Source organism: Haliotis rubra, unplaced genomic scaffold, assembly GCF_003918875.1.
Source record: "Haliotis rubra isolate DU_JTF1 unplaced genomic scaffold, ASM391887v1 Scf65, whole genome shotgun sequence".
Lineage (NCBI taxonomy): Eukaryota > Metazoa > Mollusca > Gastropoda > Lepetellida > Haliotidae > Haliotis > Haliotis rubra.
In genome coordinates this window covers 343,863-405,323 of record NW_025767357.1, presented here as the reverse complement: position 1 = coordinate 405,323, position 61,461 = coordinate 343,863, and the positions used below count along the sequence as shown (strand labels likewise).

General features: G+C 41.4%; 2 protein-coding genes across 3 annotated transcripts; both read right to left on the bottom strand.

The window, feature by feature from the left end:
* Window positions 1-10,341: 10,341 nt before the first annotated feature.
* Window positions 10,342-15,735, bottom strand: LOC124257159. Its single transcript, XM_046691159.1, has 5 exons — window positions 15,544-15,735; window positions 14,836-14,967; window positions 13,169-13,292; window positions 12,386-12,424; window positions 10,342-10,919 (listed from the first exon to the last, which is right to left on the bottom strand). The coding sequence occupies exons 1-5, from the start codon at window positions 15,692-15,694 to the stop codon at window positions 10,397-10,399; spliced, it is 969 nt and encodes a 322-aa protein (XP_046547115.1). The 5' UTR covers window positions 15,695-15,735; the 3' UTR covers window positions 10,342-10,396.
* A 5,522-nt stretch (window positions 15,736-21,257) lies between these two features.
* Window positions 21,258-59,221, bottom strand: LOC124257149 (4-hydroxybutyrate coenzyme A transferase-like). Of its 2 annotated transcripts, none has more exons than XM_046691142.1 (8): window positions 58,780-59,221; window positions 56,082-56,234; window positions 54,812-55,051; window positions 53,288-53,476; window positions 51,018-51,233; window positions 50,015-50,152; window positions 49,364-49,492; window positions 21,258-21,847 (listed from the first exon to the last, which is right to left on the bottom strand). In XM_046691142.1, the coding sequence occupies exons 1-8, from the start codon at window positions 58,949-58,951 to the stop codon at window positions 21,663-21,665; spliced, it is 1,422 nt and encodes a 473-aa protein (XP_046547098.1). In that variant the 5' UTR covers window positions 58,952-59,221; the 3' UTR covers window positions 21,258-21,662. The 2 variants fall into 2 exon arrangements, with proteins under 2 accessions (XP_046547098.1, XP_046547099.1); XM_046691143.1 differs by lacking the exons at window positions 49,364-49,492; window positions 50,015-50,152; window positions 51,018-51,233; ... (2 more) ...; window positions 56,082-56,234; window positions 58,780-59,221 and adding exons at window positions 22,519-22,647; window positions 23,450-23,587; window positions 24,136-24,355; ... (2 more) ...; window positions 27,624-27,776; window positions 33,442-33,683.
* Window positions 59,222-61,461: the final 2,240 nt, after the last annotated feature.

Here is a 61,461-nt window from a genome sequence, read left to right as displayed (position 1 = left end):
GCACTCGTTATTTAGCTATTCTGGGGAGTTTATCGACTGACATCAGCTGATTAAAAAACTGAAAGAGATGTAATAGTTAAAACACGCTCACCTATTAGCAGTGCAGATGTACGACATTGGGTCCATCAATCTGTTTAGCAATGCGCTTAAAGGGTTAGGTACGATTTGCATTGGGAATCAAACGGTGTTTTATTGTGTTGTGGCCTACCAGTAGTATGCTTTTTCAAATATGGGCGTCGGGGTGGCCTAGTGGTTCAAGGGTTCGCTTGTCACGATGAAGACCCAGGTTCGATTCCCCCTCAAGGGCACAATGTGGGAGGCTCATTTTTTTGTGTTCCCTTTCGTGATATTGCTTCAGTAATGGTAAAAGCTGCGTAAAACCATACTCACTCATTCATTCACTGTCAAACAGAAATGTTCCATCAGTCGTTAGTCATTACTAGGGTTGGGTACTGCCAAAATTTTCGTTTTGCGATATATTGTGAAAGTGTAACACATGTGTTAAGGTAAAGCAATTACTGTTTCCTTACTTTTGAAACAATGCCACAAGACATTGTCATGACTCAGATGTGATTTACAAGTGATCAATCGAAAATGTTTCCATATTGAAGACTTCGCTCTAAAGTTTATAATTCGAGAAAAAGCGTCTGCAGCGGCGTCCGCCATTTTGGTTTCTTTATCCCTACAACGAGTGCCGGTACCAATCTATCATTTTTATTCATATGGTTTAAAAGTCACGCAAAAGCAATTATATGACCTATACGCATTCTCAAAAGTATTACTGTATGATAATATAAAGGAAATACAAATGTTATTAGTAGTTTTGACACGGAAATTGCCGATCGTATCGTGTGAACCGGTTCGCGAAAAGTGTACTGCAATATATCGTATTGTGAAGTTCGAATTGCAACATACCGGTTAACCCCTAGTCATTACAATATTTCTGCAACCCTATTCTTTGTATTTGATGTAAACACCAAACCATATATAGTCATTGATACTGAGAGACGATCTTTGCTGTGTCTTCGTTATCCTTATGTGTACATGGCATTTCGCATTACTCAGGGACTGTTCTTATATTAGCATAGGCTTGGTCCTGGCTTTCTTTGCGCTGGGACACTTTTTGTGAATTATATAGATATTCCGTTTGCATATAGGCATATCCAGCGCATATACAACGGCATATTTGGATATATTTCCTACTCTACAAATAAAAAGAAATCTATTTAAAAATCCATTACTTTGGGCCTTAAATTACAAAGCATTTATTTTTGTTTTGGGGAAGCATGAATGTTTCATAGTGCGCTTGTGTGTGTGTACGCGCGTGTGTGGCACATGTTTTCACTTAAGTCTCCCTCTCCTGCTATAGAGTGTTCTGATCCTCAAACAGAATGAAACGTTCTGTTATATATTTCTCGGCCTGTAGGAGTACATTTGGAACAGACCCAAAGAATATTCATGCACAAGAATGAGAGTTTTTGGCTTTCTATCTGAAGAGGAATTTCAACGTGAATCCTATCCCTTACCTATTTTTTTCATTGTGCTACTGTTTATAGCCAAGAGCATCTCAAGTTTTATATTTCAGATGTTAAACGCATTATTTAGTTACGCCACACAAAAGTATATCCCTAAATGCAGCGCGCGTCCATTGTTTGTCTAATTCCGCGTAATCCACTCCCATAGCGATCTAATGACATACTTATTATTCATTTTCATCACTGAAACTAGCTAGTTAATCATATGAAATTTGGCGTGACAGAGAAAAACATATTTCAATTTTGTTACTCGTCCGTGAGCGAGTAACTGTGAAAAAACATCTCACGTGCTGAAGCATAAGTGCGTGAATGAGTGAGTGAGTGACTTTGCTTTCACATAAAGCTGATATAACTGAATACAGCGTTTAGTCATAGTACCGTTTGATCCAATCAGATACTGTTGTATATGCTGGTATGAAGCACCCGTGTTGTGCATCGATGACCGAAGTACGGGATACTTTGATTGGTGATTGTATTTGTTTTGTTTGTTTTTATGTTTTGTTTTTGTATGTTTTTTTTCAGATTATGTGGTTGGATTTTGTTTTTTATATGTTGGCACCACTTCCCTCTCTCTCTCTCTCTCTCTCTCTCTCTCTCTCTCTCTCTCTCTCTCTCTCTCTCTCTCTCTCTCTCTCTCTCTCTCTCTCTCTCTCATAATATTCGGTGTATTGTTACAATTGAGTCAAAGAACTGCTGTACGATGTTAATCCTGCTCTGGAAGTCGATACCACCAATCACAAATAGCTAAATGATGGCATTTGCCCCTGCAAATAAGACTTTTATCTGAACACTGATAGCACAGGGGTTTTACGGCGTTAATTGGCAGGCTTCATACAGCAGGTTGTCGCTTTCCAGGCTGCCAGGTCGAAGGGCGAGCGTTAAAACGTCTGTTTCTGAATGTCAGCTGAGACGGCGAAGGAAATAAATCGTGCTTCTTAATCAGTGTCAAAGAAGTTAGTTAGATATAATGGTTCTCTAAGTCGTACTTGAAATGTCTGAACTGACTGATCTAGCACGCGTACATTACAAAATCATAGGTTAACCTCTCCTGGCATATTTGTTGTTTTGCGCTGCAATATTCAACATAAACGGGGATGTGTGAATATTCAACTGTAGTGAAGACAATCTTTTGACTGACAGTATGTACAACTAAGCGGGAAGATATACACTCCTCCAAGGTAACTGACCACTTCATCCATTTCTGTCTGATAGAAGAACATTTGTAAAGTCTTTTCCAGGTACAGATCAGAGTTGCCTCCCTTTGACGAGCCCAGAATCGGGATTGTGGTTTGACTTCCATAATACCTCTCTGATTAGGGGTGAGTGAGTGAGTTTAGTTTTACGCCGCATTCAGCAATATTCCAGCTATATGGCGGCGGTCAGTAAATAATCGAGTCTTGACCAGACAATCCAGTTATCAACAGCATGAGCATCGATCTGCGCAATTGGGAACCGATGGCATGTGTCAACCAAGTCAGCGAGCCTGACCACCCGATCCCGTTAGTCGCCTTTTACGACAAGAATGGGTTGCTGAAGACCTATTCTACCCCGGATTTTCACGGGTCCTCTGATTAGGATACCGATGTGTCGTTGTTAAACATTGGTAGGTTTCAAGAAGTCAAGAAGGTGATAAACTACTGCAGCCTTCCGGATCTCTCCACGCAAGGTAAACTATCGCACTGTCTGTTTTATGACTAAATAGTGTTCGAATCCAGCGATTCCCTTGAAGATCCGGGTTGGAATTGGTCTTCAGCAACCCATGCTTGTCGTAAGGGGCGACTAACGGGATCGGGTGGTCAGGCTCGCTGACTTGGTTGACAGAAGTCATCGTATCACAACTACGTAGATCGATGTTCGTGCACATGATTACTGGATTGTCTGGTCAAGGCTGGATTATTTACAGACCGCCGCCATATAGCTAGAATACCAACAACTCAAATCCACGGTAACCATGTCATTCTCACATGTTTGTCAGCATTCCACCGTCACGGTAACAGAGGCAGTGGTCATAAGTTTACATACACAAATATACAATTCCACAGACGTTTGCAATTTAACATAGAGTAATGCTATTTGAGAACAGAAGCGGCACATATGAAATATAATATAAAGAGGGAAACATCGCTGGCACAGTTGTACAAAGTACCTGCATCGGTTCGAATCCTATTTCAGACCTCACCCTGATCTGTGATTCTGCAAAGTTTTACACAGGCTCAACCTACGCTGCCACGGTTGACAGGGACAGACAGAAAATCACCCGTTAGTCAGGACCCCGGCTCCCTTACACGCATCGTAGACTGACTGAGTTTGGTTTTACGCCGCTTTTAGCAATATTCCAGCAACATCACCGCGGGGGACACCAGAAATGGGATTCACACATTGTACCCATGTGGGGATTCGAACCCGGGTCTTCGTCGTGACGAGCCAACGCTTTAACCATTAGGCTACCCCACCGCCCCACACGCATCGTAGAGGGCGGTAGGGTAGCCTAGAGGGATTTGCTGGAATATTGCTAAAAGCGGTGTGAAACCATATTCACTCACTCACTCACTCACTCACTCACTCACTACAGGTACCGTAGAGGGCTTCAGTCACTCTCTCAAAAAAGAAACGCAACCCCTGTTTTTTTTGGTAATGTTTATATCAATTTTAACTGGTTATTACATTTGTATTTTTAAAGATAATGCCATGAAATTTGACATGGTGAACCTTAGGTCAGCACGGTATAAGGTAACAGTTAATGCAGGTCAGTATCGAACTCTCAATTTACGCTAGGGGGCGTTGTCTTCAGTATCTCGTTGTAGAGCCACGAGTTCTAATCACAGCAGTGCACCTCCTCGGAACAGAACGAATCAGACGGCGGATGTTTTCCTGGGGGATTGCTCTCCACTCTTCCTGGAGTGCTGCGGCCAGTTCAACCAACGTGTGCGGTTGTGGTGTACGTGCACGAACACGACGATCCAGCTGGTCCCACAGATGTTCGATAGGATTGATGTCTGACGATCTGGAGGGCCACGGCATCACGTTGACGTTTGAATTCTGTAGGAATGCCACTGTTGCACGAGCTGTATGAGGGCGGGCATTGTCATGTTGAAACAACTCCCTCTGTTGGTCGATTATCGGCAGAAGATGTGGCTGTAAGACGTCATCAATGTACCGTTGTGCCGTCAAATTGCCACGAATGATGACCAAGTCTGACCGTTGGTTGTAAGACATGGCTCCCCATACCATGATGCTTTCTCCTCCAAATCTGTCGACCTGTCGAACGCAGTTCGGTGCAAAAGGTTCATTTGCTCGTCTATAGACACGTTGTCTACCGTCACGTCGTTGAAGAAGAAAAAGAGACTCGTCACTAAACCAGACTCTTCTCCAGTTTCTTAGGGTCCATCTCCTTACGTTAGTACACCACCTGAGACGTTGGCGTCGATGTTGGCGTTTCAAGACGGGCCCAACAACTGGTCTTCTTGCACGTAAATTTGCCTCATGTAAACGGTTCCTGATGGTTTGGGCCGATACTCTCCTCAAACCTGGCACCTGTGTTGCAGTGATGGTGGGTGTGGCATGCCGATTACGTAGGTGGCTGAGTCGAATAAAGCGATCCTGAGCCGGTGTGGTGATCCTAGGTCTATCGCTCCTGGGACGATCTTCAATTGCATGGAACTGTGTGTAACGATTCCAAAGTCGTGAGATTGTTGTTTTGTGTACGTTTAGATGACGGGCAACTGTTCCAAAGCTTTCCCCGGCCTCAATGCGACCAATGGCAATATTTCGATTTGCTGTACTCAAACGGGGCATTTTCGAACTTGATTTGCAGAGCAAATTATGAGAGAAAAATTACAAACTACGCGTGCTTTTAAAACCCTCTACATGAACTGTGTTTTCAACGATTTGCACGTGCAACAGGCTTTTAGCATTTTGTACATGACAATTTCACACTTTCTCAAATAACACGGATACAAAGGTCATCATGTGTGAAAATGGTTCCGTTTGGGAGCTTATACTGATCAGATGGGAACGTATTAACAGTATTTTGACGAAAATTCTAATTTACATTCACCATTTTTATTCTAGAAATGATGTCAGATATTTAGATAGGGGTTGCGTTTCTTTTTTGAGAGAGTGTATTTGTTAAATGTCTACGGTATATAATGGCGAGAGACCGGTCACGTCAACGGAAAGCTGACGTTCATAATAATATACATATTTGAACTTAACCTCTGACATCTTCACATTCCTGGGTAAACCCTTGGAAATATATGGCACAACTAGATACAGAAACGTTGATATTTGGATACTGCTAGCCCCTCAACTCTCCTGAAACCTTAATTCACATTCGTGACCAACTCATGTTATTCCGGTTTCCCAGGCCAGATTAGCCCCTGCCCACATTAAACCCGGGTATAGTTTGGTCCAGGCCAGAGTATACACCGGGGATAAACTGTCCCAGGCCAAACTATACCCGGTGTGCAAAACAGCCTAGGCTAGACTATGCCCCTCCAGACCAGAATATACCCCTCGTGTGTAACAATGCTTTGACTGTATTTACACAGAAAATTAAACAACCACAAACATTTTGATGTTGTTATCAGGGTTTAACATGGTACATTTACACATACAGTAGTGAGTACTTAGAAGCTGAACTTTCAGGACTTTATATATGTTATCACATCATGAACAGAAAAGGTTAATTGAGCGATTTTTTTTCACAATTGTGTTTTTGGAACATACATTATGTTAATATGAGAACAGTACTGACAAGTGTACTGCTCTCCCAATGATATAATTTACAGAGAGCAGAAGGGGTAAGGAAGGGATGTTGCGGGTGCAAGGATCAACTTCTTGTACAGAAAATGATTTTTGAAGAAGCTAAATATGTCAGAGCAACGTCTCCATGTGCTGGATTGACTACGAAAAAGCATATGACCCTGTCCCTCATGAATGGATTCTGAAATCTCTTCATTGTATTGACCTCTCTGAGCGACTACTTTAATTTACTCAAGTCTTTAATGAGTTGCTGGTCGACTTAACTTGAGATTTACTCGCAAGGGCAGGTGCAGACGTCGCAATCTATTTCGATCAGAAGGGAAATATTTCAGGGGGACTCCTTCAGTCCTTTTTTGTTTGTCTCTAAATCCTTTGAGCTTTCTGCTCAACAGAGAGAAGGGATACCATCCCGGACCTCCTCAGCACAGATCCCCAACGCGGCTTACTCATCTCCTTTACATGGATGACATCGAGTTCCTTGCCAAAGGAGATACCAATTTGAAACAACAGGTTCTCCTTGTCGAGTCCTTTTCTAACGATATTGGCATGACAAATAAACTCATTGGCTTTATCAAAGAGGACAAGATCAGGTTTGTTGGCTGGAATCTTTGTGAGGCTGTATATGGGCTTATTCCAATGAAGTTTGAAAGCATCATTTTCCATGACGCCCTGGACATGTTCAGGGTCGTACTATGGATGGACCTCGGAGTCAAAGCCACAGGCATGGCGAAGACGATAGTAGAAGCAACAAGCCATGCCATCATGTTTTTTAAGATATGCTGTTTGTGCCAAGGAAGGGCATCCACTGACAAGGTGTTGGACAGTCTCTGCAAATTCATTGCAAAATCGACATGTAATATTGATATTTTCTTTAAGAATCACATTTTGGCGATTGCGAGTGGGAAGTGACTGGTCCTGGCCATGGGCAGCAAAAAGGAGCCCTCAGTTTCACATTTAAGACCAGCCGACTTCATCCAGGCGAAGGTGTCGGTTGGATTGCTATTCTGTTCCACACACTGCATGTACACACGATTCTAGCCTAGGCCGCTTTAATCCCGGGTATAGTTTTGCCTAGGTTATACTATGGCCTGTTACACCGGGACAAGCCGAATAGCAGCACGTGTCCCTCTGGAACAAAAAAGACCCAGTTTTCTGAACTCGCATGTTACTCGCTGCCACCGGACTGTTGGAATTTAAACTGAATACGTTGAAAAATAAGAAGGATGCCAGAAGCGTCAGACTACACTATCCCCTTTGAAATGTAAGCAGATTGTTTTAACTCACTCATAGCTATTTTTGATTAGATTATGTAAAATTGTTGGAAAGCGCACGTACAATCTCAAGAAGCCAGCGCACAAGACCGTCCACGAGAACACTGTTATGTAAACAAACGCACGTGTGTGTACTTGAATCTCTCACTGTTCATGGCCCTTTCCTTCAATTTAGGCAATACCAATCTGTTGGCTATGTTCTACCTGATGTGAAAATACATACATACATACATACATACATACATACATACATACATACATACATACATACATACATACACACACACACACACACACACACACACACACACACACAAACATACATACATACATACATACATACATACATGCATTCATACATATATATGTGTGTGTGTGTATATATATATATATAATGTATGTGTATATGGAATAATATATATGAATGTGTATAGAATGTATGTCTTATTAGGTTATGTAAACATTGTTGGAAAGCGCACGTAAAATCTCAAGAAGCCAGCGATATATGAGAATTAACGTGCTGTTTTTACGTTCTATACTCAGATGTTGTTAAGCTGTTTATTAAAAGTATTATCATCTAAAAGTAATGCCGCAAATGGTTGCAAAATGCTTTTTGGCTTCAATATCAATATGATGAATTTGACACAAGATAAAAGCACATATATGACACATGTACGACGCTACCTAGTTGGATATTAAAGCTCAGATGAAAAAATGCACTTGAGGGGTGACTTCACAGGAGGAAATTTTGACGTTTTAACAACATTCGTAAATATTCTAAGTACAAACTGTAGTTTTGAAATACAGACTATAATTATTCATATAGCCTCAACTAATAAAATTACATAAATGATTGTAAAAAGTTTTGTTCTTTTGAACATCTATATGTGAAAAAGATGGAACTCTTCTAGTAGTTATATTCAAAATAATTAGAAGTTTCACTTCGTGTATGAGCACTGAACTGGCAACAAGCGACTTGATATTTCTGCAAAATAATTAATTGTTCTGCAAAACAATTCATACTGGAGAATTTTACAAAGGGGGAACCTCTCGTTAGCTATGACAGGGTTTACTATAGAATGTGTAAAGCCCTTAATTTGACATGTAGTCAGGTTTAGAAAGTTGTAAACAAATAAGTTACCCCAGGGGTCGTGTCAAAATCAAAACCAGGTAGGAAACACAAACTGGATAGCTTTGATAAGGGTGTCATACGCCGTGCAGTTTATAAACTGTATGAACTCAAAATCATACCGACGTGTGCTTAAATACAAAATGAGATCAAAGATACATTAATCGTCTCAAAAACAACACTTATTGTAGCTCTGGTAGAAATGGGGTTCAGGTAGACCAAAAGGGGAGATGACAGAGCTATGTTTAGAGAAAAGTACTCAATCCTGTCCATGCGATCAGCTTATCTCAGAACAGTTGAAGAATACCGCAATTTGGGGTTTCAAATTATATACCTTGATGAAACCTGGTGTAATAAAAATCACTCAACCGATCGGAAGTGGCTTCCTTCTAAAGCACCAGTGTTACCATCAGGCAAAGGTAGACGCCTGATCATCTTGCATGCTGGTACCCGTAGCAAGGGACTGATTGGGGGTTGTGACTTTGTTTTTGAGGCCAAGAAATCTGATGGTGATTACCATAGCGAAATGAATGGGCAGGTATTTTGGGATTGGTTCGAACATCAGCTTTTACCGCAGCTGGACGAACCAAGCGTTATCATTTTGGATAACGTCAGTTACCATAACCTGTGTGTCCCTGGTACCATCTCACCCACCATGAGCAATCTCAAGGCTCAGTTGCAGGATTTTCTCACTTCCTGTATCATGCCTTACAGGCAATCAGAAACAAAGTCCCAGCTCATCGAAAAAATCCGGCAGCACAAATAGCCAATCCAGTACATCACTGACGAACTACCTGCAAAATAAGGCCACATAGTTTTGCGTACACCAGTACGGCACTGTGAGCTCAAGCCCATCGAGCTGATCTGGGCTCTTCTTATCAATCCTTACTGAAATTCATGCTAAAGAAAGAAACTCGTATTGTTTCTACAAACAATATCATGATAAAGTGTTTGAATGGCGCTATGACCATCGTGTAAGTAATATACTCCGAGACGTCCTGGCCCTAATATAACAGAATATATATATATGTTATGAGGAGGAGGAGATATTGGGTTTAACGTCGTTTAATATTTCGCTCATATGACGACGTGCATGCGTGTGTATGTGTATGTGTGGCTGCTTGTACTAGCCCAGACTGAAGCTGGCTTTATAGTGCTAGCCCACTGAGATACCAAGCCGCAGTGAAGCATGAATACCCCACTCAGACACATTATACTGACTCCGAGCCGACCAGTCCTTGTTGTACCCATTAATGCCGAGCGCCAGGCAGGGACCAACAAGTACCATATTGTAACGTCTTTTGGTATGACGCGATCGGGGATCGAACCCGCGACCTTCCCCTCTCCGGGCGGACGCTCTAACCACTACACCACGGAGGCGGTCTTTGATGTTATGATAGATGACAGTTGAAAATGGATACCACAGTTATAACCAGACATATATGATCGTTTCCGAAGCACCGATCTTACATTCAGTGAGTGGGTTAGTTGGATTTGACGCCGCTTTTAGCAATATTCCAGCAAATTCACGGCAGGTGACATCAGAAATGGGTCTCACGCGTTGTACTGATGTGGGAGTCGAACCCGGGATTTACATTAAGATAAACCAAACTAACAATCTAAAACAATGAAACACTACATACACAGTGTGTTCACATTTAATGTGTATTTCTACCTCAGGAAATTACATAGTTATGTCAACCGCTGAAAAACATGCCGTTTAGGTTTGGTTGAATGCCAGGAAACCGACCCATTGCCATCAGCTGTTGATTTGGCATAAACCGATTCTGGTTTGGGTTCAGACCAGTGACCATCCCATTCCTCTGCGTTTGTTGGTTCAGACGATTGCCTTGACCTTGAGGCGACCGTTGCTGTTGGAATGTAGATTGCATTCTGTTGCCTTGAACAGCGTTCTGATTAGAGTTACCTCCAATTACCGAGTTCATTTGACTACTAGATGTCGCTGCATTCTGAAAGTTAGCCTGATTGGACTGCATTTGATTGGCTGTTCCCGAAACCTGTTGCACTTGATTGGTTGTTCCCGAAACCGGCTGTATTTGATTGGTCGTTCCTGCAGGGGATGCTCCGTTCTGGGGTAGCGCTGATGGCGGGGGGAAGTTAGAAAGGATTTCATTTGCTTGCAAATCCAAGGAACCTCCTGATTGGCTGGGGGTACTGGCCGCCGATGAGTCCGAGATTGATGGTACCGCCGGAATCTCTCTGAGAGATTAATGGGGATATTTTTATAAAAAAGATATAATTCACATGAAAGGTACACAAGAAAACAATCATTGGAATTAATTCACAGGGTCCTGTAATGCACAATCAGCAAGGTCCTCCTCCACAATACATTAGGTAGCGCAAAGATTGTCGTACCTCCCACACCTTAACTGGTCGTAATTCCTTTACTTTGACATATTTACAATGGTCGTAATTCCTTTACTTAAACATACTTACAATAGTCGTAATTCCTTTATTTTAACATATTTACAATGGTCGTAATTCCTTTACTTTTACATACTTACAATGGTCGTAATTCCTATACTTTAGCATACTTACAATGGTCGTAATTCCTTTATTTACATACTTACAATGGTCGTAATTCCTTTACTTTTACATACTTACAATGGTCGTAATTCCTATACTTTAGCATACTTACAATGGTCGTAATTCCTTTACTTTAGCATACTTACAATGGTCGTAATTCCTTTATTTCAACAAATTTACAATGGTCGTAATTCCTTTACTTTAACATACTTACAATAGTCGTAATTCCTTTACTTTAGCATACTTACAATGGTCGTAATTCCTTTACTTTAACATATTTACAATGGTCGTAATTCCTTTACTTTTACATACTTACAATGGTCGTAATTCCTTTACTTTTACATACTTACAATAGTCGTAATTCCTTTACTTTGACATACTTACAATGGTCGTTATTCCTTTACGTTAGCATACTTACAATGGTCGTAATTCCTTTACTTTTACATACTTACAATGGTCGTAATTCCTATACTTTGACATACATACAATGGTCGTACCTCCCACACTTTAACATACTTACAATAGTCGTAATTCCTTTACTTTGACATACTTACAATGGTCGTAATTCCTTTACTTTAACATACTTACTATGGTCGTAATTCTTATACTTTGACATACTTACAATGGTCGTAATTCCTTCACCTTAACATACTTACAATGGTCGTCATCCCTCCACCTTAACATACTTACAATGGCCGTAATTCCTTACCTTGCGTTTTGTTATTACTGAGACTAGTTTCGACTTAACCATATGTGGCATGGTGTTCACGATACTACCTCATTCATTCCCTTCTGTGACTGAGAATATGTCCACCAACGCCTCTGATCAGTAGATAGTAGATAAACAGTCCCTTTATTTTGCACAGTATATACAAAGCTGATATTGGACGTTGTACTTATCCTGCACCACGTCACAACGGACACCTGTCTATCCCAAATTCCTGTCAAATCCGAACGGAAGTACACCGCTGAAGAAATAGGGATTTGTCTAACTGGTACATATTCCAGTTTGTGGTTGTATAAAAGACCTTAGCGCCAAGACTGGAGCACGGGTGTGATAATGTATGGGAGTTACACGTTACCCCAACAATGAGCAACGGAACCAAGGTAGATTTTAGTATACCACCGTCAATACCTACTTCCGAACTTCACACACTTCAACCCTCCAGATCCGATCTCTGAAATACAAAGAAACAACGTTTGATAAGTTCTTTGTTAGTGTGTTTATTCTTTAACCGTTCGGCGCCGAATTAATCGAACAATTCATTTAGAATAGAGATCCTCTGTGGTCTAGCGGATAGAGTGCCTGCCATATTGGCTGAAGGACTATGGTTCGATGCCCAGCCACGTCATTCCTACCGACATTTGAGACTTTTTATATGTACCCTGTATGATACCCGAAACTAAGGGATAAAACAAGGGCTGGGGGCTGTTGTGCAAAGCGCTCTTAGCACCCTACCCAAACATAGACTTATCACTGTCGAAAGGCTAAGGTTGCTTTGTCAGGCGCGTATCAAGCCAATAACTTTCGTGTAAGCCCGATAGGTTCCAAAGCTTTATATTTAGATAGTATTGAGGGCTTGCCCAACTGTCATGGTGATCTTTAGCAAACAACATGCGCAAGCCTGGGCTTTTTTATAATGGTATCTACGCCCCTGTTTGTACAACAGTATAACGATTGGTTCTGTTATTATATTGTGTCTGGGTGGGGTTCTCAGAAGCCTGTAGCAATATAAAAACGCCATTTGTCTGGAATATCACAATCAGCTACACACTGGCGTAAGTGCATGCGTCTCACGATATCTATTATCAGGAACGATGCCTGAAAAGGAATATATGTGCTGATGTTGTTAATTTTGTTTTAACGTTGAATTAAATGTGTCACATGCAAGTAGACATTATTTAAGAATATGATTACGTACTCCATTTCGTTGTCATGGAGACTGAAGACTCCTTTAATGACCTGGCCTGGTGGTGCTATGAAGTTCAAACCGCCATCGTAATCGTTGAGGAAGTCCACGAATTCACATGACGTCAAAAAGGAATCTACAACATGAGTGAGTGAGTGAGTTTAGTTTTACGCCGCTATCAACAATGTTCCAGCAATATGACGGCGGGGGTACACCGGAAATCTACAACATGAAGTGAATAAATACACACTGTTTATCACATATATTATATCCAATAAAATAGTGATTCCGGGTGCTTGGAAAACTGTGGTCATGCATGTGACCTCATTTAAAGTACAACACAGGTCGAGATCGATAGAAACGTTTTCGCTTGAAGGCAGCCATTCAAACTCATACAAATACAAAACGGGTTAATTTCAAATGCTGCGTTACGTTCTGGAATGAAACATATTTCTTCCTGTACATTATTGTGTCAGTGACCAATGCATCCAGTGCAGCAGGACGTGTTCTCGCGAACACCGGGTGTCATGACTGATTTTCAGTGATCAATTTAAACAATTTTCGTCACCATGAAATCAGTTTGGGTAGTTTAATCGATGATGTTATCTGGCACTGATGTTTTGAATTTAAAGCGCTTTGAATAATATTCAAGCTATATTTTCTTTGGAGAAACCCGAATTAACGAAGACCAATTTGATCTCAAGCTTAAAACATATGTGGGGGTTTGTGGAACTAAGGAGCAAGGGTATGATAAACCTAGACACAGAATCTTAGTGAACTGGGTTTCGACCCGGAGATCATAGGCCCCAAGGGAGGCAAGTCTACACAACGCATGTGTCGCTTCACACGACTGTGAGGGGTGTGCCCCCTTAAACATTACGGAGGCTCCATCGTTAGCAGTAAATAAAGTGAAGAAATATACATATGCGTCCAACACATTAACACAGCTGGATCGTCACATGGTGTTCATTTGATGTGAGGCTCAGCCGCTCTGATTACACATTCTCCAGGGAGGGGTGGAAACAAAGACCAAATCGTGCACAGAGGAAGAGATGGCTGTTGGTGTTGTTTTAATTCTGGGCTAGGCCATACAAATTAAATGTTTGTTTCTTTTGCTATTTTTTTTAATAGGTTTTTCAATTTTAACTATTTTGAAAAGTAGGTATTTTAATTTAGGAAAGTAGTATTAATACCAAAATAATATTTAGATGTTTTTTCATTCGATGAATCTCTTCATATCCTTATTTCGTTATGGTTGGCTCATGTCGAGTCTTTTGAGTCATTGGGAGGTCACACTTCACGAAAGGTCATTCTGACGTTATCCGTAAGCGTGATTGGATGTCCTGTTTGGTCTTTATTTAGAGGTAGCGGAAACTAATTTCTAATTTCATGAGACTGCAATTATGCCACTTGAGTAACAATGACGAACATGTAATTATATAAACACGAAATATAATTAGTTCTGTAGCAGAGAGTAGGTTTAAGTGACTTTTAACCACGAATACCATTACTTGTCATGAAGGGATTATTAAAAAAAATGTGCAATTGGGAATGGAAATAATTTTAACCTTCCCCGGAAAAGAATGTGTTAAGCATGCCAAAATGTCAGGGTCAGTTGATGACGGGAAACAAGCCACTGATTTTACATGGCCTTACACGTGGCTTCATGGATGACCCACCTCGGATCTTGCAGCAGAGGAAGCTAAAGCGCCTGTCTCGGTTCATGGGACTGAAGTATGACGTAATCCCCCTCACCACTCCATTGTCCCCGCACTGGAACAACATTGGCTCGTCCAACTCGTTCACGTCAGCTGCAGGAGAAATCCAAGGTGTAGAATGAACTGACATCAATCAGTCACTTAAACCCCTGGGAACTGCTAGATCTAATACAGACATTGGAAACGTTAACTATATATATAACGTTGGCAACCAGGATTACAACATTACAACACATTACAGTGAACGAGTATGGATTGACGTCGCTTTTAGCATAATTCCAGCAATATCACGGCGGTGGACCCGGGTCTTCATCGTGATGAGAGGTTGCTTTAACCACTAGGCTACTCTCCCCCGCCCCCCCCCCCCCCTCCAGCACACACGCACGTACGCACGCACGCACATAATACAGTACTATTATACTAGTAACACATAATCAAATCAAGTGCACGTAGACATCTGTGTTGTATACTTTACACTTGTGCTGACAATAGCGGTTTGTAAATACATGAGTCGAGTGATTGACATCATGAACATCGATCTAAAAAATGTGATACAATTACATGCGTCAACGAAGTCAGTTAACCTGACCACCCGATCCCGTTTGTCGCCATGGGTTACTGAAGATCTATTGCAAAACACGCTGTTTCAGTCGAATGATATTAACTTACTGTTCCATTCACACTCTTCCGTAGTATCCGTCTGCGCACACCGGAAGTCCCAGATTCTGTCTTCCGCCCAGCTTGAATGGACACTGGACAGGGCTACCAATGAGTTGCCACTCGGACACAGTATCCGGAACGGAGCGCCAAGCCTTGTCATCCAGGCACGTGTGCACGTGCACAAAATAGCTAGAGCTAGCACGTGCAACTGAAAGAAAGGGATATGGAATGACTCTTGAACTATGCCATTTGTGAACAACTCGTGTTATTCTCGGTCAAGCCGAATAGCGACTCGTGCCCCTCGATAACAATTTCATAATGGCATAGAACATAAAATTACTTCAACCAAGAACGATAACTCTATTTCCGATTAATTCCGAACATTATTGAAGCCCTGTTTTCGAAGGATATTAAGCTGTTTTAAATATCAACAACCATGATAATGGTAATGATTTGTTGCAAACATTTTATAATTAGCTGCTCACCTTCTATTATCAACTCCGCCGTGATATTGCTGGAATATTGCTAAAAGCGGCGTAAAACCATACTCACTCACTCACTCTATTATCAATTACATATTTCTAAATACAGTTTAAGAATGGGAATTGGAATGTAGATGGGAATGTTTTCTTGAATTGTCAATTAAAAAGTATTTATTTGTTAGCTGTAATATACAAGTTCACAAGAAAGACTTATATCTCTAACTGATCAATTCTTATCATGTTCGTGCGAACGGTTTCTTCCTGTTATAACCTTGCTGACATACCCTTGGTGGTATTTACAATGAATACCGTGAAGAAATGTGAATGACCCCTGAAATGTCAGAGTAAAATATCCCAGTAAAGTAACATGTCAGTACAATGTTTAGGGATTAGGGTAGTCTTTCGTACAGACCCTGAAGCAAATATATCCACGAAAGCCCACGCAAGTCTAGAAAATGTGGCAAGTCTAGATTTCCACAGCGTCTGAAAATGAAGAAAGTCCCTAGGCTCCTTCATATTATATTTACAATCATAATTTAAAAACTTATATTTTCTGTAAAACATGTTCATTTCACAGACTAGCTGCTAGTCTAGGATTAGGGCTCGGCCAATTGTTGTTTTCTATATTTTCTATTTCTCATCAATCTATGACGGTGGCTTGTACATGATCGAATCATTACTAGACAAACGATTGATATTATGAGCACCGATGTGCGATGACACCTCAGCAATCACCGTGCCTGACCATCTGACCACTGAGTCGCCTCTGAAGGCAATATTACGTTCTGATGACCTCCTGTCCTGACAAATCCACACGGGGTCGGTCTATTATACAAATACAGAGACCAATAATATTACATCACTAAGGATAAGGCATATTCATGCACTCCAAAGCCGGGAGGGGCGTTGTGGTAGCCTATTGGTTAAAGCGTTCGTTCGTCTCGCCGAAGACGCGGATTCGATTCCTCACATGGCTACAATGTGTGAAGCCCATTTCTGGTGTCACCAGCTGTGATATTGCTGGAATAGTGCTTAAAACGGCGTAAACCCAACTCACTCACTCCAAAGCCGGGGCACGATCAGCTTAGTTCGAAACCAACATTTTCAACACTATATACTCCGACTACTGAAGTCTTAAGAAAATAAGTTTTAAGCCCATTTCACTCACTCAGTGATGTACAGAAATACATATACGTCTAACTGACTTACAACCACTCAAAGATTCATATATATATATAGCAAATGTACACATCGATGCACATTTAAAGGTTTTTGAGCCTTAGATAATTAACAGGTTGACTTGATATCCTTGAATGAAGAATAACCCGCGAGCTTGAAGGATAAACAGATTATCTGTCTCGAATTCAGAAACATTAATTTCGTTTTTGAGGGACAGGTAATCCGTGATACCGATTAATTTGATCACACAAAAACATTCATAATTTAAGAATAGATGACAAAATCATATGACGTCACGTTGTTGGCTTCTTCCAGTGAAAACAATGGGACAATTGGAATGAACAACCAATAAGCATGAAATAAACATTATAATGCTCAGTGGGATTTACTGAAATTATTTCTATATCTATGCCCTTATGTGTAATATTACAGTAATATAATCATGATAAGCATCATATTCCTGCGAGATACATACCAGCATCGTCCTCGTGCGCTGTTTTTCCAGTTCAAGTGTGAGATGAACTCACAAGGCGGAAGACGCACCCCGGGGACACCAAGAGTGATTTACCTGGTGGATCACAGTCGCCCGCAATCTTCCTTGCCTGTTCAAGCCTTGAGGCGTTGAAGAAATATGTTTGCTTGCGAAAACCAAGTAATGAGATAAACTAATTGGTCCATTAACTAGTATAGAATTGAATCTGCCCCATATTGATGCAGTCTCTAAATGATATTGTTATTGTTCGTTTTATTTCCTTTCATATTTCGTTCCGTAAAGAAAATTAGTTTTTACGACTTTAGCACTTGTCGACGTGTGTGTTGTCACTGATGTATGTTGTCATATGAGAGTGCCCATGTGTGTGTTGTCACTGAAGTCTGTTGTCATGTGAGAGAGCCCATGTGTGTGTTGTCACTGAAGTCTGTTGTCATGTGAGAGTCTAGTCTGTTGTATAGACCCTGAAGCAAATATATCCAAGAAAGCCCACGCAAGTCTAGAAAATGTGGCAAGTCTAGATTTCCTCAGCTTCAGAAGAAAGCCTCAGGGCTCCTTTTCATTATATATATATTTTTTTAATATGAACTTTTTTCAGCAAAATATGCTCATTTCAGGGACTAGTTGTTAGTCTAGTGAGAGTCCCGACGTGTGTGTTGTCTATGATGTCTGTTGTCATGTGAGAGTGCCGACGTGTGTGTTGTCACTGATGTCTGTTGTCATGTGACAGTGCCGACGTGTGTGTTGTGACTGATGTCTGTTGTCATGTGAGAGTGCCGACGTGTGTGTTGTGACTGATGTCTGTTGTCATGTGAGAGTGCCGACGTGTGTGTTGTGACTGATGTCTGTTGTCATGTGAGAGTGCCGACGTGTGTGTTGTCACTGATGTCTGTTGTCATGTGAGAGTGCCGACGTGTGCGTTGTCAATGATGTCTGTTGTCATGTGAGAGTGCCGACATGTGTGTTGTCACTGATGTCTGTTGTCATGTGAGAGTGCCGGCGTGTGTGTTGTCACTGATGTCTGTTGTCATGTGAGAGTGCCGACGTGTGTGTTGTGACTGATGTCTGTTGTCATGTGAGAGTGCCGGCGTGTGTGTTGTCACTGATGTCTGTTGTCATGTGAGAGTGCCGACGTGTGTGTTGTGACTGATGTCTGTTGTCATGTGACAGTGCCGACGTGTGTGTTGTCTATGATGTCTGTTGTCATGTGAGAGTGCCGACGTGTGTGTTGTCACTGATGTCTGTTGTCATGTGAGAGTGCCGACGTGTGCGTTGTCAATGATGTCTGTTGTCATGTGAGAGTGCCGACATGTGTGTTGTCATGTGAGAGCGCCGACATGTGTGTTGTCATGTGAGAGTGCCGACATGTGTGTTGTCATGTGAGAGTGCCGACATGTGTGTTGTCATGTGAGAGTACCGACATGTGTGTTGTCATGTGAGAGTGCCGACATGTGTGTTGTCATGTGAGAGTGCCGACATGTGTGTTGTCATGTGAGAGAGCCGACATGTGTGTTGTCATGTGAGAATGCCGACATGTGTGTTGTCATGTGAGAGTGCCGACGTGTGTGTTGTCACTGATGTCTGTTGTCATGTGAGAATGCCGACGTGTGCATTGTCACTGATGTCTGTTGTCATGTGAGAGTGCCGACATGTGTGTTGTCATGTGAGAGTGCCGATGTATGTGTTGTCACTGATGACTGTTGTCATGTGAGAGTACCGACATGTGTGTTGTCATGTGAGAGTGCCGACATGTGTGTTGTCATGTGAGAGTGCCGACATGTGTGTTGTCATGTGAGAGTGCCGACGTGTGTGTTGTCACTGATGTCTGTTGTCATGTGAGAATGCCGACGTGTGCATTGTCACTGATGTCAGTTGTCATGTGAGAGTGCCGACGTGTGTGTTGCCACTGATGTCTGTTGTCATGTGAGAGTGCCGACGTGTGTGTTGTCACTGATGACTGTTGTCATGTGAGAGTGCCGACGTGTGCATTGTCACTGATGTCAGTTGTCATGTGAGAGTGCCGACGTGTGTGTTGCCACTGATGTCTGTTGTCATGTGAGAGTGCCGACGTGTGTGTTGTCACTGATGTCAGTTGTCATGTGAGAGTGCCGACATGTGCATTGTCACTGATGTCAGTTGTCATGTGAGAGTGCCGACGTGTGTGTTGCCACTGATGTCTGTTGTCACGTGAGAGTGCCGACGTGTGTGTTGTGACTGATGTCTGTTGTCATGTGAGAGTGCCGACGTGTGTGTTGTCACTGATGTCTGTTGTCATGTGACAGTGCCGACGTGTGTGTTGTCACTGAGTGTCTGTTGTCACGTGAGAGTGCCGACGGGTATATTGCCACTTGCGTCTACTCTCTACATATGAATATGGAAATGTTTTTGTTTCTTTAGGGTATTTGGAGTTGGCCACCTTCGTGTATTTTTGTAATGAAGTTCATGTATGTTGTCATTTGTGTGAAGTCGGTGTTTGCTGTCGTATGTTTTGACAATATACTGTATATATGTTATGGCTCCTGTACTTACAAATGTGTACGGTGTTTTGCGTGAGTTGATGTTTATCAATATATCTGTTGCAATGGCGCTGACATGGACATATTTTTTACTTCACCTGCTTTCGATTTCGATTTAATATATTGTCTTTGGTAACAATTGTTTTTCAATCCCTTGTATACTGGAGAATCAGTATTGCATTTCTATACACGTTTTTACTCAATGATTTGTATATTGACACACAGCAGCACCAATCTGCAGAAGTAGCCATAAATTATTGAAAATTATTTCCACGTTTTTGTTTGTTTGTACTTACATATGCAAAATGGGCGATTTTAAAAATATAGCTAAAAAGGGGCGACCCTCAGTATAAGTCAATGTAACTGTTCCATCACCCATTCGTCGATGTCATGCGTGTCAGTACATTGACCCCTGGGACACCAACACGCCCCTTTGCCGCTAGGGTGCAGTCTACATTCACCTGTCCCGGGGTCACATATGATCGATGACGGACCAAGTGGGCCCTCACCGTGACAGTCACGGTGGTATATCGCTAATCACTCAAGGGTTGACCTATCAGTATTGCTATTTCTTGTTAGTACATACTGTAGGCAGTATGACGTGGAATGTTTAATTGACACAGTTAATTTATAAATTGTGGGGTAAAATCTGGGGATTTTTTAAAATTAATTATTAGCATCTGTAATTGTTACACAATCTCAGCCACGGTCACCATGGAATATAGAGCGGCCATTTTCATGAAGCGTCATAAAATGTACATATATTTCCCACTATTGACACTCCAGTTCTCTAAGAACTCAAACCAAAATGCAAACTGGATGATCTGCTTATTGTTCTATGATTACAAATACAACAAATTGTAACAAAATTACGCTAGTCATGCTCTCAGTTATATTTACTTATTTACGATTGTTTGAATAGACCGTCGATTGTCGAAGCGGCGCAAAAATAAACTCACTCACTCACTCACTATCGTAGCTATCCCGGTCTTCCTGAGCTACAAACATCACCAGAGTTATGTTCCTTACAAATCAAAACAAATAACAAACAAGTGGTGAAACAAATTGATATTCTTTACTGGAACATCATAAATTATCAATTTTACTTAGCAAAGCTTAAACATAAATGCTCTAATATATGAAAATAGATTATATAGCAACAATCGCAAAATAGCTCATGAAAGTATAACAAGTATCTGGTTATCACACAGATAAAGTTCCAAGAGGTTACTTTTGTCAAATACATGATCATGAACAAGGTATTTGCCAAAACGAGGGTAAATTGTATAGTGTTTTAGTTTCGACACTTAGCATTTTATCAGTCTGGTGATAACCCACCAAACATGATACAAGTCAAGAAAGGTAACACTGACCAATCACGTATCAGGGACGCAATTAAGCCAGGTAACATTGACCAATAGTGTGTTAACTGTACACGTGAGACTGGAGAACATCGTCCAATCACGGAGCAGGCATACACTTGAGTCTGTCAAACGCCGCCTTCTCCAGCTGTTCCCTGTGGTTGGGGTGAGCTATCTTGATCAACTCGTAGGCTCGCTGTCGCAGACTCTTGCCGAACAAGAAGGCGATGCCGAACTCTGTCACCACGTAATGCACGTGCGCTCGTGTTGTTACAACTCCAGCACCTGTAAACGTGTGAAAAACACGTACATTTGGAACACATGATGTGCTAATCGTTGAGGACTTAGTCATGTAAACCCTTATTTTAGTTTCTCATTAAACTATTTATTTGTGTTTAAACGTAAAGAAAACATAACCAATCTGTCCGTGTGAGCGAATGTTGTTTCATTGGCACACGCAATTTCCCCGCGCCGAGTATCCAGCTGCAGTACGAACAGCGATCAACATCAGTTTCGCCGCTTGTTAAAAATACATAGTCATATTCTAATTCGACGGTGACGTCCACGTTTAGGCGTCATTTGTTGGAATAGAGATACATTGTATTCATACTGACCGCAGATCATAATCGGGCATAATACGTGAAGATACCCGTGAAGATCCAGGTTAGAACTGATCTTCAGCAACCCATTCTTGTCGTTAGAATCGACTAACGGGACTTGGTAAACTCTCTGACTTGGCTGACACACGTATCGAGTAGACCAATGATTATGATGTTAGTTACTGGATTGTCTGGCTAAGACTTGGTTGTTTACAGACGACCCATGCAGCATGGAGTCAAACAACAAACAAACAAACAAAAAGTAAGTAAAAAAGATTCCCCAGTAGTGTCTCGTCACTGGCAGCCGGCGAGACAATCGCTATTCTACCCACCCGCTCCCTTCAAAAGGTGTCTTACCCTCTTTGATGAAAGGAGATATCTTCGATTCCCCCTTCTTTGTCTGTGAAGGAAGAGCTATGATGGGTTTGCCCTTCCCGTCCTGCGAGAGGGCTGCACCTCGTATAAAGTCCACCTGACCACCGAAACCTGAAGCAATGGATGCATATTCACCAATACATCATCCGTGTACATGACGTGAATCTCTTAAAACTCTACGAAGGTTTGACGTCATGTGTATCTGCTAAACAATTATATGTTGTCATGGCTACTCCGGATACTGACACACAACAATCTTGAGAAATTATTTATGCTTTGTGAGTTGAACCAAGTATTAGCTGCTGCCCCTCCTCCTCCCCCTCTATCTACTACTACTACTACTACTACTACTACTACTACTACTACTACTACTACTACTACTACTACTACTACTACTACTGCAAGAAGCGACTAACGGCATCGGGTGGTCAGACTCGCTGACTTGGTTGACATATGTCATCGGTTCCCAATTGCGTAGATCGATGCTCATGCTGTTGATCACTGGCTTGTCTGGTCCAGACTCGATTCTTTACAGACTGCCGCCATATAGCTGGAATATTGCTGTGTGCGGCGTAAAACTAAACTCACTCACTCATTAGTAGTAGTAGTAGTACTACTACTACTACTACTACTACTACTATTAATATTATTACTACTACTACGCCTAGAGATATTTCGAACTGTAAATATAAATATATAAAGTTTATACTTGCTCGCTTTTTTCTGACTTCTCATTCACAGTTTGTTGTGTGAGTCCACAGAGTGAGTGAGTGAATACAGTTACACGCCATTTCAGAAACATTGCAGGTGCATCACCGAGGGTGCTACCAGAAATTGCCTTTACACATTGTCCTCATGTAGGGAATGAAACCCGGGCTCTCGAGTAACTATGCTACTCCACCAGCCCTCTTACCTGAGTACATTCTTGTTGCTATTGAATCAGACACCACCTGGCCGCTGAGATCCACTTCAATAGCTGAGTTAATGGCCGTCACCTTGGGATTCTGGGAAATAATGGCTTCACTGTTACTGTAGGCCACGTCGACCATTACTGGAAGTGAAAACGTTTCAGAATAACTGCATCAATTGTTAATTAACGTCACCAGCTCCTCTCAAGGTCACGTCAACCTTTCTGGAAGCAATTTCAAGCATTACAAAGTATCTGCATCAATCGTTATTGAACCGCAAGAGTTCCTCTCAAAATCACGTCAACCATTACTCTAAGTAATGTCAAGCATTACAAAATATCTGCATCAGTCATTATTGAATGTCAACAGTTCTTCTGAAAGTCAAGCCAATCACAAATGTAAGTTTTTCAGCAGCATTACAAAATATGTATGGCAGTCTTAATAGAAGATTACGTCAACAATTCTGGTACCTGGAAGCAGTGCCAAGGATTAAAAACATCTTCGTCATCGGCTACATTTCTATTTACTGGAAGCATTGTCAAACAAGGCAAACTTCCTACGTCATTATTTCTGAAGCCAACATCAACAGTTCTCTTAAAGAGAACCACTACCGGAATTATTGTCCATCACTACACAATTTCAAAGTCAATCAGTATTGAAACCATCTTCAGCTGTACCCATCGAAACGTACCAACAGAAGGATTGTTGTCGAGGAAGTCGTAAAGTTTACGTGAGCCGATACAGAAGCTGGAGAGAGTTTTGCCGGTATGGATGACCTTCTTAGAGTTGGTGATGGCGCCGGTCTTCATGAGGTCCACGACGCCGTCACTGATCATCTCCGAGTGGATGCCAAGATCACGGTGGCTCCCTAGTTCTGCCAGGACCGCGTCTGGGATCGAACCAATTCCTAAAACGAAGATCGGTATATTGTTGTTGTTGTTTACATTTCAGACAGCAATATCCCAACTGTATTGCGACGACCTGCAAAGCGCTCAATCTGATCCAGACAATTAAGCATGGATTGATATTACGCCCATGGGTTGCAATGTCATGAAAGCTGCAAAATCTGCTTATCATCAAATCTGACCGCCTGTATCGGGCCGGGTCGTCGTCAAAAGCGCCAGTTGCAATGATCTGTTCTCAGGTCTGAATCCTGAATTCTCACTGCGTTCTCACACAATGATTCTTGATGCGGCATAATCGTAATTGTTCTCAGTGAGGTCGCTTTGCAGACAGAGTTTAACGTTGGGAGACTGAATGCAGGTTTGCAATGTAAGAGAGCATCGGACTTATTGATTATTTGTCAAGGCGCTGTAAATCTATTTTAGGACACTCTGTGCATGTATATTTGATTGAAATCTGTGCAATGATAATAAAACACCGAGAGTTTGAACAATATTTCAGATACATCACGGCTGTTATCCAGTCGCATGTGAGGTGATCAGCTTAATGGGCTTGCCTAAATTTACGCGCTTCAGTAAAACGCACTTATCGTAGCTCGTTGGTTGTTTCCGGGGCCATGCACAATGACAACAAATAGATGATGTGGCTCAGTTGCTATGCATAGGTATGCCATGTCACATTTCATACCGATCATTTCAAGAAATGAATGGTCCACGAAAAATTGGGCATTGTGTATGTAATGTATTGGAAACCAGGAATGAGTGGGTGAGTGTGTCAGTTTAGTTTTACGCCGCACTCAGCAATATTCCAGGTATATGGCGGCGGTCTGTAAATAATCGAGTCTGGACCAGACAATCCAGTGATCAACAGCATCAGCATCGATCTACGCAATTGGGACATGGCAGCGAGTCTGACCACCCGATCCCGTTAGTCGCCTTTTACGACAAGCATGGGTTACTGAAGATCAATTCTAACTCGGATCTTCACGGGTCGAACACCAGGAATGAGTTTCAACTCAAAGGGTTTTGAATTTGTCGCTGGCGCCTTAAAATGTGGTCGATGTTTGTTTGTTTCTTGTTCAACGTCGCACTCAGCCATTTTCTAGCTGTCTGTTTATAATCAAGTTTTAATTAGACAATGAATTAGATCGATGAACACTATTGGGATAGAACGCCATTCACCAACTAAGTCTTTATGACATTTACCTACCTGTCTTCACGAATCTTGTGGTCGGGTACATATGCCATCCTTAACGATAAAACATCCTGGACGAGGTTCTGTGCTATGAACTTGCCGATGGCGCTCTCCTCAGGGGACATAACTCTCTTCTTGAGTTCAGGCAGGGGTCTGTCCTCGGCGACCATGGCGTCAAAATGGGACTGGTGTATCAGACCATCGCCGAATGTCCGTGGCATTTGCTTGTTCACCAGACCTAAAAAAGAATGAACCAGAGAGCTGGGTTAGCGCTGCTGTAATATACACGTATTTCAGTCAGATAAGGCGTTCCTGGGTTGACATACGGTTCAACCTACCTGTAGGTGAAGATGAATTGGGATGGCTGAATAAATAACACAATAGGCCGACATTGGGGTTCAGATCCTGGAAGTTAGGAGACGCAACTCTGCACAGATTGATACGACGTCTCATCAGACAATTCGGTCTCCCATTTAACGAAAGCAAAGTGCACCTGATCCTAGTTTCGGTAGGATAATTGAAAACCAAAAAGATCAGATGCGTTTGCAAAATATACATGCACTATAACGTAATACAAACGAGTGCTCTTTCCATTGGGGTGGTTTGGAAATCTGGAACTCTGACCGGAAAACGGCCTGTCTCTATTCCCCCCTTCCCTTCACCCCCAAATACGAAAACAAACAAGCAGACAGGTCGCTGCAGAAACAAACAATTTTGTAGTGGAATTGAGACACATTTTGTATTGACATGTTAGTCCCGATTAACGAATTCCCAAAAATGTACCTATGATATACTTGGCATTCTGGACAGCAGCCCTAGCACAGTCCACACTGGTACCCAGGGAGCAGTAACCATGGTTATCAGGGGGCGTCACAGAAACCAGGGCAACATCAAGATTGATGATATGTCGGCGGAAGAGCAGCGGAATTTCCCCAAGGAAGATCGGAATACAGTCAGCTCGCCCTGAGTTGATTGGCTCTCGTAGATTGCCACCAATAAAAAATGAATTTGACCTAAAATGATCTGAAACAGTAGAATATATTGTAATATGCTAACTGAAGCACAACATACAACGACAATAATAGTTCTTTTTAATGCTTCCCAGTATGTATCTGGGGCGATTGGGTAGCCTAGTGGTTATGGCGTTCGCTCGTCATGCGAAAGACCCGGGTTCGATTCCCCACATAGGTACAATATGTGAAGCCCATATCTGGTGTCTCCCGTCGTGATATTGCTGGAATATTGCTAAAAGCGGCGTAAAACTTAACTCACTCACTCATTTTATGTCTGAACTTATCAGAAACAGGGTGAGCATGGGTGGCCCAGTGGTTAAAGGTCAGTGGTCATGAGACTATATTTGTCGAGTAGATCAATCCTGGCTGGTCCTGATAACCTGCCTTGGTTTTTCACACAAACTTGTAAACCTATAAACACTAGATCACTTCGGGCTTTCTATCTAATTCTAACTAGCCGTGATATAATTGATATATACGGCACGAAGCTGCGTTAAACCAAACTCACTCACTCACACTTCAGATATCAAATGTGGAGTCGTTACTCCAGTTGACTGTTTACGACGCTGCCACTGCTTGTCCACAGTTTATGGCTTGCTATTGACATCTCGTATATGAATTGAGTAATAAGTGAGTGAGTGAGTGAGTATGGTTTTACGCCACTTTTAGCATTATTCCATCAATATCACGGCGGGGGACACCAGAAATGGCCTTCGCTCGAAACCGGGTCTTCGGCGTGACGAGCGAACGCTTTAACCAACAGGCTACCCCAGCGCTCTAGACCAATAAGCGCAGACAAAGGCATGGATTTAGGAGATGAACATACTGTGTGCGAAAATATATACCTCTGATTGACTTTGATAAACCAATCACAATCCAGTATTTACTGAAGTCATGGTAGAATTACAGTTATACAGATACATGCAGTGTCAGGTGAGCTACAGGGCTCTGTGTCAACACATGATAAAACACACTGAAAAATGCCCATAAACCTGAATTACACTAGTTCAACTCTTAAACCGGCTCTTTATGATTTTACGAGAGATAAGGCAATAACCTTCCAACTCACCTTTATATTCTGGTTGAGCATAGGTCGCTGGCCCTTCTGTGTGCATATGTACCACCTCCACGTCCTTAAGCCCCGCCTTCTTACCATATACGGCCATAGCGTTCGCCAGTGTGATGGGCGTGGCAGCAGCTCCCTGAATATATACCTTGTGTCCTGGAGTGAGAGAATGTTCAGTGTTCTATCATAATCCGAATGTCAAGCTAATTGTATGATGACCCACTAGGCGTCAACTCGTGATTTGCTTTTTCGGGATAGCCTTAACAAGATTACTTTTGGTTTTGTGATATATTTACTTACATGCTCCTGTTAATTGCGCTACAGAATTAAAATTAAGTTCGTTTTTTAGAATTGATTATCAGTTTAGTGTCAGTAACAAAACGTTTAAAATTATGTCCAATGTATATTGAATCGGTCGAGGCGAGAACATATAAAGTAGTGCAACCTTTAACAGATAAGAAAGACTTGCTGTCTTTAAGGAAATAAAATATTTCAAAAAGGAAAATCCGAAAACGAAAGTGTGCACAACGCTTAAAAACCAATAAACATATATTGAATGTTGCATACGTCGTAGACACAGCCCAGGATGGCAGAGCGCTTCGCTGATGTGTAAGCAACTCAGTCAGGTGAACAAACCCATTACTGTGTCTGCTATTAAGCATAAAAAGAAAGTATAAACATGAATGTGCTTCTCGAAATTACATTTGCAGTGGGAAAATGTGACTTATGAAAGTTTCAATGCTAAAAACTGGACCGCATTGTCTCAGCCTGGCACACCTGGAGAAAGTAACACGAAAACACACCGACCCATACCATCCCCTCCTCCAATACACATTCACCACCACAAAAGACTAACAACATACACTACACTACACCACACACCACACACACACACACACACACACACACACACACAACACACACACACACTCACGCACGCACGCACACACTCACGCAAAAACTAACCCCTATCTCTCTCTCTCTCTCTCACTCTCTCACACACACACACGCAAAAGCTAACCCCTATCACATACACATATACATGCACTAACACTCTCACCCTCACACACCGCTACTTACACAACATGACACATACAAACACACACTCGCACATCACACAATTTAACTTGTTATCACCAACCTACTAAACTACCTCGTACATACACTTAAAGTAAAACACTGTCTCACACATACACAAACAATCAAACACATACTAGCACACTATCTCTCTCACACAACCACACTTGCACACTAACATGCGAGAATGAGGCGTCGGTTGGTGTAGGTGTGCATATTGGTTGCTTGTTATTTACAAAGACAAAAGAATAATACATACGTAACTAAATATTAACACACTGCTTTTTTAACAAAATTCATATTTTACGCAATCAGCAATGTTGAATCTAGTTTAAAGTATTCCACTGACCGACTTTCTGTAAACCTTCACTACCTCAACTCTATTTGCTTTATCATACACCGGGGTGTGCATCGTGGAGACGGGCATATGCGACATTATATGAATACCAGAGTGACATGAACTTAGACCGTAACTCAGGGATTTCATACATCTGACTTCTTATCATAGTTAATGTTCTTTAAACCCAGAGCAAGAGTGTGGTAATCAATCTATCATTCTGTTTTATCAAGGAAAGCCTTGCCCATGTCCTAGTGAGACTCCAACGCTTGTCTCACCTGAGACAAATGGGGATCAGGAGGTTGAGTTGTGTGACGTGGTAGTTTGCGTTTGAAATTACAACGATTGCGTGGCATCCTGCTCACAGTATTGCTGGTTTGCAGGGTCCAGGCATGTCCCTTTTTGTTGATACCCGTGAAGAAGAGAGTTAGAATCGATTTACATCAACCCATGCTTGTCGTGGCGACTAACGGGGTCGGGTGGTCAGGCTCGCTGACTTGGTTGTCACATATCATCGTATCCCATTTGCGTAGATCAATGCTCATGCTGTTGATCACTGGATTGTCTGGCTCAGACTCGATTATTTACAGGCCGCTGTCATGCAGACTGAAATATTGTTGAATGTTGCGTTGAACAACAAAGAAGACATCTTTGCTGGAAGCCATTAGCAATGCTGACAGCGTTAAGCAATGGGGATTTAATGTACGATATGTCTAAGATACCTGTTGCCATGTGTAAAGAATTCTTATATGAATGTACGTATATCATCGTGTGTGTCAGTATGTGTGACAGCCAGCGTTGTGTGTGTCAGTGTGGTTTGTGTCACTGTCTGTGTCAGTGTGGTTTGTGTCACTGTCTGTGTCAGTGAGGTGTGTGTCACCGTGTGTGTCAGTGTGGTGTGTGTCACTGTGTATGTCAGTGAGGTGTGTGTCACTGTCTGTGTCAGTGTGAGCGTGGTGTGTCACCGTCTGTGTCAGTGTGAGTGTGGTGTGTGTCACAATATGTGTCTCTTTGGTGTGTGTCACTGTGTATGTGAGTCAGGTGTGTGTCACTGTGTGTGTGAGTGTGGTGTGTGTCACTGTGTATGTGAGTGTGGTGTGTGTCACTGTGTATGTGAGTGTGGTGTGTGTCTCTGTGTATGTGAGTGTGGTGCGTGTCTCTGTGTATGTGAGTGTGGTGCGTGTCACTGTGTATGTGAGTGTAGTGTGTGTCTCTGTGTATGTGAGTGTGGTGTGTGTCTCTGTGTATGTGAGTGTGGTGTGTGTCTGTGTATGTGAGTGTGGTGTGTGTCACTGTGTATGTGAGTGTGGTGTGTCACACTGTGTATGTGAGTGTGGTGTGTGTCACTGTGGTGTGTGTCACTGTGTATGTCAATGTGGTGTGTGTCACTGTGTGTGTCAGTGTGGTGTGTGTCACTGTGTATGTGAGTGTGGTGTGTGTCACTGTGTATGTAAGTGTAGTGTGTGTCACTGTATGTAAGTGTGGTGTGTGTCACTGTGTATGTGAGTGTGGTGTGTTTCACTGTGTATGTGAGTGTGGTGTGTGTCACTGTGTATGTGAGTGTGGTGTGTGTCCCTGTGTATGTGAGTGTTGTGTGTGTCACTGTGTATGTAAGTGTGTTGTGTGTCACTGTGTATTTGAGTGTGGTGTGTGTCACTGTGTATGTGAGTGTAGTGTGTGTCACTATGTATGTGAGTGTGGTGTGTGTCACTGTGTGTGTGTGTGGTGTGTGTCACTGTGTATGTGAGTGTGGTGTGTGCCACTGTGTATGTGAGTGTGGTGTGTGTCACTGTGTATGTGATTGTGGTGTGTGTCACAGTGTATGTGAGCGTGGTGTGTGTCACTGTGTATGTGAGTGTGGTGTGTGCCACTGTGTATGTGAGTGTGGTGTGTCACTGTGTATGTGAGTGTGGTGTGTGTCACTGTGTATGTGAGTGTGGTGTGTGTCACTGTGTATGTGAGTGTGGTGTGTCACTGTGTATGTGAGTGTGGTGTGTCACACTGTGTATGTGAGTGTAGTGTGTGTCACTGTGTATGTGAGTGTGGTGTGTGTCGCTGTGTATGTGAGTGTGGTGTGTGACATTCTGAGGCGAACAAATAACACATGAAAGTGTTCTGGTACATCTTTTCCACCTTTGGTGTGGCACTGTGGGTGAAAATATTAGAAATACTTAAGAAACAATGCGATGTCCTTTTTTGTTTCCCTCCGGTACACAGTACTGCATACACAGTGATTAAGTTAGCAAGAGTGAGTACTCCAGCCACCACTTTTACCCCCACCACGTCATCTATGCAGTTAATCAACTGCAAGCTATGAGTTAATAGCTACATTAAGCGTTTGCATGAAACAAAAGGAAATGGACTTTAGCAAACATTAGGGCTGCACTCGCCGAGATAAGATCACTGTTACTGCTAAACGCCAGTGAATTACTTGGGGGACTGGGGATTTAGAATTGAAGAATTAATCATTTAGAATTTGCTTCAATTGATCATGCAAAAAATATTATCAACAAATTACCTCATTTGTAAGGTCTTGTCAATGGGATCTAACGTTCTGGCATTGCTATTACCTTAATCAACAAGTGAAGCGGCGTACTAGTTGACTACTGAGTTTCAAAATGAATAAACTGTCATATGATTTGTGTTTAAACTATTTTAAGCAATGTAGCCATGTATGTGCACAGATTTAGTGTGGTAAACACCAAAATGACAGCCGAGGGTTTGTCGAGTAACAAACTCCATATGAGCTTGTTAAAACGATGTTTTATTGTTTTACTGCATACTATTGGCATGCTCGCAGTGTAACCTACAGTAAAGTATATATTTACACTATTTACACAGTGGAGCACCCATGATTTATTGCCTAGCAGGCATGTATAAATAAATTAATGACATTGTGTTTTGGGTACATATTCCTGTAAAAAATTATTTACTGAGTTGATTCGCACGAAGTCCATCAAAAATGCCTGACAGTTTGCCCATATCCCCACACGTTAGAAGGACCGACTGCAACTATACAAATGTAAAAGAGAGAACGGGACAAGGCAAATACTGGTGTGATAAAGCCGTTACCCAGCGTCGTGTTGTAATAAATAAACTGACAAGTTGAGAGAGGGTATAGCTTTTATACTGTTTGCCTGTTGAAAACCTTTGCCTGATCGACCTCAAGATAAGAGGAACGCGCCCCTTTTCTTCCAGCAAGGTTTTGTAACATACGATAAGATAAGACTTTATTATCCCAAGGGAAATTTATATTAATCTTGTGTCAGGAAATTCAGTCATTAAGTAGTATGAATACACAATGCCATTTAGAAAGTGGTCAAGTGTAACACATGTTATATTTGGAATAAAACACTTTCTCATTAAAGTACAGAATCTTGTACTTTTGTTGGGTTGAGTCCCATCCTGGATTCGAACCCGCACCCTCAGAGTCAGGCACCTAATCGCCGTCAAACATAGTCACCCGCCCAACCACCTCAGGCGCCGTCAACACAAGTAAAAGAATCAGTACTTTTCTGAGAAAGTGTAATTCCAAATATAACATGTGCTGCATTGAGGAATAGATATATTGAAGGGCGTAGAAACCTTGTTTGACACCTATGAAACAATTCCGTCTATACATAAAAAACGACACTATTTCTTACGATTATTGATTATCTTTAAATAATCGAGTCTGGACCAGACAATCCAGTTATCAACAGGAACCGATGACATGTGTCAACCAGGCCAGCGAGCCTGACCACCCGATCCCGTTAGTTGCCTCTTACGACAAGCATAGGTTACTGAACATTCTAACCCGTACCTTCACGGGTCACGTGTTCGTAGAAAGGGGAGCGTATGCTGTCCCATCGGCACCCCGTCACAAACACACGCAAAGTAAAAAAATCCCTCTTCCCCCCCGTATGTGTTACTAAAATCAATATTATCTGATCATAACACTATTTCCTAATGATCAACTGTCGAAATATCCCCCTCACATGCAATACACAATGAGGCGACAATCCATTTGTCGGAAATGCGTCACCGATACAGCCGGAAATGGCGTCATCACTTTGTGTGGTGTAAGTCAAAATTAATAATTACACTTAATATTTCAGTATTTCTTCCCCCACCAAACAACCCCATGATGATGATGAAATATGATCCGTATTAACATATGTATGAACATCAACTTGCTGCACACATATGCATACCATAGCGTCATCAAAGCTCACACATTACACATATGCATATCATGGCATCATAACAGTTCACACATAACACATATGCATATCATGGCATCATAACAGCTCACACACAACACATATGCATATCATGGCATTATAACAGTTCACACATAACACATATGCATATCATGGCATCATAACAGCTCACACATACCTATGGATAAAAACAAAATGTTAATACCTGACTTGATGACGGATACTGCTTCCTCCGCATTCATCCATTTCGGCTGGCGGTCTGGAAAGGGATGGAACGGTTCCGGGGAGTATAGGTAATATGTCCGTGATATACTGTTGTATATACACCGGCTTTCCAGGAAGGTTCGGGCAATGCGCCTCGCCAGAGCCATATCTGCCTGTGTCTGAGCCCTGTCTTCATCGATCGCACCAAGCCACACGAATCAGCGGATATCGCGGAGTGAAGTGTGACCCTGTTCTACCGGAGAATGCACAATGTCACACCAACCTTTTACCCTTGAAGACTGGACATTTTGTGTAGTCTCCGTGAGTCATGGAGGGATTGTTCACACTGATGCAGGTCTACGTGTAATTATACCACATCACCGACACCTGTAGGCGTATTTAAGTCATATTCCAGCATTTCAGCTGCTTGTTGCCATGGCATTGTGTAACTTGGGAGTGTCTCTTCTCACGTACTCGTGTATCCGTATTGGTGGCCATTGTGACAACCAATCATCAATATTAAGCATTTACAACAAGTACTGGATGCTAAACATGTTAGTAAATTAGATCAAAGGTGTGTTATGTTTGTTTGTTGTTTACCATCGCCCTCAGCAATATTGCAGCTGTATGGCGGCGGTTTGTACATAATCGAGTCTGGACCAGACAGTCCGGTGATCAACAGCATGAGCATCGATCTCCGCACTTGGGGATACGATGACATGTGTCAATCAGGTCAGCGATTTTGACCACCTGATTATGTTAGTTGCCTCTTACGGCAACTTGCTGGATACCAAAACTAATCCAGATCTTCACAGGTTCTGGCCTTGCGACGGTGGCCTTAATTAAACCAGAAAATCAAGTCTATGTGTGTGTTGGTGTTTATCGTACAATAAAAGACGACAGGGAAATCAAACCTATCGCGAAGTAGTATGTTCTCTTTGCGGTGATTTATTGCACGGCATACAACGACAACGGGTCATTTTTATTCTCCTAATGCAATGACAACAATATTTACAGCATTTGGAAGGATGTAAACACAGTTTACAAGCTTTAAAAATATTTAACCTTATTCATATAATGACTCCTTGAATACAATCCGATCCCAATGAGGCACAAGTCCGTTTTATTAAAAAGAGAACGTAAAATTTTTTATTCCTGAATGCACTAGTGATTGGCTATTGCATTTAATTGCGTTGCCGAGCAACATTTGAGAGAAAATACACTCCTCTATCAAATATAGCATCGTCTAATTCACGACGCTGTTAAGTTGCGAGCAACGAATCTTCTGAAATGACATCATCAAAGAACAAGGTGTTTTCGTGAAGGTAACTAAATCTTGTCTTTGTTGTTCTCTGAGATTGACAAGGTTAATCTGACTTATCGATCAGATCCCACTGATAAGGGGACGCCACTTTGTTTGAAGTAATTGAAAGTGATATGAGAGGTGAAATTTGATTGGTGAATAGGCGGGGCAGAGAAGGAGCCCAGTTTGACCCAGCCAATGGTGACGCTACTAACGAGCCACGAAATACCAGCCCAGTTCGGCAAAGGTCGTTACTGGATTGTCATAGTCCCAGGACGATACCTTGGCCCAGTGACCAGCATTGCTGAGTTTCTCACTTCTCGGACAATGTACTGTCCATAACACGTTGTCATTGTAACACCTTGATCATGGACATGTCAGAACATTCAGTCCATATATAAATAGCTCAAATTATCAATGTATGTATATTTAATACATGAATTTTGTATTGCAACATAAGTTGAAAAGTCTTTAAGCTAAATATGTCCAAGTCTGTTACCATTAATGACTAACTACTACTACTACTACTACTACTACTACTACTACTACTACTACTACTACTACTTCCACCACCACTACGGTGACGACTACCTCCACCACTACCTGTATCAGTATGACATTTGTTGGTGTCATGGTGAAGTCGGGGCGATGGGGTAACTCAGTGGTTGAAGCGTTCACTCGTCAAGCTTAAGACCCGGGTTCTATTCCACACATGGGTACAATGTGTGAAGCCCTTTTCTGGTGTCGGTCGCCGTGATATTGCTGGAATATTGCTAAAAGCGGCGTAAAACCATACTCACTCACTATTACAACTTTTACTACTACTTCCACTACCACTACCACCACTGCTACGACTACGACGACGACGACGATGGCCACCACTATTACTATCATTGTTATATTTCTGGTTGTAATGATGAAGTTACCAGATATAGGCAGCATTGATGCCATTGAAGAAAGTAATACTAACGAAGCCCTTGAGTTTTGACATCATCGGGCAGAGACCTGATCAGCCGATGCCCCCTAGCACCTGACGTACTCCGAGCTGCAAGTCTTCCTAGAATGAAAGGAGGTCTCCATGTCAAGGTGCGTGTTCTAGTTTGTTGAGTTCGGTTTAGTTATAATGTTGACCCTTTCCCCAATCTGTATGACCCATGGTTACCAGAGCTTGATAACACGCCATATGCCTGACAACGCCGGTACGACACAGCTGTAGCTGTCAGCAGTGACAAAAAGTTAACTCCTGTTTAACACAGCTTTGTATAGTGTCAGCTATTTTGTTGAGAGTGTGGGTGGGTGGGTGAGTGAGTGAGTGTGTGAGTGGGCGGGCGGGAGGACGGGCGGACGAGCGAGCGAGCGAGTGAGTGGATGGGTGGGTGAGTGGGTGAGTGAGTCAGTGAGTTGTTTTATGCTTACTTTGAACAGAATTTCAATATACATCTGAGCATACAATAAGCACCACAATGTATTTTACAAATTAATTTTGTCTGAAATAAAATTCTAAACCTTTATAATTTGATAGAGCAAGCATTTAACATTTCAAAAACGAAAACATCATTGAAATTATCATGTACTTTAATTAGGTTAATTGCCTATATTTAAAACAGGTGTTTTCTGTCCTAAAACAAGTTACCTTATTGTGAAAAGTGAAAGTAATAATTGATTGTTGTGTCGCCTATAAATTCGTTATTTACTGTGAATGGATGAAAATTGGTAAACTAAGATTGAGAAAAATGAATAAATAAATAAATATCATGTTAATTCTCTTCAAGGAACTAATTTTTCGATATAAGTTTAACAACATTATGCCATGTTTTCAAGTTTTTCAACATAAACTGTTCGAATATTATATGCTAACAAAGTGTTCGTCAATAATTAGTTGTAATATCAATGCTTTCTACAAGTTTTGGTCGTCATGACATGATTTATTCTGCTAAAGCTATTTGACTGTTCATCATGAATATTGGAATATCATTGTTAACTGTTTGTATAAAATGTTGAAATATGCAACAAAATAAAAAAAAATATAAAAAAAAGAGGAAATTTTTTAAATGCAGTAAAAGTTGCTTTACAAACAAAACAAACAGATTTTAGCTGTAATTATCAGTATCCCGCAAGGAGAAGTCTTTATTCATTACAATAAACTCAAAATCATAAAACATTTATTCCAAAATCTTTATTAATGTGGCCTTTTTTCAGTTTTTGTCAATTAGTAATCTGAATTGTTGGAAATAGGTCTGAAATCTTTGACATCCGGGTTCTTCCTGATTATGCATAATTAAAACTTACTTGATGTGTAAACTTGGTATATAACAGAATTGTTATGTTTAATCAAAACGTGATTTAATTGTGTAGTTTGAGCAGGAGAGGAATAGTTATTTTGGGCAAAAATTCAGTCCCATCACATTTTCATCAACATATTCTTTCATAAAGAATAGAAAAAGTAATGGTATTTGTTGGTCAGTGGTCAGTGGTCAGTGGATAAAGCCTCTTTAACTACAGGTTGATTAAATTATACCCTAACCTTTCTGTAGCATCACATCTTATTTTCAAAATAGGGTGGTTCTTAATTAATGCACGGGTGTATATATCGTGCCAGTTTGATGTTGGAATGGAAAACAGTAGTATTTGTATATTATTTACTGCCGCATCCCGCAATCCCCACTGTACGACGACGGTCCAGCAAAGGGGTCTTCTTTGTTGCTCAACGCTGTGTCAAGTATTAACGAAGATCTGTAAACAGGGGTGGAAATAACTTTAAAATTGTTAGTGTACTCCGGTACAGTGGCACATGTAAAATCACTTGCCCTGATTATTTTTCCACTATACCGGACGTTTTCTTGTTGATTTTTTAAATAAACAACATAATTACTGTTGGAAAGTCAACTGGACACCGGTACAGTGTGATATACAAATTTGCTTGCCCAACAGAAAAATACACTGGACTCGGACGTCGGGCAATGGGTCATTTCCATCCTGGTAAACAATCAAGTCTGGGCCAGAAATCCAGTGACAGACACCATGAGCATCAGTCTACGTAACTAGGATACATCATTAGGTCTGACTACCCGATCGCGTTAGTCGCCTTTTACCACAGGCATGGGTTGCAGAAGATATTGTTACCCGGATGGTCTAGGGTTTGAAACCGTAGTGACGCGGTGAGGCCATGGTGCTGCCAAACCAGGCCATAATCAGCATAATCAGGAATCCGGGATTCGAACGCGCATTTGTTGGTACACTAGCAGTGGAAGTTTGCAACTTAGTTGAAACATAGGGAGTTTTAATGACAGACATGTCAACAAGATCGGAGAGGGCGGGGTTGGAACCTAAGGTCAATGATCCTGGAATGGACTGTCGGGTGGGTAACAGAATAATTCAAACATTCACTCGAGTTTATTCCCCTCAGGGATTTAACATGGGGAGTGGCTAATTCACATTTTCCGATGTATTCGTAAAAGACCTCTCGTAAAACCCAGCTCACTAGAAATATCCCCTACGATTTTCGAAACATTATATAACTATGACAAACGTTTCCTTGGCCATTTCAACCCATCCGTTCTTCTTGGCAAAGGCCTCGGAAATTCATTTTTGCGAGTTCACTTTTTGATCCAAAACAAATTAATTTTAGTTCATTAGGTACTTTACTTGTACAGAATTGTACAAGTCCTTGTTCATTCCAACTATTAAGAGTGCGTTCAAATCTCCTTAAAGGCTTTATGAGAACATTTTCTGGTTAGCATACCGTATAGTTTGCACTCTATAGGTTTAAGATGTAAGTATCAGTCGCGGTTGTGTAAATAAATATTGTGACCGGTTCTCCGGGCGCCATCTTCCCCATAGACTACGATGGGACAAGATATTTTTTTCAAATATTTTTCACTGAAATCTATGATTGTAAATATTTGTTTTTGAAATCTTGCAACGGTGTTTTACTCGCTAAATCCTGATATCATCGTTAGCATAACAATAATTCAACGAGCGTCTTGACTACAAACTCAATTTTACATCTGAAAATGTTGCGTGAGCATGTTGTCTGGCAGTGAACGTGAACTTTGAAACAGGATATCTATATTTAACGAATATATATTCCAAGTTACTTTCTGACACCCAAAGGTCAAAATATAAGGGCTATACGGTTTTGGTTAGATGGACTTTGACCGGGTCGAAGTATACAAGAATTTACATAATGTTTTCGCGTGAGTCCCAAAGCCAGTCTGATCATGTACTTTGGACTTTCTATAAATTTCAGCACGGATTCGATTATTTGTTTTGTCATCTCATGTCCATAAATACCCCTCGGCTAAAATATATTGCTGGTATAAATTAGGACGAATTTCACTTTTCATGAATACATTTCTTTCTTTTTTTCACAAGAAGGGCAGCAAGTATGACAATATTCTTTTTCTTCATTCAGTCACTGGCTTGTAAAGTCGAGATTTACACGTCAGGAAACGCATGCATGAAAGTTGATATGTCGTCACACTGTTAAAGGTTTGTGGGTGGTTTTATGCTTCAAATCATTTTAACCACACTTCTATCTGTGAGCTGAATTACAGGGTATGATGAGACAGATCAAGCAGGTTTCTTACTCTCCCTAATAGGGGTGGTGGGGTAGCCTAGTGGTTAAAGCGTTGGCTCGTCACGCCGAAGACCCGGGTTCGATTCCCCACATGGGTACAATGTGTGAAGCCCATTTCTGGTGTCCACCGCCGTGATGTTGCTGGAATATTGCTAAAAGAGGCGTAAAACCATACTCACTCACGACTCTCCCAAATTAAAATGTACACATCTCGCTGCGTTTTTGTATGTGGCTGCTTTTTCTAGTTAGGATCGCTTCCATAGTCCTAGCCCGAAAGGATACCATGTTGTTTTTCTTTAACGCTGCACTCAGCAATATTCCAGCTGTATGACGGTAAATAATGAGTCTGGACCAGACAAACCAGTGATGTACGCAGGTGAGATGACTCAGCTGAATCATCGATCCTTGACCTCTGATCCCGCTAATCTCCTTACAAAAAGTATGGCCTGCTACTTAGTTTCTCTCAAACTCGGATCTTTACCATAACGCAGATTAATATTGATATCGATCTCACACACAGTACAGGAACGCCTGACCAATCAATGTTCTATCCCCTGAACGCCTGACCAATCAATGTTCTATCCCCTGAACGCCTGGCCAATCAATGTTCTATCCCCTGAAAATCAAACGCCAGGCAGAGTAGTGAGCGAGTATGATTTTACGCCGCTTTTAGCAATATTCCAGCAATATCACGGCGGGGGACACCAGAAATGGGCTTCACACATTGTAACCATGTGGGGAATCGAACCCGGGTCTTCGGCCCACCGTCCGAGATGAAAACTTTTCAGCTCTAGTTGCAAAACCAAATATATTTTTAAACGTAAAACTATGAGACACTGTACTTATTTAGTTATAAAAAACTGCGTTGCAACGATGATTTTTTTTGTTGACATATGAAGCACATTGACTTTTTAAAGGTATTTTCTTAATTTAAATATACATGTATGCCTCTATCTTTTTGTGACTGACATGCTAATCTTTACATAACTTTGTGAATATTAATCATAAATTATATGCCTATCTTTATTCCGTGTTATGTTTTTTGAGAAACCTTCTATGACACCCTCAATCACCTTTAATGACTTCATTATCCCCACCTGATTGCCATAACAAACCCAGTATGACTCCCAATATAATGATTGCTCATCCCTAATTCCCTTGAATAACGATCCTGGGACCCTGATAACATGGTCTACACAATTACAATAAAGCAACCATCTGAGTACAAACTCATTTTCAGTACTCATTATCAGAAACAATGCAAGCATATAGTGGGACAGCAGACTTGAACTTTGATACAGGATATCTCACGATATTTAACGATTCTAAGGTCGTATTTACTTTCTGACAAGTTAAGGTTAAAATATAAGGGTTATGCGATTTTGGTCAGATGGACTTTGACCGAGGCGACGTGTACAAGAATTTGCGTAATGTTTTCACGTGATTCCCAAGCGTAGTGCATTCATGTACTTTGGACTTGGCTACCGTTCAATAAAGAATTTCTGAAGGGATTATTTGTTTTGTCATCTCATGTCCTAAAACACCCTTCGGCTGAAAGTATTTACTGGTGTGAAAAGGACGAATGTGTATCTAGTTAGTTTCTGAATACAGGTTTTAACATCATAAAGTCGTCAATGTTTGTAATTCCCAAACATGCGGTGCGGACTATCCAAACATTGGTCAATGTTAAGGTGTGTTTGATTCTTGCTTAACGCTTCACTTTGCACTGTTCCAGCTACATCGTCACGACAGCCAGGAAAAGATCGAGCCTGGACAAGACAATCCAGTGGTCGATGTTGTGAACACCGACCCAGATACGCCACCAAAATCACCACTGATTCATTTGGTAGCCTCTCAACAACAGCATTTGACTCGTCAAGATCCGGGTTAAAATTGATCTTCAGGAGCCCATACTTATCGTAAGACTGACTGACTGAGTTTGGTTTTACGCCGCTTTAAGCAATATTCCAGTAACATCACGGCGGGGGACACCATAAATGGGCTTCACACATTGTACCCATGTTGGGATTCGAACCCGGGTCTTCGGCGTGACGAGCCAACGCTTTAACCACTAGGCTACCCCACCGCCCACTTATCGTAAGATGTGACTAATATGGTCAGGCTTGCCGACTTTGTTGACACAAGTCATCGATGCACATGATGTCAGTCACTGGATTGTTGGTTCAGACTCGATTATTTACATACAACTGGAATATTGCCGAGTGTGGCGTTAAAGAACAAACAAACCGCATGGTCTCACGACAGATTCACCTTGGCATTTTACAAAAAGGAAAAAAAATAAACAAAGAGACAAAAAACAACAGTTTTGACAAATTATATTTCCATCAAACAATTTCTTACAATATTATCATAACAAGTTCACAAATGCAAAATGACATTTGTAAGTTAGTTGATATAACATCTAAAAAATAGAACAAGTACATTCAAGTGTAAAGTCGACGACAAATAGCAAACATGCCTCCGATACATATAACAGTACTGGTTGCGTCAAATATCAACGTGTGAGTGAGTGAGTGGGTATGGTGTAACACCACAGCTGTATCGCGGTGGCCTCTGAAGCAGACCAGCATGGGTGACTATCCATGGGTGACTATCCATGGGTGACTATCCATGCCATGAGCCAACTCATCTTGTAGAAACCACTCCCGCGGCGACTGTTACCACACGCTTGTAATACTGAGTTAGTGAGTGAGTTGTTCCATCACGGAGTATCGGAGTATCGGTTTGATGCGAGGAAAGCTCGGAGTAACGTCTTAGTAATTTACCACGTTGTTTACACACGCGAGCAGAGGTATGGTGTTGACAAATGTATAACCACACTGGGACAATACGGGATTCAAACTCACGATCATATGTTTCTGGATCGCGTAAAGGGAAGGAATTATATGTACAGCGAACTGCAGCGACTAATACGACTGGGCCAGTCGATATGGTTTACCTGTGGCCAAGTCTTCACCGGAATTATCACAATACCGTGCTCAAATGCAAACGATAAAAAGTAAATTGCATCACAATATGTGCTTATATAACAAATGGCAGTATTTAAGGTATGTCGGGGCGTGGCAAAATTATGTTAGTGGAGATACGTGGAGCTGTAAACGTTCATTCGGAAACATGGCGCTGGTAAACTGAGTATGTTCAGAAGCAGAACCCACCAGATTCTAGATGGGCTGCATCTCCACGAGTCACACAGCTTTAGATGGCTTGGTCCCCGTGCAAAAATATGTTACTTGATATTCAGAAAATAGATCATAACGAATCTGTGTTGCCTTTCGCACTTGACCTGTGGGAACATCGTGCAATCACGTCCAATCACGTACAGGCATACACTTGACCAATGGGAACATCGTCCAATCACGTACACGCATACACTTTGGCTTGGTGAACATCGACCAATCACGTACAGGCATACACTAAATGCTGGTGAACATCGACCAATCATGTAGAGGCATACACTTGCATACTAAACACAAAATATGCACGCAATTAACACAGATAACATTTACCAATCACGCGTATCAGCGACGCAATTAAGCCAGATAACATTGATCAATCACGCTATAAGCACGTAATTAAGCCAGATAACATTGACCAATCATGTTACAGTCACGCGATTAAGCCAGATAGCATCGACCAATCATGTAACAGGTTCGTAAATATGCCTGATATATAACATTGACCAATTACGTATCAGGAACGCAATTAAGCCAGTTAACATTGACCAATAGTATGTTAACTGTTCAGGAGGAGGCAGCTGAAAATTTCAAATCGTAGCCTCCCAGTACTGATTTTGTTTGACACTATTTTCAGTTAGTATGATGTCTTGGGCTCATGAAAAGGCCTGTAATACTCTCAGATTGTGGTATCAGGTTTTTTCGTCTACAGGCCATTATATGTGGTGGGGGTCTGCGAGCATTTTAGTCACATTTCGTTTGCTCCCCGACAACACCTCAAAGTTAATCATTAATAGTTTTACTACTATCAATCTGATCACTTTCATTTTGACTTTTGTGTACTGCTAAAGGATGTAGAAATTATTTGACATAATTTTGTTTTGAAAAAAAAATCAAAATGGCCGCCATTTTGGCCGCCATTTTGTTTTGTCGTGTTTTGCCTTCTCAGCACTTCAATCTACATAAAAATGAACACTGAATGTTTCCATTTACATCCAAAGTTGATACTTTTGATGTGTTTTGACACTTGTTTCTCCTAGAGTGATGGCTTGGGCACAAAACAAGTCATTTGGTTGGTCATATCGTGGTAATTTAATGTTTTACAGCTTATTCTTTGAGTCAGGGGTATTTTTGCAATTCTCCGACTTTTCATGGAAATGTGTGAGAGTGGTTTATTTAATGGCAGTTAGCATTATTTTTGTTACTAAAACAAGTTCTTTTTGTTTTCTCTTTACTTCTAGAGTGACGGCATGTTATTAGGAATGTTTACATATTACCCAGAATTCAAAATGGCTGCCAAAATGGCCGCCATTGTAGTTTAACTACATATACTTATTGGAGGACTAAATTTGTACTGATATGAAATCCAAACATATCATTTGGTGTTTAATGTTTAATACAGTATAGGAATAGAGCTAAATTTCAATGATAGGGTCAGTCAAAGCTTCACACTCCTAAAATATTTGATGAAATAACATTATCCAAAAGTGTTTGAAAACTATGCTTCATGGCCAATAACTACGTCTAAGCTTTGGTTGTAGGTATTCAAATTGTTCTATCAGATAACTCTTAATCACTTTTGATACAACCATAAGCTTGCAATTAACCCTCCTTTTCACTTTCTTTCATTTCATATGTTACTTCATGTCAGAATTGGACCTGTGAAGATCCGGGTTAGAATTGACCTTCAATAACCCATGCTTGTCGTAAGAGGCGACTAACGGGATCTAGTTGTCAGGCTCGCTGACTGGGTTGACACATGTCATCGTATCCCAATTGCACAGATTGATGTTCATGCTGTTGATCCCTGGGTTGTCTGGTCCAGACTCGATTATTTACAGACTGTCGCCATATAGCTGGAATATTCCCGAATGCGTACAACTAAACTCACTCACTCACTCATGTCAGAATCGGAGTCATCTACTGGCAACAAGTCAAAGGTGTTCAGGCAACAATCATCTGCCATACAAATAGACATGCCTCTGCGCACACTATATCATTCTTTCTGCTGGCATGATGACTTTTTGCTTTTACACGATGTCAGTTCAACCAATCCACGGGGAGCAGGATCTCTTGACATCAGAATAGCTGACCATCACAAATGCTCCAACCATGGTCAACTGGTGAAGGAATGTTCATGATTGGTTGCAGAGACTGTTTCCAAACATGGACTTTGTAGTTTACTCGTTCAATGTGATGTTTTTTTGGACTTGTTTTTTCATTCAATATCTTGTGTCATCTACAGACATCACTGGATTATTTGGTACATGCATAGAACTCACAAACTGGCCACAAGATGTAATGAGTGTTTCTTGAACATCCAAATTGTCATCCATTTGTTGTGTGAAGCTTCTCATCCCTGGGCTTTACAGCCTTTTTGGGAATCAATGTAGAAAAGGTTTTCAGGTTCAGTCGATGTAAAGGTGACCACAAGTTTGTCCTGGAAGAGTTCAATCGACTACTTATCTAGTTATCCCTTTGCTCTGCCCCAATCTGTTTAACATGCAAGAGGCTGTGAATCATATCCTTTGGGACAACAACTCCACTTCCAATGTTCACAAGATGCAGACTATCCAAATTGTCACCCAATTGTGTCAATGTTTGTTAGTGATTTTCAGAGGACTTCTGTAAGTCAATTCCCCATGTCGAACGTTCTACACGTTCTAAAATGGGACGGAGTAATAACGTACTAAAAATGAGATTGCCATACTAAGAACGGAATTGCCATACTACGAACAGAATCGTGGCGGACGTAGTGCAGTCCGGCATCAATTGCAATACGTTTGTACACAGTTTCCACCTGGTCCATCCCGTTTGCAGAGCTCTACTGAACTCTAGTTAGTCGCTATTCCAAGAAAATATGTTCAAAACAAAATGAATCGTTCTGAAGAAACTTGTAGTACATGGTTCTAACAGTTTGCAATGGGTTCTCATCACGTTCTACTCGTTGTTAGTATGTTTATGTAGTTCTCATGCAGTTCTTACTATGTCAACTCTGTGTGCATTACGAAATGACAAGGTAGGGTATATATACATGCGTTTTTAACATGGTCGTCCTTTGGGATAGAGTTTCTATGAACAAGTTTGCAGCTGTCAAAATATTGAATGCTGGTTTCCTGCAATTTTGATCGGAAGCAGAGCAAGAGTACAATGAGTTGGTAGAGCAAGAAAGAAGGAAAACACAAGAACGTGTTGGGTGAGGAACTGGCTTAAACCTGAGAGGTGAATAGCTGTGGGACATTATCATCACCTGATGGAGGAGCTCCGCCTTGATGATCATGAGTCCTTCTACAATTTCTTGAGAATCACCCCCTCCCATGTTTGATGAACTTCTTGAACGCATTGACCCCTTTATAACTTAGATGTTCACCCTTCTTCTTCCTTGGAGGCATGGTGATGTCAATGTTTCCACCTTGAAACTGAGAACGGAATAAGAATGGGCAGGGTATTTATATAAATCGAACCAGGAAGTGATTGCTATTACGATTGCACGCACTAGAAACGGAGTGAGAAAGTAGTGAGAACGGAAAGAAGTGCCTGAAAATGAGTTGGTTTAGAAGAATGAGTTAGAACGGGGTTGTGCGTATTAAGAACGAGATAGGTTTAGTTCAGAAGGGATATAAAGTGACTATGGACGGGATTGGACTGCTTGAAAACGTTGTCCACACGGGCTGAACGGGCAATTTTACCCACTCTAAACGTAACACCAACTGTCTGGGGGCGGGGTAAAGACGTGACAGACGTACTGAGAACTGTTAATGATCAAACTAGCATTGTAATTTATACAAAAGTTACACGTTCTATCCCGTTCGAGCTCACTTTACAGTTATTCTTTGGACAGGGCAGGACGTCCTAAGAACTACATTGGTGTGACTCAGGCTTTACCAACAGGTAACACCATCGTTCGTTCATACATGCTACAAGACTAGACTTGTTGACAGGACTGCTGATGGGTTTGTCCCATTGTCTTGGCAGTGGTTTGTTTTTTGCCAACAATCTTGACTTCTAGCGCCGTTGGCGATCCTCTTTTGATTTGCTCCCCTGCTTTAGTCCCAAACAACATCAACTCTAATGCAGTCTGTTCGATTCAGAATTGAAGTGAAGTTGTCCCAATGCATATCAGCCAAGTGTCCAAATGTGGAAGCAGCTTCCTTTCTGAACATTTGCAATTTTGCCATTCCATCAACTATATGAACTGGCAACATTCTCTCTTCTGCTAGTATAAGCAGCAAAGGACCAAAAGCTTCCTTTTAAAGTTCATTTAACAAACCGCTTTTGATGTTCTTTCTTAATGTTCCATCTAAATGAGCCATTGTAAAATGAACACTAGAAATGTCCATGTTCACATCAAGGTTGATGACAAGTCCATTCAATCTTCCAAATGAATGATGTCTGCATCTTGTGAACATTGGAAGTGGAGTTGTTGTCCCAAAGGATATGATTCACAGCCTCTTGCATGTTAAACAGATTGGGGCAGAGCAAAGGGATAACTAGATAAGTAGTCGATTGAACTCTTCCAGGACAAACTTGTGGTCACCTTTACATCGACTGAACCTGAAAACCTTTTCTACATTGATTCCCAAAAGGCTGTAAAGCCCAGGGATGAGAAGCTTCACACAACAAATGGATGACAATTTGGATGTTCAAGAAACACTCATTACATCTTGTGGCCAGTTTGTGAGTTCTATGCATGTACCAAATAATCCAGTGATGTCTGTAGATGACACAAGATATTGAATGAAAACCTCCAACCAACATCCAACAGTCTAAAACATCACATTGAACGAGTAAACTACAAAGTCCATGTTTGGAAACAGTCTCTGCAACCAATCATGAACATTCCTTCACCAGTTGACCATGGTTGGAGCATATGTGATGGTCAGCTTATCCCTATTCTGATGTCGAGAGATCCCGCTCCCCGTGGATTGGTTGAACTGACATCGTGTAAAAGCAAAAAGTCATCATGCCAGCAGAAAGAATGATATAGTGTGCACATAGGCATGTCTTTTGTATGGCAGATGATTGTTGCCTGAACACCTTTGACTTGTTGCCAGTAGATGACTCCGATTCTGACATGAGTGAGTGAGTGAGTTTAGGTTTACACCGCACTCAGCAATATTCCAGCTATATGGCGGTCTTCTGTAAATAATCGTGTCTGGACCAGACAATCCAGGGATCAACAGCATGAACATCAATCTGCGCAATTGGGATACGATGACATGTGTCAACCCAGTCAGCGAGCCTGACAACTAGATCCCGTTAGTCGCCTCTTACGACAAGCATGGGTTATTGAAGATCAATTCTAACCCGGATCTCTACAGGTCCGATTCTGACATGAAGTAACATATGAAATGAAAGAAAGTGAAAAGGAGGATTAATTGCAAGCTTATGGATGTATCAAAAGTGATTAAGAGTTATCTGATAGAACAATTTGAATACCTACAACCAAAGCTTAGACGTAGTTATTGGCCATGAAGCATAGTTTTCAAACACTTTTGGATAATGTTATTTCATCAAATATTTTAGGAGTGTGAAGCTTTGACTGACCCTATCATTGAAATTTAGCTCTATTCCTATACTGTATTAAACATTAGACACCAAATGATATGTTTGGATTTCATATCAGTACAAATTTAGTCTTCCAATAAGTATATGTAGTTAAACTACAATGGCGGCCATTTTGGCAGCCATTTTGAATTCTGGGTAATATATAAAAATCCCTAATAATATGCCGTCACTCTAGAAGTAAAGAGAAAACAAAAAGAACTTGTTTTAGTAACAAAAATAATGTCAACTGCCATTAAATAAATCACCCTCACACATTTCCATGAAAAGTCGGAGAATCGCTAAAATACCCCTGACTCAAAGAATGAGCTGTAAAACATTAAATTACCACGATATGACCAACCAAATGACTTGTTTTGTGCCCAAGCCATCACTCTAGGAGAAACAAGTGTCAAAACACATCAAAAGTATCAACTTTGGATGTAAATGGAAACATTCAGTGTTCATTTTTATGTAGATTGAAGTGCTGAGAAGGCAAAACACGACAAAACAAAATGGCGGCCAAAATGGCGGCCATTTTGATTTTTTTTTCAAAACAAAATTATGTCAAATAATTTCTACATCCTTTAGCAGTACACAAAAGTCAAAATGAAAGTGATCAGATTGATAGTAGTAAAACTATTAATGATTAACTTTGAGGTGTTGTCGAGGAGCAAACGAAATGTGACGAAATGGCTCGCAGACCCCCACCACATATAATGGCCTGTAAAAAAAAACTGATACCACAATCTGAGAGTATTACAGGCCTTTTCATGAGCCCAAGACATCATACTAACTGAAAATAGTGTCAAACAAAATCAGTACTGGGAGGCTACGAAATCCTATTTCTAGGCCTCTTTTTGAGATTCTCCGCCTAGATATAATAAATATTAAGAACATAATCCTTTTATAATACACATGTTATCCTGTTTCTAATAGTTCACAGCAGCAATACGGAAACACACGAAGGCTATAAATCTCATATCTAGGCCCATGTTGAAGTTCACTCATAGGTACAGCGTAGGCGTCTTGCCATGGGTCAAAGTCTAACTGCAGTAAACGCCCCTATGTATGCATATTTAGTACAAACTGATTGACCTCAGTATTGCACACATGGAAAAGTATTTGAAACGTACAAATCTTGATCGAGCAAATAGTTACATATTGGCACAGGGTTTTGTTACAAAATTAAATCGACTGGTTTCCAAACTTACTCTCAATTGTATAAAAACTGTAAGACGACTGAGATCTTAGGCAAAAAGCATGATACTCTATTCTTCACTCTTTCAGTATAATTACTCACCTTCCTTGATGAACGGCACTATCTTGGTTTCTCCTCTCTTGGTCTGTGATGGCAAGGCTATGATTGGTTTTCCCAATCCGTCGCGACAGAGAGACGCACCACGGATGAAGTCTATTTGACCTCCAAAACCTGCAACGTTGATGGCAATATGGAATGTAAATTAGTGATAACATTCATAGCTACCAATAAGAGGATTCGTTAAGTAGGAACTATCAAGAAAATACTTCAGGCTTTACCATACAGACTCATTTCTCTAGATATATAAATATTTTAATGATCCTTCTCAAACCCCAGAAGACATATTTCATAAAACATTTATCCGCATCACCTTATGTGTTCAAACAATCTTTAACACATCCCTTATCCAGGCTGAAATTCAGAGACTGAGGTTTTCCTTGAAAACATATGGGTTTAAGGAAGTTACGTTATTGAAGGCCACGATTTTAACATGCAAAGCGATGATTTCATTGTTTAGGTGATCGAACTTCAAGCTTTTGTACCTGCCTCTCCACCTGGGATAGCTTGCCGATACACCTTCGCTACTCCTGGCTTCATGGCCATGGTTGTCAGGATCCCTAAGTACCTGCCCTTTATTTCCAATACCTTATTTTCGAACCTAACATAAATTCTTTTTGAAACACTTTCACTGACCTGAGTACATTCTGGTCCCGATGGAATCGGACACGACCTGTCCAGTTAGGTCCACCTCAATCGCCGAGTTGATGGCCGTCACCTTGGGGTTCTGGGAAATGATGTCGGTGCTGTTGCTGTAGGCGGCGTCCACCATGACTGTTGGGAGTAGAGTTATGAGCGTCTGTTCAATGACAGGGGTTTGGTGATGTGTCCTGATTCATGGGTAAGGGAATTGGTGAAGTAGAGTTGTGGATGAGAGCTGGGTCTACAGAGTATGGATGGGTTAGGATGAAGTGGTGAACGGGTGACGTCGTGACGGAGAGGTGGGGTGAAGATGAGAATGGGCGAAGAATGACTCGGCGTCGAGGGGGACGGGCGTAGGTAGGTGAGGCGAGGTGAGGTGAGGTGAAATTGGGTTTAACGTCGTGCTTGAGAATATTTCGCTCATATGACGACGTGCATGCGTGTGTATGTGTATGTAAGGCTGCTTGTACTAACCCAGACCTAAGCTGGTTTTATAGTGCTAGCTGACTGAGATACCATGCCGCAGTGAAGCATGAATACCCCACTCAGACACATTATACTGACTCCGAGCCGACCAGTCCTTGTTGTACCCATTAATGCCGAGCGCCAGGCAGGGACCAACAAGTACCATATTTTAACGTCTTTTGGTATGACGCGGTCGGGGGGCGTAGGTAGGACGACAACTGAGTGGAGTGAGGTACGATTCTAAGTCGCTTCTTAAGAAACAAGAAACACATTAATATAGGTGTAACATATTTATATGGCGCTTGGATGAATACTCGTTGAAGCTTTAAAAAAAGGTTGATAACAACATTGTGAACTTTCACAAGTCGGCGTTAGTTGTAAATATAAACACTTTTCACTGCGTCGTTTCATTACACTAGCATCACGATAAACTAAAAAGTTACGATTGATCGTAACGCAACGAACGCTTTGTTGATTGGAACCCAAATCTATCAAAGTTGACCCAGCATAACTTCCGGAACGTGATACTCACCAACGGACGGGTTGTTGTCGAGGAAGTCGTACAGCTTCTTTGTGCCGATGGAGAAGCTGGAGAGGATCTTCCCCGGCTGGATGATTTTCTTGGTGTTGGAGACGGCGCCTGTCTCCACCAAGTCCACGACGCCATCACTGAACATCTCCGTGTGAATGCCAAGGTCACGGTGTGCACCCAGCTTATCGAGCACTGCATTGGGTATTGAGCCGATTCCTGGATCAAGAGAGGTGAGGTGAGGTGAAATTGGGTTTAACGTCGTGCTTGAGAATATTTCGCTCACATGACGACGTGCATGCGTGTGTATGTGTATGTAAGGCTGCTTGTACTAACCCAGACTTAAGCTGGTTTTATAGTGCTAGCTGACTGAGATATCATGCCGCAGTGAAGCATGAATACCCCACGCAGACCCATTATACTCACTCCGAGCCGACCAGTCCTTGTTGTACCCAATAATGCCGAGCGCCAGGCAGGGACCAACAAGTACCATATTTTAACGTTTTTTGGTATGACGCGGTCGGGGATCGAACGGATCAAGAGAGGTTCGTCAGATAGGCGACTTTGCATGATTCCAGCCACATTAAATCAAGAATGGGGTTCACAAACCTGGTGATGACACCAGTGTGCGAAATAGCCAGTAAATCTCCAGTCACTGGCCCGACTTGTTAGTGAATTTTTGGGGGTCAATTTGTAAATATATCACTCTCTCTGACTTGTTAAATTGTAATACAGTTGTAAGTCATGCAAGATTATGACCTGATAAATATATTCATCATATTAGCAGCTTAATGATGAAACCGGTGTCATGCCGACAATATCTTGTTCTCATCTATTTTGGTAATCTTTTACTTACTAATAGTTCAGGATTAAACTTCATTCATTCACAACGTAGTTTCTTTACATGGTTTAGTAATTTTGCAATTCATATATTTGTATTCATTGTATCAAGTTCTGGATTCGAACCCTTCCCTTCCTCACGGGGATGCCCCTTCACGTGAACCACACTGACTCCACATGTTACTCAATATTAACTCACTTGGCAGATGTTTGAAAGTAAAAGGGGGATAACCCCTCACGCCAGGCATCTTAATCAACATTCCAAGAGATTACTGGTTTGTCATTTCATCTTCAATAAATGCATCTTGGCAAAATAAATGGGATAATGAAACTACAGGTAGACACATGCACTCTACTTGTCCTGTAGTAAACAAACATTTTAAAATTCGTCGGCGTTGTCGCAGAGATGAAGTTGTTTTAACTCGTCTCAGGCTGGGACATTGTGGATTAAAGGCATATAGAAGTATTTTAGATAAAGACTTATCTCCTCTGTGTGAAAGCTGTAACTTACAGTGCCCAGAAACAGTTCAGCACTACCTCATTGAATGTCCAGCTCATGAAAACCCACGTAAGGCTCTTAAAGAAACTGTGCTTTAACAAAGCCCAAAATACGTTTTCAATGAACGCAATACTTGGCGATAATTTAATGTATGGTTGCATACAAAGAGCTCTTTTAGACTTCCTCGTTAAAACGGGTAAGTACGATGTTATTTAACTGAACAAAAATATAACAGTTTGTTAAGTGTTGGGCGCATATAGGCCTTTTAAGGCCCAAGGTCGCCCTAAAACCTTATATACATACATACATACATCTTAATCAAACAACATGAAGTGTAATAAAATCTGTCTGTTTGATATTGACCTATTGACCGACCGTCATGTGATGGTGGGTGAGTGATCGAGTGAGGTTAGTTTTACGCCGCACTCAGCAATATTCCGGCTATATGGCGGCGGTCTGTACCTGACAATCCAGTGATCAACAGCATGGGCATTGATCTGCGCAATTGGGAATCGATGACATGTGTCAGTCAAGCCAGCGAGCCTGACTATCCGATCCCGTTTGTCCCCTCTTACGGCAAGCATGGGTTACTGAAGTTCATTCTAACCCGGACCTTCACGGGTCCATGTGACGGTGACAAGATGAAAGACTCTACGAATATTCCACGTGACTGCTTAGTTTGAGGAGATGTACAAAAGCGTTACCAAGACGCAAGTACAATACTGTGATACAATACTTAGTCATAATAAAACTTAGTCATAATCAGATTCTTGTAAGGCATTTAGAAGTATGTGAATACATAAGACGAGTATATGGATGGCAACTTCTTGTTTATTGTATATCACAACGTTACTGGGCTACTTCTTGCCCCTTCTTCAGGTGATATTGGAAACCTGATTTTAACATATCCAACTCATAACATACAGCTACCCACCCATCTGAAGTGTTGCTCCGTCCTGGACAAGATTCTCAGCAATAAGTTTGCCAATCTCCTCTTCCTCAGACGAGGCTGTGATCTTCTCAAGCTCTGGAAGGGGTCTGTCCTCGGCGACCATGGCGTCAAAATGACACTGGTGTATCAGACCATCTCCGAATGTCCGTGGCATCTGCTTGTTCACCAGACCTGGGAGTAGAAGAATAGGTTGCTTGCTTGTTGTTTAAGGCAACAATACTCCAGCTATGTGAAGTTGCTCTGTAAATAATCGAGTCTGGAACAGACAATCCAGTGGTTGACATAGAAAGCATCGATATAGGCAAATTGGGACATGCATCGACCAAGTCAGCGACCCTGACTACCCGATCCCATTAGTCGCCTATTACGACATGCATGGGTTGATGGAGACCAATTCCGGATTTCTAATGATCTCTACGAATCTGAAGAATAGTAGTGGTGGTCCGATTAATTGAAATAATCGAAGATTGGTCGAAGTGACCAAACGACCAAGCAATCGATCACGATTTCTCTGATCGAACATAAACGATTTTGGAACTACTGTTTTAGTCTTTGAAAAACTTGACAATGGAACATATCTTAGAAGTTGTCAGGGCCTGAAAACGTGTTTAATTCTTAGAAAACTCACTTCACTAACTGAAAAGCCATGACTGAATGTTTCTTTAAGACTCAAGGAAGTTTATGTTCATGATATATTAGTCATCACTTTAAAGTAGCAAGTTGCAATCATGTTATCAATCATCAATTGTGAGATTTCAACCAATTCCCAACACTAAATTAAAGAATAGTACATCCATATACAATTGCCTGATCTATTCCATTCCATTTTCCCTAAATAGGTTAATATTCAAAGGGATCCATATGGGCAATATTGTCTTATCGGCCATTCTTTATACATGGAACGTTACACTCCACTTTTTCGAGCGAGTGAGTGAGTGTAGGTTTACACCGCGCGCCTTTAGCAATATTCCAGCAATATCACCAGAAATAGGCTTCACACATGTGCTCATGTGGGGAATCGAACCCATGCCTTCGGCGCGACGAGCGGACGCTTTAAAAACTAGGCTACCCCACCGCCCCTTATAAGATCGAAGTTACAGCAACAGTTAAACCCAATATTCAAATGCTGTCAGTCAAGAAAATCACAATAACGGCCCAATATCTACAATGTCCAGCATCCCCTAAAGCAGGATTGTCTCTCAAGGATTGTCAATGCTCTCAAAAGAACGTGCTGCGTGGTTCACCACAGTTGAAATGGGCGGACGCCTCAAGTTAGACCTGGCCAGTATGGTACTAGCCCTATTCAATATGGTTCATTTCTCCAAGTGGGGTGTTCATATTTTGTGTTCAGGGTATGATTACAATACATTGTCGTAACAACATTTATTCGCCCATCTATCAGTGCCGTTAGCAAGGTGAAGACGAAGGCCAGTGTTTGTCCTGCATAGCCTTGACATGGCACAGCGGCGTAAAACTATACCCACTCATTTCTATCGTTGAACTCACCTATTATATACTTGGCATTTTGCATGGCAGCTCGTGCACAGTCCACGCTGACTCCCAGAGAGCAGTAGCCATGTTTGTCGGGTGGGGACACGGAAATGAGAGCCACGTCGATATGAATGAGTCGCCGATGGAAGAGAAGCGGTATCTCCGAGAGGAAGATCGGGATGGCGTCAGCTGCACCGGAATTTATTGCCTTCCGTACGTTAGCGCCAATGAACAACGAGTTGGATCGGAAATGGTCTGAAAATAATGAATTCATGTTAAATTAATTGTACGAAATGTATTTTTTGTAATTGTTTTCTCGTGTTTACATAGAAATGTATATGCAGTAAATTCTATTGGATATCATGTCTATTTGTGCTCATAGGTTATTGATTATTAGCAGTGTGTTTTTCCGTATATATGCACACACACAGATATAAACCTACACACAGAGACACACACACACACACACACACACACGGAATAATAATTGTATAATGGTAGCCTCCCGCCGACCGTAATATATAGTACTCAACAACGTGAGTGAGTGAGTTGTGTTTTACGCCGCCATTAGCAATATCGCGGCGGGTAACACCAGATATAGGCTTCACACATTGTACCCATGTTGGGAATCGAACCCGGGTCTTCGATGTGACGAGGGGACACTTTACCACTTGGCTATCCCACCGCCCCCTTAACAACGTGGTACAGTGACATCCATGGATACATGTAACGTAACGGTAGTTTCATCTGACGTCATTTGCTTATTTTCCGGTTGTTATTTGACCTGGGTTTATCACACCGATAAGACTGTTTATCACATGATAAATGCCATGACAACTAGGCTAGATGTATTACGTGTTTATCTTCCTTTTCCCACCTTGGCACACTTAAGAAATAAGAAATGGCTGGAAGCCTCAACTCTCTGCAACTGACGAGTCTGAATAGCGAGAAGAGATTTTTTAGCTTATACCAGGGGGAGCTGGAGGGAGATACGGTTGTCAAAACTACAAAGATATATGCTTTTACAATATCAATTTTTCACAATTCGCTTAACTATTGAACTAATTAAAAACGTTTTTATCTGTGAAAGAAAGCATTTGAAAACGCGTGTAAACTACATGTACTAGGTTCGTATCGTATGTATTCAGATGGCTGTTGTTCGTAAGTGTTCCGGGTTCCACAAGCACACTGAAACAGTATGTACACACGTGTTGTCCTTAATCAGGACGAAAACTCCCATATCCTCACACTTATCATTAAGTTGATTATGTTGTATCGTCTTTACCTCTGTATTCGGGTTGAGCATACGTGGCAGGACCTTCAGAGTGTAGGTGCAGTACCTCCACATTCCTCAGTCCAGCCTTCTTCCCGTACTCGGCCATGGCGTCGGCGAGGGTGATGGGCGTGGCTGCCCCGGCGTGGAGGAACACCTTGTGGCCTGAGATTGGAATCAAAGAAGAAGGATTTACTTTGTGTTTACAGAATATCTTCATCCTGTATGCCTCAATAAACTTATGGGGTTTAGAAAGAGGATCTCATGAATTCATGTTTCTGAGGCAAAGCCAGGTAATATTAATGCCTATGAACATAGATGTTTGTTGCCACAGCGAAAAGGTGTTTAGTCACTACCAAAGCAGATTAAACTTTCAGATTTCAGTTGCAAAAAAATATTAAAGTTGCCTTCGGGGGATTCCTCGTTGCTTTGGGTCAGTATATATATAGTATTTGTACTAAATAGGTTCAGTACCAAGAGTATTACACATAAAGCCTATTGGAGGGAATACAGTATACGGATGTACTGATTGGTTGTTGAGCTGCTGGGCGATATTTATCAGTGCTGCGCAATATAACCGGTTTACCGGTATTTACCGGTTCAGACATAAAAACGATACGTATTGCGATACGCTGATCAAAAACCAGTATTTGGACTTGGTTTCGGAAAACTTCGTAACACTCGGATGTCTTCGGATATTTCTGAGTTTTATTTTGTGCCAAATATCATTTCCATTGTATTTTATCATAATTAAAAGTTGTTAAAGCTTAATCAAGCATAGTTATTTTGTTGTGTTTTTGCTTTCTAAATCAAGCATTAGCTCGATTATAAGTATTTTTTGTATAAAAATACTTCTTGCAATATATTGCAATACATATCGCAATATATGCTTTCGCATCGCAATATATCGCAATATGAAAAGTGTATGCAATACCCACCCCTATTATTTATAGTTTTGAAAACACGTGGGAGTTTGAATCTGACAGAAGATCGCTCACGGTCGCAAAAAACATTGAATCAAATTAAGACTGAATAGAATATGCCTGATACTTCGCTAATCGGAAAACACTTTGAGATATGTATCTACGGTCATAACGAACCCAGAGTTTGAGTTCGTTATAACCGAAGTTTGGCAAATACAATTCGACTACAATAACTGCAAATGATCGTTATATTTCATTACAAGCGTAACCGTTATAAACTCAATTTACTGCATATACAAGCTATACACGTAATTACTAACTAGGTATATGTGTATGTAACTTTATGTATGTGATGCTATTATTGAGTGTGTGTGTGTGTATGTGTGTGTGTGTTTATACCCTCTTCACCACTTGAATTTAGCAATACACATTTTATATAGTTCGCATTCCTACACAAATAACTGCAAAATTGCTAGTGTGTGAGTGAGTGAGCGAATGTGTGTGTGAGAGAGAGAGAGAGAGAGAGAGAGAGAGAGAGAGAGAGAGAGAGAGAGAGAGAGTGCGTGTGAGCGAATGTGTGTGTGTGTGTGTGTGATTATTTTGTGGATTTCTTCATCATACATGAAACAGATGTATGGGCACTTATCCCTTTAACCTTGTGTATCAGTAGTGACTCGGACACCGCGGCCGAGCAGCGAGAAACTGCTTCATGAATTATTCCTCGCGATTCAGCCTTATAACGAATATATTCCAACGCAATAGTGAGGCGATCATGTCAACCGTTACGACAATCCAGCCCACTGAAAGAATATATGATTTCGTACCCAAATTAAACCGCTAACGCATCTCGGACTGGGAAGCAATTATCAATCCGTACCCGAAGTCTAGGTCTAGCTAGGTATAGACAATAATTCAGTGTCTCCTAATCATTAGGAGGCACTGTTACAGCGAAGCGATCAAGGTCTCGGAAAGGACACACAAAACAGCTGGCCGAGACAAGGTCAAGGTCGTACCTGCTGATACAGTTTGTGCAATTGCGATCGAGAACATTCGGCGTAATAGTGGGGATCTCACGTCAAGTGTAAAGATCTCTTATTCTTTGAGTGAGTGAAGCTCAGAAATATCCAACACAACGAATACATTCAATTCAGCGACCTTCACTGTGACGACACAGTCTACCATAGTCTTCACTTCAACAGCTTGTCACGGACAACAACGTTTTCCAAGCCTACCTCCATTTTCACGACCAGTATATATAAGAATAATTGATACAGTAGGACTCGTTTTACGAACAAGAAATTATTCAGAAATGTAGCCCAGGTATGTTTCTGTGCACACACATGTACCCGAGCGCTGAGAAGTATGTACAGCAAGGTTTATTTTCATGATATAAAGTTGTCTGTATGACTGTCAAGCGAACTCAATCGTGCATGCAGTATGCCCTATATTTACCTGGTTGCCAACTATCCTCACTTTATAGCTGTAAATATTGCCACATATCAACGCGCATCCACTCGGATTTACCCCCATACGTGTGTGTGTTTACAGCACTACCTGAAGTACATGCCTATAGGGGGGATGTTATAAGACAACATCCTCAGCAATATCAACCTAACTATGCCCAGGTGATATGATCCAGTATCAGCTATAGCAATCACTATCTAGTTCATATCTGTGTTATTTCCCATCGCAAGGATGAGGAGGTAGAGCTATTCTGCATTTGAGTTTCCAAGCCAACAGTACAGCGAGTGTAATGCCCTATGGGAAAACCACACAACAGCTCTTACCAGACTGGATAACTGACACTGCCTCTTCCGCGCTCATCCATTTCGGTTGCCGGTCAGGATATGGATGAAACGGTTCGGAAGAGTAGAGATAATATGTCCTTGATATCAAGCCATTTACACTTCGGACACTCGTCTTCAACAGCGTCCGAAAAGAGCTGCTTGTTAGCGTCATAGCGACTGCCCATCTACTGTAGCAGACGATAATATATTAGTACGTTCGCACCGGAAATGGCTGGATAGCCGGTTTGAAATGTGAGGTTTACGTGCAACTATGCATTTATCAATCTTCACATATCATATTACACTGACGTTGCGAGAACACTGAAACATGTACAAGATCCCATTTTTCGTAAGTATTAAACAACAATACGCAAGAGCTTGCGCAGGGGAGGTAATCGGGTGTGTGCAGTTATCGTAGTATGGCGCCGTCACGTAGCGGAGGTTGACTGCAGTTGTAAACAGCTTATTGATCCACATCACACATCAGGTTGTTAACAGGGTTTATCTTGAGGGATAGTCACGGAAACTGCGGGTCGACACGTAACCCGTCTTAATACAAAGGGGATGCGCAATTCCCCTATAAATCCTTGGCGCCGGCTGTGCGTTCGTTATCATTCCGTTGGGGTCATTAAAGTTGTTCCGGCGTGCTGTAGATCCTGATATATGTAGCTGAAACTCTCAAGGTAATAGATAAAACTAATAGATAAAAGATCCACAGATAATCTAGCGCCAACTGGCTAGAATAAACTAAAAGAACATCAGAAAAACACATTTTTCTGTGCAAGATGAAGTGATAAGGAATATTGGATTAACATGATGCCGGTTGCATGTTGACGATTGAATGAGTGGTTATAGGTTTGAGTCTTTCTGTGGAATATTATGAAAATACCACGGCAAATACACTACACATGGACCTTACAATATTGGACACAGGTGTGGAACCGAATCCATGCTCTCAAAGTGACTACCTGACACTTTTACCACACGGCTTTACCCACCGGGAGAATTTAATGACATATTGCTAACACCAACACTACACAACCGTTGTTGTAATGTTTACAACATTACGGTCATCGGTAAATCAGCAACAAACCTTTGATCGTGGGTCACTAAAGAAGTATACGTTTACAACCGGCTTCTTCCTCAGCTGACACGCCACGTAGTTGAATAAAAACAGCAACAAAGTCATTATTTTGTCGTCGTTTTCATTTTTACGATATAAGCTTTTCTAAATTATACGCTGAGGAATGCTTTCAAACTATACACGCTATCTCCACCCCTCTGTTGTTTTATATTTTTAACGCCGCACTTAGCTGTATTCCCGACCTGACATGATCGAGTCCAGACCAGGATATAGTGATTGATAATGCGACCAACGATCCACGCCGTCTGAGTACGATGAAGCGCCATTAACCAAGTCCCCCTCCATCCCCACTTGATACCTTCCACAAGTTTAGGTTGCGTGGACAGCAACCCGGACAGCGTGGATTCTTGCTCATGACCATTCGTGACCAACTCGTGTTATAACGGGACAAGCCGAATAGTGTCTTCTTGGAGGTTACGGAAAGAGACAAGTGGCGACGAATGGCTCATGACGTCAGTCACTGGATGTCTGGTCCAGACTCGACTGCACACCTGGCTCGTCCAAACACGCCCCTAACTCGTGAGTGAGTAAGTGGGTATTGGTTTACGCCGTTTTTAATAATACTACAGCAATATCACGGCGGGGGACACCAGAATTGGTTTCATATATTGTACCCGTGTGGGGAATCGAACCCGGGTCTACAGCGTGACGAGCGGACGCTTTAATCATTAGGCTACCCCACTACTCGAAAACCTTCACAGTGGGAATATTACCATCAAACAAAGATCCTTCTTCAGAGTAAAATTCCACATATTTAATTAATACAATACGTATGAAAGGACCAATCTAGTGCAATATCAGAAGCTCTTTTTCACTCAACTTGATTTTATAACTACTGGAGTGCTGTCTGAATAGTCAAAACAGAGTTACTTCCCTTACACCACAGTGCCGGACGCAACATCATATGCAAACGTTGACATAATGACTGTTATCTGGAAATAGGGAGTTATAGTGGAGCTCTATGTCCCATAACCAGGTCGGTCCCATGACGAATTGAGCTATCGATATGACAAACCAGTTCGATAAACGTGGTATTACAATCTGATGATGATACACTCAGGTCAGCTGCCAGGAACATTCCTGGATGCGATGCTTTAACACTGGAAACTGTCCTGCCTTCCCTTCCCCTTCGGAGGATATCGTCCGAAACTGTCGTGATCATCTTTGCACATGGGGCGATTTCAAGGCTGTCAGGCCGAGAAATAGACTAACGTTTAGTCTTTGAATATATATAATTTTGATTGTAATAACTAACAAATTTAAATTGAAAAGGAGCCCCAGTGAGAACTGAACTTGGGAAAATCTAGACTTGCTTCATTTAGGGCTTATCATTGCAGGGAGGCCTAGGCTGTAGGGAAAATAATATGGTTAAGAGACTGGGAGACAGACTAGGCAGTAGGGAAAATAATATGGTTAAGAGACTGGGAGACAGACTAGGCTGTAGGGAAAATAATATGGTTGAGAGACTGTGAGACAGACTAGGCAGTAGGGAAAATAATATGGTTGAGAGACTGAGACAGACTAGGCAGTAGGGAAAA

What these genes read in the sequence shown, in the direction of transcription:
- LOC124257159 (XM_046691159.1), bottom strand. Translation starts at nt 15,694, where the DNA reads ATGACAAGGCTTGGCGCTCCGTTCCGGATACTGTGTCCGAGTGGCAAC. An exon ending in CCTCTGCTGCAAGATCCGAG is followed by an intron (nt 13,293 to 14,835) that starts GTGGGTCATCCA and finishes CTCATGTTGTAG; the next exon opens with ATTCCTTTTTGACGTCATGT. An exon ending in CTCCATGACAACGAAATGGA is followed by an intron (nt 12,425 to 13,168) that starts GTACGTAATCAT and finishes TTTGTATTTCAG; the next exon opens with AGATCGGATCTGGAGGGTTG.
- LOC124257149 (XM_046691142.1), bottom strand. Translation starts at nt 58,951, where the DNA reads ATGACGCTAACAAGCAGCTCTTTTCGGACGCTGTTGAAGACGAGTGTC. An exon ending in TGCTCAACCCGAATACAGAG is followed by an intron (nt 55,052 to 56,081) that starts GTAAAGACGATA and finishes CATTATTTTCAG; the next exon opens with ACCATTTCCGATCCAACTCG. An exon ending in AAATGCCAAGTATATAATAG is followed by an intron (nt 53,477 to 54,811) that starts GTGAGTTCAACG and finishes TTCTACTCCCAG; the next exon opens with GTCTGGTGAACAAGCAGATG.